Source organism: Ipomoea nil, unplaced genomic scaffold, assembly GCF_001879475.1.
Source record: "Ipomoea nil cultivar Tokyo-kokei standard unplaced genomic scaffold, Asagao_1.1 scaffold2647, whole genome shotgun sequence".
In the NCBI taxonomy this organism is placed as follows: Eukaryota; Viridiplantae; Streptophyta; class Magnoliopsida; order Solanales; family Convolvulaceae; genus Ipomoea; species Ipomoea nil.
The window spans coordinates 3,874,739-3,939,391 of NW_017619075.1; the positions used below are offsets into that span (position 1 = coordinate 3,874,739).

Consider the following 64,653-nt stretch of genomic DNA (forward strand, 5'->3'; position numbering starts at 1 on the left):
AAATATAAATACTAATTTGAAGTTATGGATGTTTTGAGTTTCTAATTAATGTTTTTGCATATTTTATTATGAATTTATTATGATATGTATTTTATTTTAATTAGATTTATTATTTTAGGTGTTATTTTTAGAATTTTAAATTTTAGCTTTAAAAAGTTCGGTTAATCGGTTAACCGACCAATTGACCGAAAAAAATTTCGGTTCGGTGAATTCGGTAGAGCAAACTTCGGTTCAGATAACGGTTAAAGGAAAAAAAAAACTTCGGTTAATTCGGTTCGGTTAAAATGGTTCGGTTAACCGATTGAACACCCCTAGTAGATTGTGTGAAGCAACATGGCAGAGATAGGCCGACAATGACTGAAATCTTAAATAAGTTGGAAAGAGCCTTAACAGTTGATGAGCTTGCAACTCAGGTATTATTTTTTGTCCCATGCATTGATTTAAAATAAGAACAATCTAAGTTGAAGAGAGTGTTGATAGGTTGAAAGAGATTAGTTGTTGTTCTGTGAGGAAACTCCATTCTATATATCTTGTTGCAAGATATTGAAAGGGAGAAGGCCGAGGATGAAGTTGCAGAGATTAAGGAATCAATGAAGTATGACAAATACCAAGCCTTTTGCTCAAACACTGCAACAATCTAAATTCCACTTTGCTGAGGTAGGAACTAGCTCTGGATCCGACCTATTTCCAACCTCTAGTGCAACAGCTAATGAAGACACCTTTGGTCAAAAACTGCAACAATCTAAATTACGCTTTGCTGAGGCAGGAACTATCAGTGCCTCCTCTGGATCCGACCAATTTCCAACCTCTACTGCAACAGCTAATGAAGACTGACTTGTATAGCTAAGTTACGTACGTTGTAGATATATGCATATGCATATATGTGTTCTGCAAGAGTGATGGAGATCAGAGGGAAGGAAGCATACATTTTCTGTGGATGAAAATGAAAATAGATGCCACTAAGAGTAGTTTAATTGGAATTGAAGTAGTTGTAATCGAACTGATCTGAAATTTAATTGCGTACTATATGTTGTAGATATATATATATATATATATATATATATATATATATATATATATATATATATATATATATATATATATATATATATATATATATATATATATATATATAATCAAGCATACAATATAAATTTTCACCAATTTGACTTGCATATTCCTCGACATTTTTTACAAAGATGCCATAGCCCCAAAAGTGAGTTATGGCTCACAAGAGTTTAACAAGGCCATCCGGCCTAACATCCACAAATGTCATTCGGCCTAAGGAAACACTAAGGGTGGTCATGAAATGCCCTAAGAACAATGCAATTAAGAGTGAAAGGCCATGGCCTTCATCAAATTACAATATGTTTCTTCAATCTTGATTCTAAAAGATCGATCAGCTCCTACTGCTTCATATTCCAGCTTCATCTTCTTTCTCAGCTGCAAAAAAGACTAAAAGGCCTCATTTCTGCAGTAGAACTGCAGATCAGCCTCTAGATATCTGCACAACAGGTCTGCCATATGACTTCATCCCTGCTGCCAGTCCCCAACCAATGCTGTAACCCTCAGAGACAGCCCATCATAGCAGCCCATCACTGGGTAAAACATGCAGATCAAGCAAGATCCACAGAGGTCATTTTTATCTGTGGTTCACCTTTTTCCGTCATGAAGTGTTGGAGATTTTCAGTAAACAGGACTGAGGTGGCGTACAAGAGAATCTACAACGGCCCGAGATTGGTTGATCTTAGTTCCGGGAATTCCCCATTTGTGGGATTGTGGAGAATACCGGGGGCCTTCATTGCTGGAAATGGCGGGAGTTTCGCCAGTCCAACCAGAGTTCCATCGCCTCGAATATTGCATTGGGTCAAAATTTTCTTTGCGGGTTGCAAGGTTCAGGCAAAGTTCAGTGCCTGGGGAGTTATTCAAATGTAACCAAACATGCCCCCAACGGGCTAATGACAATAACAGGCACATTTAGACATGTATTATATTCCGAGGAATTCCTATTTACAGAGCCAATTCAATTAAGAGAAAAAATGTTGTTTTTTTTTATAGTTTTTTTTTTAAGAGACAAAATGCTAGTTAAAATTAATTTTTTTTTTCAATCAAGAGGGTTCCAACATTTATCAAAGTTTACACACCATATTGTAGTGTGAGTGTGAGAAATTCTCAAATGAAGGAGCGGAGTCATATTTTTCAAAAAAAAAATAAAAACATATGGAGCAATCTTCCTCACACTTCATCTTCATCTTTCCCAGTTCCAGTAAGCTTTGTTTTTATTCTTTGCTAGACCAGACTCCCTTTTTTATCAAATAATCATCACAACATTTATTAATCTCTCTCTCCGCCTCCAGTAATGGCTCTGTTTCGTATGACCAAGAGAGCATTTCTGTGGCTCTTCTTCTCGCAAACATGTTCCCTTTCTTATTCTTCTCTCTTTGTTTGCTCCATTCTGTTCGCCCCTTTCCACAGTCGCAATTTCTCAAGCTGGTAACCAAACACTGCTCATATGTTCATTGGTGCAGGATCCTTTTCACCCGCGGGGTTCTCCATCCCTCAATTACACGAGCTTTCCGGCGGGGAGTGTTCGGATTCCTCTAAATCCCTATATTTCTTACTCTGGACTTGTGGGTGGAAATGGTTTCCTCTGTGCTTATACCTTTTCTTTTTCTTCACCCTTTTCCGTCATGGAATGTTGGAGATTTTCAGTAAACAGGACTGAGGTGGTGTACAAGAGAATCTACAACGTCCCGAGATTGGTTGATCTTAGTTCCGAGAATTCCCACATTTGTGGAATTGTGGATAATACCGGGGGCCTTCATTGCTGGCATTGGCGGGAGTTTCGCCAGTCGAACCAGAGTTCCATCGTCTCGAATATTGCATTGGGTTAAGATTTTCTTTGCGGGTTGCAAGGTTCAGGCAAAGTTCAGTGCCTGGGGAGTTATTCAAATGTAACCAAACATGCCCCCAACGGGCTAATGACAATAACATGCACATTTAGACCTGTATTATACTCCGAGGAATTCCTATTTACAGAGTCAATTCAATTAAGAGACAAAATGCTGGTTTTTTTTTTTCTTTTTAAAGAGACAAAATGCTAGTTAAAATTAAGTTTTTTTTTCAATCAAGAAGGTTCCAACATTTATCAAAGTTTACACACCATATTGTAGTGTGAGTGTGAGAAATTCTCAAATGAAGGAGCGGAGTCATATTTTTCAAAAAAAAAAAACAAAACAAAACAAAAAAAACAAAAGGAGCAATCATCCCCACACACTTCATCTTCATCTTTCCCAGTTGCGGTAAGCTTTGTTTTGATTCTCTACTAGACCAGACTCCCTTTTTTATCAAATCATCATCACAACCTTTATTAATCCCTCTCTCCGCCTCCAGTAATAGCTCTGTTTCGTATGACCAAGAGAGCATTTCAATGGCTCTTTTTCCCGCAAACATGTTCCTTTTCTTATTCTTCTCTTTTTGTTTGCTCCCTTCTGTTCGCCCCCTTTCCACAGTCGCAATTTCTCAAGCTGGTAACCAAACGCTGCTCATATGTTCATTGGTGCAGGATCCTTTTTACCCGCGGGGTTCTCCATCCCTCAATTACACGAGCTTTCCGGCGTGGAGTGTTCGGATTCCTCTAAATCCCTCTATTTCTTACTCTGGGCTTGTGGGTGGAAATGGTTTCCTCTGTGCTTATACCTTTTCTTTTTCTTCACCATTTTTCGTCATGGAACGTTGGAGATTTTCAGTAAACAGGACTGAGGTGGCGTACAAAAGAATCTACAACGGCCCGAGATTGGTTGATCTTAGTTTCGGGAATTCCCACATTTGTGGAATTGTGGAGAATACCGGGGGCCTTCTGTGCTGGCAATGGCGGGAGTTTCGCCAGTCCAACCAGAGTTCCATCACCTCGAATATTGCATTGGGTCAAGATTTTCTTTGCGGGTTGCAAGGTTCAGGCAAAGTTCAGTGTCTGGGGAGTTATTCAAATGTAACCAAACATGCCCCCAACGGGCTAATGACAATAACATGCACATTTAGACCTGTATTATACTCCGAGGAATTCCTATTTACAGAGTCAATTCAATTAAGAGACAAAATGCTGGTTTTTTTGTTTTTTTATTTTTTTATTTTTTTTATTTTTTTATTTTTTTTAAAGAGAAAAAATGCTAGTTAAAATTAAATTTTTTTTTTCAATCAAGAGGGTTCCAACATTTATCAAAGTTTACACACCATATTGTAGTGTGAGTGAGAAATTCTCAAATAAAGGAGCGGAGTCATATTTTTCAAAAGAAAAAAAAAAAAAAACAAAACAAAAGGAGCAATCATCCCCACACACTTCATCTTCATCTTTCCCAGTTCCGGTAAGCTTTGTTTTGATTCTTTACCAGACCAGACTCCCTTTTTTATCAAATCATCATCACAACATTTATTAATCTCTCTCTCCGCCTCCAGTAATAGCTCTGTTTCGTATGACCAAGAGAGCCTGCATTCTTAACTTCCAGTCATCAAATTTAGCAAGACTAAATGCGAGTTGCTTAGAGCGATGTGCATGTTCCTTTTCCATTTTTGGATAAAAAGCGTGCAAAGAAAATATGCAAGATTTTCAAGAGATTTTTGAAAAGGGATCTACCAGGCAGTAAATGCAAAGCCTTTACCGATCAAGGTATTGGCTCTGATACCACTTGTTGGTCCCGATAGAATGTAATGAGAGTCTAGAGGGGGGGGGGGGGTGAATATACTCTTTTCGTGAAATGCCCTAATCGTCACCTTTCGGTGTTTTGGCGCAGCGGATAAGATAGATTCATTTTAAATGCTTTGCACGAGTTTGCGTAATTAGGAAAACTCTCGGTAACGGTGATAAATGGGATGATACGAATGCAGAAAAGAAAACCGTAAGTAAAGAGATAGAAGGGACAAGAGATTTTATAGTGGTTCGGCTAACGTTGCCTACTCCACTCTTCTTCCACAACTGATGGAAGGATTGCACTATCACTCTTAGTACAATTACACAAAGACTTCCTTGATCACTAAGCCGGACAGCCTTCGTAGGTTTTTCAACTCCTCGAGTTTACTCTGCCTCTATCAACTTCTTCTCCTGAGTTGAGGTTGGTAGAAAATGATTTCTTGATTTCTCCAACGATGAAGTCTTGACTGTGAGAGATGATTGCTTCGAGCAAATGGCAAGACTTCTTTTGAGGTGTAAGAAAGTGATCAATAACCTTCTTCAAGTAACTTAGCACCTCAATACTGGTTCACAAAAGCTTTTTAGAAAATGAGAGCGTTCAAGAGCTTTTGCAAGTAAATAAGTCGGGTGAGAATGAACCAGCACCTTCTTAGTTGATGAAGGTGGGTTTATATAGGTGATGAAAATTCATCCGTTGGAGGGAGATGAGATTTTCGAACCTTTTAACCATTGGACAAGGACCGGGGAGCTTCATGCATTAAATGCTCCATTAATGAGGTTGTACCATGTAGCCGTTGAAGGTATGGAAAGCATTAGGATTTGTCCATTAGCTCCAGGGGATGGTACATCTTCATTTAATGCTCCTTGAAAAGTGTGTCCCATAAGATGAAGTCCTTATAGTCCTAGGATGTTGTCAAATCAGACAGGTAGAACATTCTTCTCGTTGTCGAAGAGAAGTAATGCTTGATAAAGATCGTCTTTTAACAAAACTGTCCTTTCGTGCTTGTTGACAACTCCTGCTTGACTCTCATTGTTGTTCTTCATGTCTCGTGTCTTCTTTCGCCTTGGAGACCCTAGCATCTAGTCATAACTCATTTTCGTGTGTTTGTCTAGCTTAACACGAATTACAGAGGAGTTATGGCAACTCTCGTTTAGGACGAAAGCAGCGATTGAAAAAGCTAATAGTTAGGGGTCTACTTTTCTACATTACATTGCTATCATCAAAATCCTAATACAATGTTCCTAACAGGTGCGGTTGTGCGGTTTAATCTGAGTCATTCATCTTGCTTTAATCAACGTCCAGGATTATCAAAGTTTTTAAAAAAAACGCGGTGACAATTTTGTAATTTTTGCATCTAGGTCAAAATTAAGGTGAGCGGATCTGTGATTAATGTGCGTGAGTTTTGTGCTTAATGTGCGTGTAATTTGTGCTTAATGTGCGTGAGGTTTGTGCTTAATGTGCGTGGGGATGTGCTTAACGTGAATAGTTGTTAAAACTTAAAGTCTGTGAGTGAATACTTAAAGTGCGTGAGTTTTGTGCTTAATGTGCGTGATGTTTGTGCTTAATGTGCGTGGGTTTTGTACTTAATGTGCGTGAGTTTTGTACTTAATGTCAGTAGTTGTTGAAACTTAAAGTCTGTGAGTTAATATTTAGAGTGCGTGAGTTTTGTGCTTAATGTGAGTGAGGTTGTGCTTAATGTGTGTTGGTTTTGTACTTAAAGTGCATGAGTTTGTGATTAAGATCTAACACTTAAGGTGCACCTTAGCTTATACTTCTTTGTTCCAGGCACGCGTTTTTTTTTTTTTTTTTAATTTTCATTGATTTGAGCCGTTGATCTAAATTTGATCAACTGCTCAGATTTAACCGCACAACCGCACGGGAAGCTATACCCGCACCTGAACCCTTCCCTATATATATATATATATATATATATATATATATATATATATATATATATATATATATATATATATATATATATATATATATATATATATATATATATATATATATATATATATATATATATATATATATATATATATATAGAATATTAGAATTAGGTACAAATGTGATTTTTGTGTCCAGGTGCGATTGTGCAGTTAAATGTGAGTCATTGATCTTGTTTAAATCAACGTTCAGGAGTATCAAAATTGAAAAAAAAAAAAAAAAACGCGATGACAATTTAATAATTTCAAGACTCACCCTAACGTCACAATAGAGTTGGTGTACATTTTAAAAATTTGCATCAGCTCCACCAAGTGTGAATACTAAACTAAATAATTAAACAATATATAATAAATACACAAATTAACAAAAGGCCTTATGGTCTAGAGACATAGCTAACGCTCCTCAAATGAGAGGTCTCAGGTTTAAATTTCAGTATGGAGATAAAACTAAATATAATATGAATTGTATATTCGTCATTCGTGTCATTCATAACACTCTCGGGCCCCACCTCGAAATGAATGTACATTTTAAAATTAATTTAGAACTAAATTCGCATCCGCTCCACGTTATTCTTGTAACTTCACAACTCATCTTATTCTTGTAACTTCACAACTCACCTTGGTCCTACCATTGAGAATATAATGTGAATATTTTAAAATTTTACATCACTTCCATTTAGTGTGAGCACAAACTATTTTCATCTTGATAAAAAATTCAAATAATATAAAATAAATAAACAAATTAAAGTTGCGAATCCATTATAAAAATTAATATCATATAAATATTATAACATAATAAGTTAATTGTTAAAAAGTTTTAAAGGTAAATGAATCTTTTTCAAAATTTTAAATAAATTTCATTCATCCAATAAAAAAATTAATAATTAAAATATTGTGCGGACCAAATTTAATATGAATGATGTGTGAATGTAGGTATATATACACCTAATTTGATTATGTGACATATACAAATTTTAAAATTTACTTCAATTCGTTACTTATTATCACCAAAAAAATTAATATATGCGAGCTAGATTTACTAAATATACGTGGTTTGGATGATACAATTGTTGTATATTTTCTGTGGTACACCCTAATTAAATTCATTTGATTATATTAATTAGTTTCCTTTTAATTCGTAAAATTATAAATAGCAAATTGATTATATTAATTCTTATTGAGACAAATTTAATATAACATTGACTAATAGTAATAGCATGCATATTTAATTATTATGTGAAGTTGTATTATTCTTTTGTCATTTATTTTTCTTTGTCAAAGCTAAGTCTCATAAAATTATGAATTGAAGGGGAAATTAGGAGGGGAATAAAACATTTTTCTATTAATATAAAAATAACAATAAAAACAAGTGGTAATCTCATTATATGTTTTTTTTTAATGGGCAAGGTTACACAAATATTTATGTTTGAATACTAGAATTATGAGAAAAGTGATTGAAAGTGTCAACCTGGTTAAGGAGTGCTAGTCTAGGTTGCCTGAGAACGAAAAATAAGGTCAAGAATCCTAGGATACAAAACATGTGAGAAAAGAAAAAATATAAAAATAGTCATACTTATGTCAGACCGTCTCACGAATTTGAAATCATAATATACTTATTATAGAAAATTTAATATGAATTTAAAATAAATAAATTGTTATTAATGATAAATATTGTAATACTTATAACTTAAGTTGTGATAATTACAAAGTGCATGTAATTCTAATGTAAATATTGTAATATATAAATGTGAAATTTTACTTATATGAAAAAATTACAATACTTATTGTAGAATATTTAAGAGTTTTTTTTCCAAAATGGTCCCTCGACTATTGCTCATTTTCAATTTTGCATTTCGACTTTCAATTGCACCAAATGTGGTTCCTCGACTTTCAAAAACTCATCCAATTCAGTCCTCCGTTACATATTCCGTCTAATCAATGTCAAAATGGAGGTATTTTCGTCCACTTACCTATTGTATGCCTAATATACACTGAGAAATAGTCGATGGACCATTTTGGGAATAGCCTAGGGACCATTTTGGGAAAACTCTTTTTATTTATTTCATTTTTGTTTATTTTCATTTTTTAGATTCTATCAAATTAGAATTTTTGTAAATTGTTTCACACAAATATAAATAGTTAAAATTCCACAATCCAACCTCAAAATGTTTAACTTTCTCTACAGACTTTTTTCCTCTGTCTAAACATACAAACTTTTCCTCCATTCATATCAAGTTTTACACTAAGTATCGTAAATTTCTTAAATACTCATATACTTTTTATTTTATCTTTTTATGTTCACATACATACATGCATGCAAATATTCATACATACATAAAATTTATACATACATACATACATATATATATATATATATATATATATATATATATATATATATATATATATATATATATATATATACACACACACACACACACACACACACACACATATGAACATAAAAAGATATAAAAGTTAAAAGTATATGAGTATTTACCAAAGTTATGAAACTTATTGTAAAACTTGATAGGGATAGAGGAAAAGTTTGTATGTTTAGACAGAGGGAAAAATTCTATAAAGAAAGTTAACTATTTATATTTGTAAGAAAAATATACAAAAATTCTAATTTGATAGAGTCTAAAAAAATGAAAATAAACAAAAATGAAATAAATAAAATAGTTTTTCCCAAAATGGTCCCTCGATTATTTCTCAGTGTATATTAGGAATACAATAGGTAAACGGACGAAAATACGCTCCATTTTAACACTAATTAGACAGAATATGTAACGGAAGATTAAATTGGGTAAGTTTTTGAAAGTCGAGGGACCACATTTGGTGCAATTGAAAGTCGAAATATAAAATTGAGATAGAGCAATAGTTGAGGGACGATTTTGAAAAAAAAACTCAAAATTTAATACCAATTTAAAATTAAAAATATATCAGTACTCATAATAGATATTATAATACTTATATGTAAAATTGTAGTACTATTTAGCGCAAAATTGATTGTTACTATTTTTTTTTTTTTGAAAGGATTGTTACTATTTAATAATGATAAAAAATGTAATACTTATAACTGAAATTGTAATACTTACACAACTAATTGTTTATGACCCAACCCGTCTCATAGACAAGGATCGATCCGTGAGACGGTCTTACACAAGTTTTGCCATATAAAAAAATATAAGTTGTATTTACAAAACAACAAAAAACAACAACAACAACAACAACAACAACAACAACAACAACAATAATAATAATAATAATAATAATAATAATAATAATAAAATCTTCATTTATGGATAAATATTAATTGTGTGTCATATTCTTATTTTAAAAAAGGTATTTTTAAAATTTTTTACAAATAAAGAAACTGTTTCGAAACATTTAATGAAATTCCATAAATTTGCGGAAGGATATATTTTTACATTTTGACGTAAGTGCTTACGTCATGGAATTGTTACGTAAGTGCTTACGTCATAGGTGATTTTTCTCCTATATAAAGTTGGCTAAACTGGCCTCAGTCTTCATCACACAGCTTGTTCTAGTTATTTGTTTGATTAGTGTCTTTTAAGTTCTCTTTTTCAACTAAGGTTGAACCTTTTTTTTTTTTTTCCATTTATCTCATTGATGTTTGATTGATCTTTGTTTCAACCTCTCCATGAGATTGAGATATATCAAAAACATCTTTCTAGACTCTGATTTGTTCTTGGGTTGTTTCGTTTTTATTTAAGATAACTGCTCCTTTTCGAATAATCAACATACCCTTAAACATATGGTTATTATTATTATTTTTTAAAGGAATATATAGAATCAATCTTATGTAGTTATGTTTCACTACTTCTTTCATGTGTAATGTATATTGAGTGTATATAGGTTCAAATGCAATTTTTATGTCCAGGTGCGATTGTGCGGTTAAATGTGTAGTCATTGATCTTGTTTAAGTCAACGTTCAGGAGTATCAAAATTGAAAAAAAAAATACGGTGACAATTTGATAATTTCAAGACTCACCCTAACGTCACAATAGAGTTGGTGTACATTTTAAAAATTTGCATCAGCTCCACTGAGTGTGAATACTAAACTAAATAATTAAACAATATATAATAAATACACAAATTAACCAATGGCCTTATGGACGAGAGACATAGCTGTGGCCCCTCAAATGAGAGGTCTCAGGTTTAAATTTCAATATGGAAATAAAACTAAATATAGTATGAATTGTATATTCGTCATTCGTGTCATTCATAACGCTCTCGCCCCACCTCGAAATGAATGTACATTTTAAAATTAATTTAGAACTAAATTTGCATTCGCTCCACGTTATTCTTGTAACTTCATAACTCATCTTATTCTTGTAACTTTACAACTCACCTTGGTCCTACCATTGAGAATATAATGTGAATATTTTAAAATTTTACATCGCTTCCATTTAGTGTGAGCATAAACTATTTTCATCTTGATAAAAAATTCAAATAATATAAAATAAATAAACAAATTAAAGTTGAGAATCCATTATAAAAATTAATATCATATAAATATTATAACATAATAAGTTAATTGTTAACAAGTTTTAAAGGTAAATGAATCTTTATCAAAATTTTAAATAAATTTCATTCATCCAATAAAAAAATTAATAGTTAAAATATTGTGCGGACCAAATTTAATATGAATGGTGTGTGTATTTATGTATATATACACCTAATTTGATTATGTGACATATACAAAATTTAAAATTTACCTCAATTCGTTACTTATTATCACCGAAAAAATTAATATATGCGTGCTAGATTTACTAAATATACGTGGTTTGAATGATACAATTGTTGTATATTTTCTTTGGTACACCCTAATTAAATTAATTTGATTATATTAATTAGTTGCCTTTTAATTCGTAAAATTATAAATAGCAAATTGATTATATTAATTCTTATTGAGACATAAATTTAATATAACATTGACTAATAGTAATAGCATGCATATTTAATTATTATGTGAAGTTGTATTATTCTTTTGTCATTTATTTTTCTTTGTCAAAGCTAAGTCTCATAAAATTATGAAGGGGAAATTTGGAGGGGAGTAAAACAATTTTCTATTAATATAAATAACAATAAAAACAAGTGGTAATCTCATTATATGTTTTTTTTTAATGGGCAAGGTTGCACAAATATTTATGTTTGAAGACTAGAATTATGAGAAAAGTGATTGAAAGTGTCAAACTGGTTAACGAGTGCTAGTCTAGCTAGGTTGCATGAGAACGTAAAATAAGGTCAAGAATCCTAGGATATAAAACATGTGAGAAAAGTAAAAATACAAAAATAGTCATACTTATGTCATACCGTCTCACGAATTTGAAATCATAATACACTTATTATCGAAAATTTAATACGAATTTAAAATAAATAAATTGTTATTAATGATAAATATTGTAATACTTATAACTTAAGTTGTGATACTTACAAAGTGCATGTAATTCTAATGTAAATATTGTATTATATAAATGTGAAATTTTACTTATATGAAAAAATTACAATACTTATTGTAGAATATTTAAGAGTTTTTTTTTTTTTCCAAAATGGTCCCTCGACTATTGCTCATTCTCAATTTTGCATTTCGACTTTCAATTACACCAGTCAATTTTATTAAATCTAGTTTGTCAATTTTTCTAATGGTTGTCAATTTCATACTTTGAATTGGCTATTTGTTAAACTATCATCCGTTTTAAGATTTACCTTGATTCTTTTTGAAACTTTACATAATTCCCACTTTTCCATCCTAACCCATATATATGTATATTTAGAGCATCTCCAATAGTAGTAATTTTTTTGTTGTTGTTGTGGTTTTTGAGGTACCAATTAGAAGAGAGAAGAAGGAAAAAAGAGATTTTTTTTAAAAAAAAAAAAAAAAAAAAAGTAAGTCTGACATGAAAAAAAAGAAAAAAGAAAAAAAAAAAGGAGCAACGGACGAGCCATCAGGAGCGTGCATTGGCTGGGCGCGGTCTGTGCAGGCCTGCACCACTCCTTTCACTTTTCTCTCTCTTGGAGGACCTCACAAAAAAATAAACCATTCTTGTAGGAAGACCTCAACTCTTTTTTGTCATCCACATAAGCCATGTTTTCCTCAAAAAACTATGAAAAAACCACAGATGTAGATGCTCTAGTATTAATTGCCTAATTTCATATGATTTTTACCCTGCTCAGAGTTCGAAATGTGTGGTGAAGCTCGAATAAAATAATTAGCATTAAAATTGATATATACTAACAAGGAATATGTATTGAGTTATGAAAGAAAATTGAGAGTTGTGTAAAGAAAACAAAAGTTTAAAGACACAGTAATTGTCGGGATCTAAATTGGCAACATTTAGAACATAGAGACTGTATATTTTTGAGAGGCTAAATTGTATAACAAGTAATAATTAAAAGACCAAATATACAATTTTTCATTTCAAGAAACAAAAGTGAGATTTCATATGAAAATGATTATTTTCATTCATTCATGATTTGAATCCCAACATGAAGCACAATAAGTAGTAAAACAAACAAGATATATAATTGGACTTGATCGAATCCGATAATAGAGTTCAAACTCCATGAATCAAACACGCACATAAAGATTATAGCAAAATTAAATCTATTCTTTTAGAGAAAAAAAACACTATCATTTTAGTCAATGATAAAAGAAATCCCAAATATATACACTCATATCACTGTTCATTAAGACATGAAAGAGGTGCAACATAAGATCCAATTCGAATTTAAAAAGTTTCTAAAAATTTTATAAGAAACACAAGGAGAAAATCATCACACCTTTGTATTTCAATACAAGTGCATAATTGAAAAATAAGTAATTCTCTACCACAAAACTCTCAAAATGAATTAGTAGGTTGGTCCGAATCTGCTTCTTGGTAGACTTTAGGGGCAAATTATATCGTGCATCGTACCGCGGTGCATAATTGATTATGCACAACGCATCAAAACGACGTCGTTTTGATTAATGAAAAGAAACGGCATTCGTTTCCCACCATTCCGCAAAAAAGACCTCTGTTATTCAGTTTCATTTTGTATACACTGCAGTTTCAGTTCAACACAACTACAATTTTATTTCGATATAACTACAGTTTCATTTGATATTTATAGACTCAAATATGTGAAAATGTTATTTAATTTTATTTTATATATATAAACTATAGTTTTATTAAAACACATCTACATGATCATTTTGATATAATTATAAGTTTCATTGTACAATATATACTCAAATATGTGAAATGTTATTCAGTTTCATTTTATATACACTGCAGTTTCATTTCACCACATCTACAGTATCATTTTGATATAATTATAGTTTAATTTGATAATATAAAATAATACGTGAGGCAGTGTCGGTTTAGATATACTGTAGTGTCAGTTGATAATTAACATACAAAAAAATGCGCGCTCTGTTAACACTAACGGTGCGTCGTATCTTTACTTAAAGAAACGGCACCGTTTTGACCGCGGTGCATGTGCACCGCGGTCCACGATATAATGACTGGACTTTAGCCGTGTGGCTATTGTAACGGCTTTGGGCCTAGTGTGTTCTTTTAGCTTGAATAGTTTAGGCTATACTTAGCCCTTTTTAGATGGTAAGGCCTTTGGGCCCTTCTAGCCTTAGGTCACTTTTGGGGTTAAGGTGGTTGTAAGGTTTATGCCTCTTTTTTCTTTTTTCTTTTTTCTTTTTTTTTTTTTTTTTTTTTTTTCATTGAATAAAAGTTGCGGCTTATGGAAAAAAAAATAGTAGGTAAATTTAAGATGAAAAGAAGTCCAATGTCTCAACTCTCAAGGTTGCAAATTATAAAGCAAGAAAAAAAAAATCTAATTTCTAATCCAACAAAAAAATCAATGCCACATAGAGCACAACAAAAAATCAAATGGAAAATAAATTTTATAAAAAAATCTTATATATAATCAAAGCTAAAAAAAATAAAAAATTTAAACAATCAGACAAGTAATCAAAATTCAAAAAGGTACTCTTGGTAATAGATCACCAAGAGAAACAAAGAACAATCAGTGGGATAAATCAAAGCAAGATCTAGCAAAAGTTTAATATTGAATGAAAAGGGAAACTCACAAAACACCGGTTAAGTAAAAAACTCCAACAAGATTATCTCTGTTTTGAAGTTGTGTAGAAGTTCAAGAAGAAATTAAGTTCACTTGCTTTCTTACATATGTGCTCTTCTTTAACATTGATGTTCGGCAAAAGTTATATACAGGTATGGCGTGGTGCTTGTGTGTCACTTTTACACATTGACACTCTCAATCGTTTAGGCGTTACAAATTTTACGATTTTCGTGCTACACTTTTTCGCGATTTTCGTGCTACACTTTTTCGCGATTTTCGTGCTTCAACTTTCAATATGCTAGCGTGAGCCTTGAAAAAATGGATTGGAAGAAATTTATTTTCTTTTCTATTTTCTATTTCAAAGGGAACATCACACTTTTTGTTTATCAATTATGATTTATTATACAATTTAGTCAATTTTATTAAATTTAGTTTATCAATTTTTCTAAAGGTTGTCAATTCCATACTTTGAATTGGCTATTTGTTAAACTATCATTTGTTTTAGGATTTACCTTGATTTTTTTTTTTTGAAACTTTACATAATCCTCAATTTTCCATCATAACCAACATATATACATTCTTAGAGCATCTCCAATAATAGTGATTTTTTTGTGATCTTTGAGATACCAATTAGGAATCAGAGGAGGGAGAGAGAAGAACGAAAAAAAGAAAAAAGATTAAAAAGCAAGTCTGACGAGAGAAAAAAAAAAAAAAAAACAAAAAAGAGCAACGGACGGGCCAGCGGGAGTGTGCATTGGCTGGGCGCGGTGTGTGCAAGTAATCAAAATTCAAAAATGTTATAATAATAATAATAATAATAATAATAATAATAATAATAATAATAATATTATTATTATTATTATTATTATTATTATTATTATTATTATTATTATTATTATTATTATTATTATTATTATTATTATTAGTAATATTAAACCAAGTAGTTAGTTAATTGGTTAAAAAAATAATGGGAGTAATTATAGGTGCAGTACATGACCATGATGTTAGCTTTACATGGAGCATTAATTCCTTAATTTTAACATTTGAGTTATCTTATCTAGTATAAATAGTCTTTGTATTCAAGCTTTTATCATCAATCAAGTTATCTATTCCTCTCTCTCTCTCCTCAATATATATAAATATAATATATATACATATTATATTTAATATATATTATAGATATATTATATTATATTTAATATATATTATATTAAATATATTATATTTAATATATCTAACATTTGGTATCAGAGCCAGTCAACCTTTCAACCCCGAGATATTGTTCGTAGTGAAATATGGCTGCAAATTTCAATATTGTATGGACGGGTCCCAAATTGGACGGGAAACTCGATTACAATTATTGGCAAATTATGATGTCCACACATTTGCAAGCTCAAAATCTTTGGAGCTTTGTTGATCCCGGTCTACCCGAAGGAGCTGATGCAGCCGCTATACGGCGAGATAAATTGGCCTTGGGTCAGATTCACCAAGGTGTTCATTATTCCATTTTTGGGCAATTAGCTCGTGCTCAAACAGCAAAACAAGCTTGGGACATCTTAAGGGTGTCACACAAAGGAGTCGATCGGGCACAGAAGTCTAAGTTGCAGTCGTTGAGAAGGTTGTACGATAATTGTGAGATGACCTCTACAGAAACAGTAGATGCGTATTTCACTCGTCTTATTGATATGGTGAATAAGATGAGGCTATATGGAGATACGATTGAAGATGGTGCAGTGGTTGAAAAAGTTCTTCGAACTATGCCGATGAAGTATGACCATGTGGTGGCTTCGATCACAGAGTCACACAAAACTGAGCTCTTATCAATTGCAGAGCTGAAAGGTATGGTAGAAAGTCATATTGACAGAATTGCGTCAAAATCGGAACCACTAGCAGAAGAAGCTTTGAAGAGTCAAGTCACCCTTAATGTGACTGACACTAATCAAAGAGGTGGAGGATCTGGTAGAGGTCGTGGAAGAGGAAGAGGAGGTTCTGGTGGAAGAGGTCGTGGTAACTTCAACCAAGGAGGAGGACGTGGTAACTCCAACCAAGGAAGAGGTGGAGGTAATACCAAACAAGGTAAATTTCCATTTCATTGCTACAATTGTGGCAAGTATGGGCACAAGATTGTGGATTGTTGGTATAATGAGGACAACAATCGTGGAAATCAAGCAAACATTGCTGAAAATACTGCTGAAAAGTCTGGTGAGAGTTCTGAAACTTTACTTTTAGCCAGCGATAGTTTTTCTGCAGATAAGAACATATGGTTCTTGGATACTGGGTGTAGTAACCATATGTGTGGGAATAAAGAATTGTTTTCCGAACTAGATGAATCAGTTCAGTCTGAAGTAATGTTTGGCAATAAGTCAAAGGTGCCAATTTTGGGAAAAGGTAAAATCTCTATCCAGTTGAAGGATGGTACTCACAATTTTATATCCGATGTGTTCTATGTTCCTGAACTACACCAAAATTTGTTGAGTTTGGGTCAGTTGTCAGAAAAAGGATATAAGATACATATTGCTCAAGGGTGTTGTACCATTGAAGATGCTAAAGGAGTTTTGATTGCAAAGGTAAATATGTCCCAAAATCGACTATTTCCTTTGAAAATTAAGCATACTCTCCTTGATTGCTTTAATTCTGAAGTTTGTGATGATAATTGGTTATGGCATATGCGGTTTGGGCATTTCCATTTCTCTGGGTTAAACTATCTTGCGAGAAAGGAACTTGTTTCTGATTTACCTGTTGTGAATGTCCCTGATCGTATCTGTGAGATTTGTGTGATTGGGAAGAAGCATAGAGATCCCTTTCCCGTGGGCAAGTCAAGGAGAGCTACAAAACAGTTAGAGATTATTCACTCAGACCTATGTTCGTTGGAGGTTCCCTCACATGGAGGTTGTAAGTACTTTATTACTTTCATTGATGATTTCAGTAGAAAAACATGGGTTTACTTTCTGAAGCAAAAGTCTGAAGCATGTGATGTTTTCAAACAATTTAAGGCTTTTGTTGAAAAGCAGAGTGGTTATGAAATTAAAATCTTGAGAACTGATAGAGGTACAGAATATATTGCCTGTGATGATTTTCTGAAGAAGAAGGGTATTCAACATCAGATGACAGCTAGATACACTCCACAACAAAATGGAGTGGCTGAGAGGAAGAATAGGTCTATCATGGATATGGTAAGGTGTATGTTGAAATCCAAGGATCTGCCTAAACCTTTTTGGGCAGAAGCTGTTGCTTGTGCTGTCTATGTGTTGAATAGGTGTCCAACTAAGAGTGTCCGGGATAAGACACCCGAAGAAGCTTGGAGTTGGAGCAAACCCTCTATCAAATATCTCAAGGTTTTTGGATGTTTGGCATATGCACATGTGCCAAATCCATTGAGAAAGAAGTTGGATGATAAAGGTGAGAAATGCATATTCATTGGTTATAGTGACGCTTCAAAGGCTTATAAACTATACAATCCTGAAACTAAAAAGGTTGTTATAAGTCGTGATGTCACTTTTGATGAATATGGTGCTTGGGATTGGTTAGCTAAAGATGAAAGTTCAGTTGTTATTCCTGCTGTTGAAAATATTGTTGAAGAGCAACCGATTCCAGATAATGTCCAGTCTCCTTCACAGCCAGAGTCGTCAGTTCGACGATCTCAGCGCGAGCGCCACTTACCAGCTCGCTTGCAAGATTATGTTTTGGGTCATGATAATGACTTGTCGGATGAAGAGATTATTCAATTTGCTCTTTTTGCAGATTGTGACCCTTTATCCGTTGAGGAGGCTGCTACAGAAATTCATTGGCTTAAGGCGATGGATGAGGAGATTCGTGCCATTGAAAAGAGTGGTACCTGTGAGTTAACAGATTTACCTCCTAGGAAGAAGCCGATTGGAGTAAAGTGGGTTTATAGAACGAAATACAAGTCAGTATATCCAACTTGAAGACGGAGACATTTCTTAAATTGAAGAAAGAGATATTGGGATGACCAGTATATCCAACTTGGTTTAAAGGAGGCAATGTTATAATAATAATAATAATAATAATAATAATAATAATAATAATAATAATAATAATAATAATAATAATAATATTATTATTATTATTATTATTATTATTATTATTATTATTATTATTATTATTATTATTATTATTATTATTATTATTAAACCAAGTAGTTAGTTAATTGGTTAAAAATAATGGGAGTAATTATAGGTGCAGTACATGGCCATGATGTTAACTTTACATGGAGCATTAATTCCTTAATTTTAGCATTTGAGTTATCTTATCTAGTATAAATAGTCTTTGTATTCAAGCTTTTATCATCAATCAAGTTATCTATTCCTCTCTCTCTCCTCAATATATATAAATATAATATATATACATATTATATTTAATATATATTATAGATATATTATATTATATTTAATATATATTATATTAAATATATTATATTTAATATTGATGGGGTGAGAACCCCGGCCCAAGAAAAGAGGCCCAGAAAGAATGCATGGGCCGAGTCCAGGACTCGGCCCAGGTCCGAAGAGGGAGGCCCAGTTCAGAGCCCGGAAGGACGGCCCAATGCCAAACGGGGACGAGGAGTCGGTCCCGGCCCGGCCCAGGGGAAGACTCGGTCCGGAAAGCCGTTGAGGGAGCCTTCAGAGCAGTCAAGGCAAGGAGCCGTTGAGGCATTAAAAGTCGGACTCGGTTCGCCAGTTACTAGCCAGAGAGAGCCGTTGGCAGAGTCTGTAACGTCGCCCAACGGCTCTGCACATTGAATGTAATCTTTAAGTCGGCCATCATGAGCCTTTAAGTCAGTAGAGGAGGAGCCACTATAAAGAGGGCTCCTCCACCCTTGTAAGAGGCGGATGGGAGAACCCGGAGAGGAAAATAGAAAGCACTATTGAGCATCATACTTCACTAAAGATCTAGACTTTTTGCGAAAGGTGTATCCTCCAGCTTAAGGTTGTGTTGGACCTCCTTGGGCCCGAAAACCCAAAAACCATCACTGGCGCCGTCTGTGGGGACCGAACGAAGAGTCGCGTGCCTTCTGAGCAAAGCGGGTCCGAGAGATCATCAAGAAGAGTCCTGGGCGTGGGGAATTGAAAGACTTTACCATGACAGGAAGCCAAGAGCAATTGAGCCAACGCAATGGGCTAGGAGCCGACCTAAGAGATCAATTGAATCGAAGAAGCACCCGAAGCCGGGAAGACGACGCAACACCACCACCAACACCGTAGGTAAATACACAGCCGACTGCGGTACCACTCACCCCGGATCAACTACACGCAATAGGACGCGCTTTTGCCGAGGCAAGTCGGGGAATACGGGAGCAATCCGCTACTCGGATACCGCAACAAGACCCCCCGCCGCCGCGAAGGCCGGACAATCGACAGTCAACCCGCCGGGCGGTGAGTCAACCCGTCCAGTCCGTTCATTCTCGGCTAGGCCCCGGTGTCGAGCGACGGTCGGCGAGAGAACGGCTGGGACGAAGATAACCCCTCCGCGCTCCGGTAGAAACTCACGGTCGGCAGAACACACGTGAGCGTAACTGTGCGGGGAAAGGCCGGACGGTGGCTCGCCGCGTGGGGCAGCCCGCCCGAGACCACGATCAACCCGCCGAGTCAGGGGTTGGCGAAAGCGCGGAATCGACAGGAAACCACACCCAAGAGAGGGTCGAAATGGCCAACCTAGCCCAAGAGGTGAAAAATCTGAAAGAGCAGGTAGAAGGAAGGACCAAGGCCCCCGGACGAGCACTGCTAACCGCGTTACCCTTCTCCGCTGAGATCATGGCCTTTAAGTTACCGGGCGACTTTAAGTTCCCGGAGCAAGCCACGTTCGACGGATCAGGCGACCCGCGAGAACATCTATTGAGTTACCAAGCTAAGATGCAAGTCCTAGGAGTGCGGGATCCGGTCATGTGTCGTGCCTTCTTACCCACGCTGAAGGGGCCCGCCCAAAGGTGGCTTGTAGGTCAGTCCCCAGGGTCGATTCACAGCTTCGAGGAACTGGCAGACCGCTTCATGAGCCATTATGCCGCTAACATCAAGCCACAGAAGGATCTGACACACTTAGGCGACATCCATCAGGATGAAGGCGAGTCCTTGAAAGCCTATCTTGCTCGCTGGCAAAAGGAGATCCAGTCAATAGAAGAAGTGGAGGACCAAACAGCGCTCACCTTCTTCATTGAATCTTTGCGATCCGGACAGCTGTATCGGGACCTAAGGGACAACCGCCCGGCGACGTACGCGGAGGCTATTCAGATGGCCAACAAGAGGGCCAACATAGAGCAGGCCATGAAGCATAAACGGCAGCGCGAGGTCGGTGGGACCGCCGGCGGAAAAAGGACGCGGGCGGAGACGAGAGAGAGGCGCTCGGATGCAGCCCGGCGACCCGAGGTCAGGCGACCGTATGACCGCCCCGTCGTTCACACCTATCGACCGGTTCCAGAGCGACCGGTCCACGAAGTACAGGCGGTCGCCCTGCCTCCGCCTCCGCCGATTGACGACCGTGCAGTAGACGAGGATACTGGTAAGACTTCTAAATATTGTCGCTATCACAAAACTTATACTCACAGCACGGAAGAATGCTACTATCTAAAGAAGATCATGGAGGGGATCATCCAGCAAGGGACACCGCCCCCTAACCAATGGAAGCGAAGGTCGACCAGTCGAGGAGGCGAGGGACCCGCCGCCGACGCAGAAAATAGCCGAGGCAAGCAGCCGGCTTCCGAAGAAGACGAAGCCCAATGGCGCCAGAAGCCGGTCATTAACATGATAGTCGGCGGGCCAGAAGGCGGCGATTCCGCGAACACCCGAAAAGCCTGGGCTCGGCAGCTATATGTCGGAACAGTCTATGGTCGAGAAGAGAGCTCCAAAAAGATATGCCGGGAGCCCATCGTGTTCACCGATAAGGACCTGCCAGCCGGGGAAACCCCGCATCGAGACGCGTTGGTCATCGCCATGGACATCAACGGTGTGGTCGTTCGCCGAATCCTGGTCGACACCGGGAGCAGCGTCAACGTACTGTACCTGGAGACCTTTACCAAGATGGGGCTGACCCGAGAACAGCTCAGACCCGTGAACACCCCTCTCGCCGGTTTCACCGGGGACTCGGTGGAGGCGGAAGGGTCCATCACTCTTCCTGTGGAAATCGGCAGCTATCCGGACGTACAACAGTTGAGCATGAAGTTTATCGTGGTCGATCTAGCCTGCTCACACAACGCCATACTCGGCCGCCTGGGTTTGGAAGACCTCGGGGCCCTGATCTCAATCGAACATCTATGCCTGAAGTTTCGCACGCCGAACGGAATAGGAACGGTGCGTTGTGACCGCAAGGTCGCCCGCGACTGCTATCTGCAAGCATGTAGAGGAATGGGCAAGCGTGGGATGCAGGTCCATGAGATCACCGAGAGGCCCCCTAAGAAAACAGTGATACCTCACCCAGAGCCGGCCGTCGAGCTAGAGGAAATTGAGATTGACCCAGCATAGCCGAGCAGGCGAGTGAGAATCGGAGTCGGCCTTTCGGAGAAGTTAAAGGGGGAAATCACGAAAGTACTCCAAGAGCACCGGCTGGTTTTCGCCTGGGGCCCAGAAGATATGCCCGGCGTAGATCGATCGATCATATCGCATCGACTCGTCGTAGACCCGGAGCACCGGCCGGTCGTACAAAAGAAACGGTACTTGGCCAACGACCGGATGGAGTTTGTGAAGAAAGAAGTCAGCACGCTGTTAACAGCCGGGCACGTCCGTGAGGTCAAGTACCCGGAATGGTTGGCTAACGTGGTCCTTGTGCCCAAGCCCCCGACGTGGCGAATGTGCGTAGACTACACTGATCTTAACAAAGCATGCCCAAAAGATCCGTTTCCTCTGCCCCGAATCGACCAGTTAGTCGACGAGACGGCCGGGTCGGCGCTGCTCAGTTTTATGGACGCCTTCAGAGGGTACCATCAAATATTCATGCACCCGGCGGACGAGGAGAAGACCGCCTTCCTAACTCCGGACGGAGTTTATTGCTATCGAGTCATGCCATTCCGACTCAAAAATGCCGGGGCTACGTACACCCGAATGGTCGCCCGGTTGTTCCACCACCTGCTAGGAAAATCGATGGCCGCATACGTCGACGGCATGCTCGTCAAGAGTCGAGAGGAGGACAAGCACGCGGAAGATTTAGCCGACTGCTTTAAAGTAATGATAACGTACAACCTCCGATTGAACCCCAAGAAGTGTGCGTTCGCCGTCCAGGGCGGTAAGTTCTTGGGCTACATGGTCACCAAGCGAGGCATTGAGCCTAACCCAGAGAAAGTACAAGCCATCCTCGACATGCAGCCTCCTACTACTATCAAGGACCTACAACGCTTGACCGGACGACTGGCTGCTCTCAGCCGTTTTCTGAGCAAATCGGCGGATAAAACTGTGCCTTTCTTCGAAGCCATGAAGAAGAAAGTGGGATTCGCTTGGACTATCGAATGCCAACAGTCGTTCGAGGATTTAAAACAATATCTGTCGACTCCCCCAGTACTGTCTACCCCCCAGGAGGGCGAGCCCTTACTGTTGTACCTCGCCGCCTCGGCCAAGGCGGTAAGTTCGGTGTTGGTTCGAGAGGATGACCGAGTCCAGCACCCGGTTTACTATGTAAGCCGCTCACTGAAAGCTGCTGAGACACGGTACACCGCCCTGGAAAAGATCGTGTATGCCTTGGTGGTCACCGTGCGCAAGTTGGCGCCTTACTTCCAAGCCCATACCGTCCGGGTCCTGACGGATCAGCCACTCGGGAGTGTGCTACGGAACCCCTTGTCCTCCGGCCGGCTGGTAAAGTGGGCCGTCGAGTTGACTCAATACGGGATCGAGTACCAACCCAGGCCCTCCATCAAAGGCCAAGCTTTGGCCGACTTCCTGGTCGAGTGTACCGCGAGTGAGGAGGAGAAGGAACACGCCTCGGAGAGCAATCCGGGCGAGTGGTGGGAGATGCATGCGGATGGAGCATCAAGTCGACAGCACTGCGGAGGCGGCGTTGTGCTCATCACTCCGGAGGGATTTCGGCTGTATTACGCCCTAAGGTACCTGTTCTCTGCATCGAATAACGAGGCCGAGTACGAAGCGGTATTGAACGGCCTCCGACTCGCCAAGGATCTAGGAGTCGAACGGCTACGAGTCAAAACCGACTCCCGACTAGTAGTCGGGCAGATCTCGGGTACGTGCGAAGCTAAGAACGCGAGGATGGCGTTGTACAAAGAATGTGCCACCAAGATGTTGAAGGGGTTCGAAGCTTATGAAATAGAATACATATCCCGGGCGGACAATGTAGAGGCCGACATCTTGTCTAAAATCGTCCTGGAAGGGGTGCCGGACCACTTAGTAAAGATTTGCCAGAAGGAGGAGCTAAGTCGGCCGAGTATCGAAGAGGCGCCGCTAGATGTCCAGCAAGTAAACATCGAAGGGTGGGATCGAGAGAAAAACCCTGAGATGTTCTGGATAGATGACATCCGGCGATTCAAGGAAACGGGCGAGTTGCCAACTGACCCAGCAGTCGCCGCGAGGGTTCGGCGGAAAGCCCCCTCCTTCCGGATCATTGACGGAGACCTATATAAACAGTCGTTCGGAGGACCCCTGTTGAAATGCTTACTTAGGCCTGAGGCCGAGAAGGTAATGGATGAAGCTCATAGAGGCATTTGCGCTGCGCACCAGGGTGCTCACACGCTCGCCCGAAAATTGGTCGTTCAAGGGTATTACTGGCCGACCATGATGCGAGACTGTGTTGAACGGATGTCCAAATGTGGCGTTTGTCAGGCATTCGCCAGGAAGGACACTCGGCCAGCCACCTTCTATACACCGGTCACCACTGCCATTCCCTTCGCCAAATGGGGAATAGACCTGTTGGGACCATTACCCGTCGCCCCGGGAGGATTGAAGTTTTGCGTCGTGGCCATCGATTACTTCACCAAGTGGGTCGAGGCGGAACCCTTGGCTACCATCACCGAGTACCAGTGTCGACGTTTTCTGTGGAAAAAGGTGATCTGTCGCTTCGGTTTGCCCGAACACATCGTCAGCGATAACGGGCGACAGTTTGATTGCCAGGCATTCGTCGAATTCTGCCGCCGACACGGTATCAAGCATACCAAGGTGTCGGTGGCCTACCCCCAAGCAAATGGGCAGGTTGAGAATGTGAATCGAACCTTGGTCGATGGGATCCGGAAGAAACTCGAAGACGTCCGAGGAAACTGGGCGGACGAGCTTGATCGAGTCCTATAGGCCTATCGCACTACCCAGCGGCGAGCGACGGAAGAGAGTCCGCTCTCGCTCGCATACGGCTTCGAGGCCAAGGTTCCTGTCGAAGTGGTCGAACCCACCCACCGGGTTCGCACCTACTCGGACGCAGTGAATGAGGAGAACCTGCAGATTGAGAAAAATTTTCTAGAAGAAAGAAGGGAAGCCGCGAGTGCGCGAATGGCTGAGTATCAGCAGGCAGTGAAAAGATACCGCGACCGAAGAACTCGCCCGCGAACCTTCCAGATTGGCGACCTAGTGCTACGGGATCGACAAGCCAGCCAGCTTACCGAAGGAGGCAAGCTCGCGGTCAAGTGGGAAGGGCCGTACCGCATCGCGGCTGTAGTTCAGGCCGGAACTTACAAATTAGAGACCATGGAAGGCAAGCTTATAGATCGTATATGGAATGCTACACATTTGAAAAGGTTTTATCAGTAGCCAATGATAGGTCATGTATGAGCTCGAGGATTCCAAGAAATCTGAATAAAGTGCGTGGGTTGCAGCCAACCGTCCCAGGGACTCGGCGAGAGAAAGATAGGAAACAAGGGCCCGGACCCTTAGACGTTTCCGTGAAAAAGCCAAAAGGAGTCGCCTCGACTGAGGGACTCGGCAAGTATATATAGAAACAACGGGGCACTGACCCTAAACCGTTTCTGAGAACAGGAAAAGCCTAAAGGGTCGCCTCGACTGAGGGACTCGGCGAGAGAAAGATAGGAAACAAGGGCCCGGACCCTTAGACGTTTCCGTGAAAAAGCCAAAAGGAGTCGCCTCGACTGAGGGACTCGGCAAGTATATATAGAAACAACGGGGCACTGACCCTAAACCGTTTCTGAGAACAGGAAAAGCCTAAAGGGTCGCCTCGACTGAGGGACTCGGCGAGAGAAAGATAGGAAACAAGGGCCCGGACCCTTAGACGTTTCCGTGAAAAAGCCAAAAGGAGTCGCCTCGACTGAGGGACTCGGCAAGTATATATAGAAACAACGGGGCACTGACCCTAAACCGTTTCTGAGAACAGGAAAAGCCTAAAGGGTCGCCTCGACTGAGGGACTCGGCGAGAGAAAGATAGGAAACAAGGGCCCGGACCCTTAGACGTTTCCGTGAAAAAGCCAAAAGGAGTCGCCTCGACTGAGGGACTCGGCAAGTATATATAGAAACAACGGGGCACTGACCCTAAACCGTTTCTGAGAACAGGAAAAGCCTAAAGGGTCGCCTCGACTGAGGGACTCGGCGAGAGAAAGTTAGGAAACGAGGGCTCCGACCCTTAGTCATTTCCAAGAGAAAAAGCAGAAAGGAGTCGCCTCGACTGAGGGACTCGGCGAGAGAAAGTTAGGAAACGAGGGTTCCGACCCTTAGTCGTTTCCAAGAGAAAAAGCAGAAAGGAGTCGCCTCGTCTGAGGGACTCGGCGAGAAAGAGCTGGGAGACAAGGGCCCAGACCCTTAGTCGTTTCTCGGAGGAAGTGTAAAAGAGTCGGCCAAAGGAACACGCAAAACCAAGAACCGAAAAGTAAAAACGAGATTTTATTCCATAAAGACAGGGGTACAAGGCCGAGGACTCGGCCACAAACATTACACAGAAAAGACGGGCCTAGGGCTTAACTTCCTCCTCCTCCGCGTGACGCACCGGCTGCGGACCCTCCAGGTAGTAGTGGGGGCGGAAAGGCAGGGGACTCGGCTCAGGCTCGGGCTCGGGCAGTTCATCCAGATACACGGCAGGCTTCCCATCAACGACCATCCGCAGGGGCCTCTCCAGAGCACTCGTGACATGGCCACGCCAAAAAGCGGAGGAGCCTCCCAGTCTAGGTCCTCCTCTGGCTCCGGGTCTTCTACCATGGGCACCATCTCGTCTTCCTCCGGCTCCACGACCATCAGATCAAGCATGTCAGGAGGCACCACGATGGGATCAGAAGTGGAGTCGCCCACCAAGTGCCCTCCGCTAGCCGCCCTCTTCCGCCGGAGCTCCTCCAGCCGGGCATGCTCCTTATTACGGATGGACCAACGACGATCACCGTCCCTGAAACTCATAGCTTGAGGTTTTGAAATGTGAAATAGTGAGAAAACACAGAGCTGCCAAGAGCCCTTATATAGAGCCTCGAGAGGGCGACGACCGAGGCGCAAATCACGGAGGGAATCGTAACTGACATAACTGAGCCGGATTGGATGGGCAGCGCGAATCTCTGTCAAAGATTAATCCCATCCAATTAGTTCGGGAAGGGTGAGATTCGCACGCTAAACTGAAAAAGCCTGGCTCGCCCTGGGAAGCGAGATTTTACAGGTGTCAAGCGGAGGGAGGACTCGACATCGTGGCCGACCCCTCGACAATTTGGACGAGTGCACTAAATATACCAAAAAAAGATGAAAACTGAAGGCCGAGAATATTTTATTATAAAATAAGAAGGTGCAGGTTACAAGGAGCTTATTACAGAATAAGCAAGTGCTCCTAAAAGAACTACCCCTCTAGAGTATCCAGCCGACCCCAGTCCACAAAGATCACTCACCCGGCGAGGAGGAGTCGCTTCCAAAGAACCCTCCCGATGGTCCAGGAGGGGATGGGCAAAGCGAGTCCCAGAACGCCGGCAGGAGTGGTGGCACAACCAGCTCTTCGTCGTCCGGGTACATTTCCTGATAGCGAGCAAGGTCTTCCTCGTTCATCAGCCCCGTAACCGGACCGTCCAAGTCATCCAGAGGAATAGAAAAGGTCATACGGAAGGTCAGCTGCTCTGGGACAGGCACGTCAACAACGGTCCCGCCTGGGGAAGTTACTCGAGCTGTCCCCGGAGGGGGAGAAGGACGAGAAGTCGGAACGACTTCACGACGAGCAGGAGTCGGCGGATGAAGAGCCATGGAGGCAGCGCCAACAGGTGATCTCTGTGGAGTCGGACGGGGAGCCTTCTTTTTAGACTCCCTCTCAGGCCGAGTCCGTTTCGAAGGCAAGGGGCGCCGGGGCGACCCAAAGTCAATCCGCTTCCCTTTCAGTGGTGAGCGACCCATGAGGAATTAGTAAGTTAAGAGAAGAACGGCCAAGGTCATTTATAGGTGCCAGGCCAGGCCGAGGAGATCAGAACGGTCCCGCAAGATCCGGGAGATAGCGAATAATCTGGGCCAATCCTGAGTCATTCAAGGCACGGATTCGGTGAAGCAGGAGATGGTTACTACTTTTCCAAACCCAGGTTGGTGGACCGGGTATGGAAAAGTGAGGGACTAGTTGATGGGGTGAGAACCCCGGCCCAAGAAAAGAGGCCCAGAAAGAATGCATGGGCCGAGTCCAGGACTCGGCCCAGGTCCGAAGAGGGAGGCCCAGTTCAGAGCCCGGAAGGACGGCCCAATGCCAAACGGGGACGAAGAGTCGGTCCCGGCCCGGCCTAGGGGAAGACTCGGTCCGGAAAGCCGTTGAGGGAGCCTTCAGAGCAGTCAAGGCAAGGAGCCGTTGAGGCATTAAAAGTCGGACTCGGTCCGCCAGTTACTAGCCAGAGAGAGCCGTTGGCAGAGTCCGTAACGTCGCCCAACGGCTCGGCACATTGAATGTAATCTTTAAGTCGGCCATCATGAGCCTTTAAGTCAGTAGAGGAGGAGCCACTATAAAGAGGGCTCCTCCACCCTTGTAAGAGGCGGATGGGAGAACCCGGAGAGGAAAATAGAAAGCACTATTGAGCATCATACTTCACTAAAGATCTAGACTTTTTGTGAAAGGTGTATCCTCCAGCTTAAGGTTGTGTTGGACCTCCTTGGGCCCGAAAACCCAAAAACCATCAAATATATCTAACAAAAAAGGTATTCTGGGTAATAGATCACCAAGAGAAACAAAGAACAATCAATGCTGCGATAAATCAAAGCAAGATCTAGCAAAAGTTCAATATTGAATGAAAGGGGAAACTCACAAAACACCGATTAAGCAAAAAATCCCAGCAAGATTATCTCTGTTTTGGAGTTGTGTAGAACCTCAAGAAGAAATTAAGTTCACTTGCTTTCTTGCATATGTGCTCTTCTTTAACATTAATGTTCGACAAAAGTTATATACATGCATGGCGTGGTGCTTGTGTGTCACTTTTACACACTGACACTCTCAACCGTTTAGACGTACACTTTTCACGATTTCCGTGCTTCAACTTTCAATATGAATATTTAATGAGAAAATTAAACTCTTTGTCCCTTAATTATTTAAAATATTGAAATTTGATCCCTTAATTATAAAATAAACATATTTGGTTCCTTAATTAACTCTACAATTGTAGTTTTATATGGTATCCAAATTATAAAATGAACACATTTACATTTGGTTTTGTTTGTTTTGTTTACTTTTAGGCAGTCAACGACTTTTTCAATATTGAATGAAATGGGAAACTTACAAAACACCGATTAAGCAAAAATCTCAACAAGTCTATTCTGTTTTGAAGTTGTCTAGAAGCTCAAGAAGAATTTAAGTTCACTTAACACTGATGTTCGGCAAAAGTTATATACAGGCATAGCGTGGTGCTTGTGTGTCACTTTTACACACTGGCACTCTCAACTGTTTAGGCATTACACTTTTTACAATTTTCGCGCTTCAACTTTCAATATGAATATTTAATGAAAATTTAAATTATGGGTCCCTTACTTATTTAAAATGTTGAAATTTGATCTCTTAATTAGTTGTATTATGGGTTTTGATTTTTAATGTGTATTTACTTTATACTTATTGAATTATTTATTAAGATAAAAAATTAATTCATCATATTCACAGTTGCCAGAGCGGATGCAATTTTTTAAAATGTCTACTCACTTCATGGTATGTGCAATGAATTAATCTCAAACTAATAAAACACTATATATTAAAAAAAAAATACACTGCATTTATTACAAAGTAAAATTCAAGTCTTTTATTACACTTTGCTTTGTCATATTGTCAAATGTGATAATGACAGAAGTGTACAATTTCATATTGAGTATCAAAATTAGATTAGTTTGATTTAATTCCTCATATGTTTAAGGGTGATCGACTTCATTGGGTTTAGGATATTTGTATAATATTTTGGTATTTCCTTTTATGGATTATATTGAAGGCAACTTTATTTTATCATTTTGAAACCTTTTTGAAGTGTCAGTTTTATTAGAATTGAATTTTGTCTCTTTAATTTTGGAGTATTTTCCCTATTATATTGTTATTTTATTCTATATGATAAAACAATAATGTTGTTTTTGTTGGTGCGTCTTTCGTGCGTTGCAGCTAAAGCTAAGATGGAGTTGTTTGAATTCAATTCCCAGCAAAAATGGTTAACCCAAACGCAGGAAGAGGCGGTGAAGGCAACAACAAAGGCGACAAGGGCAAGGGAAAGATGGTAGTGATGGAAGACAACAGCGATAAGGGGAAGATGATAATAAAGACTTCCATTAATTCCAAGGACGATATCCTAGTTCTGTCTGATTTGGATTTGCAGAGCTATGGAACGTTAGCAGAATCGCTCCACAAACACATGCTTGAGGTGAAGGCATGGAAGGAGAGATCATCTGAAGTGAAGGAGGAGAAAGAAGAAGAAGTCAAAAATGGAGGACCGGAGGATAAGTTGATAGCAAAGGCAGAAGAGAAGAGGGTGAAGTATGAGGAACTCTTGAAAGAGTTAAGAGCTCAAATCTTTGCACTTAAACTGGGGGAGCTAGCGTGCAAGTTCTGGGCAAGCTGCAGTTGCAGCCATGAAACGATTGCGAAAGGGAATGTATTATGTGCTTGGGTGGGGATAAAACAATAGTTTTCCTCCTCCCAAAGCTAAGCCCGAAAGCCATGAGAACAAGAAGCTAGCTAGGTTAAGTTGATAATGGCATGCATCATGCATGCAATTCAAGAAATGCAAGAGTTCGGTCTAGTGCTTCAATGGTTGCATGTAATTTCTTTATAATATTTTTATGTTTTGGTATTCCCTTTTTTGCTTCTGTTATATTGTTATTTATTTTAATCTATGTGATAAAATAATGTTGTTTTCTTTCGTGCGTCTTTCGTGCTTGTTTTATTTTCAAATTTAAAGATTTTATTTTATTTAAAAGTAGTTTAAAATTTTTGATGTTTTTGTTTTTTTGTTTTTTTGTTTTCTTTTTGTTTTTTTTTTTAATGTTTTTAAAACATACTAATTTAACCCCCATAGTCGACTCATAAAGGTTTATAAAATTTCTAGTCGGTCGCAAGTAAGAAAAACCAACTCTCACGCGCATGGAGCGTTTTGCTGGTGCACACGGTTGCACAAACGACGTCGTTTTAACATCCAATTTTTTAAAAAAAAATTCAATTTCGATTGCCGTTAACGGCGTTATGTTGTGCATAATTTGAACTATATAGTTCATTCATTCTGGATATATAATTTATTCATTCTGAATATATAGTTCAAATTATGCACAACATAAAGTCTTTAACAACAATCAAAACTGATTTTTTTTTTAGCATTGTTCTTAATCAAAACGATGTCATTTTTGCAACCGTGATGCAGCACGGCATAATTTACGCACAGGCATCCTTCTTAGAAGTCTCATTAATATTGGGTTGAATTGTGGGCTTCCCTTTCAATTTGAATTTCCATCTAAATGCAATGCAACCCTTTTATGTATATATATATAATTGTTTATATTTAGTGAGCACGGTCTAGCCTCTGTGGTTCATGTTCAGTTGAGTTACCATGATATACATCCTCCCAAATGCTCTGTCGAGTCGGGGTGTGGGGGGCCCTTAGGGTTAAGGTTCAGCCTTTTGGAAGAATAATTGTTTATGTTTATTAATAATTTATGTATTGATTATTCTCAATAGATAACTACTATACAATACGTACACATAACACCTATATAAGACTCTACCTTAGCTTCTAGTAAAGTTTGAAGTTTGGACTAATTAATGTTCAAAGATAAGATACATATTTTTTAGATAATAAAATTGAATTCATCAAGTACCAATACCGCAAGTATATGTAAATTTATCATACTTGAACAATGTTGCAAAAATCTTACATAGGCACCGATTAATCGGCATTTAAGCGTTAGGTGTTGGCCGGCCGCCTAGCGTATTACCATAATCAGTGGTCTAGGCGGCTGGCCACCTAAGCACCGTCAAGGTTGTTTAGGAGCTGACCGGCTAGGCCTTCTAGGCACCGATTCGGTTGCCTAGTACGTCGATCAATTAGCAATTGTTCCATTCTTTTTTAAATGAGTTATTTCACTCAAAACGACATCGCTTTTAGCGAAATAACCATAAGCTAAATTGTTCAAACTCTAGATATTTTTTAAGTTAATAACTTAATATTTAATATTTTAGTATTACCTATTAAAGTATTATAGTTTATAATTATCAAATCTTAAAAAATTTAAAAATTGTACACAAATTTTTTTAAAAAAAAATAAAAATACACGGGCGCCTAGATCAATATGAAATTACTTAATTGTCCCTCTATTTAACATCAATTTGACGGAATAACCAACGGAGAATTACATTAAGCAAAAACACAAAATTTTGTATTACATTAGGTCACCAAAGTCGTTTAGGATGAAATTGGAGAAAAGCACTATAGTCGAGGACTATTTTGGGTATTAACTCTAATATAAATTTTTTTTTTTTGAAAAGAAAAGATTAATGCATTAAATCACGTGATAGGTGCGGTACAAGAAAAGGAGGTGGGACATCAAACCACTCTCCACAACCTGCAGTAGAACATGCCTCTCTAGCAATCGTATGAGCGACATAGTTCGCAGATCGTTTAACAAAACAGAATCTAACATCATCTATCATAGATGCTAATTCTTTAACATCATTTACTAAAAAACCGAAAGTAGAATCAAAAGAAGTTGCCTGTAGAGAATAAAATACATTCTGTGAATCCATCTCCACATCCACACTTCCCATACCTGTGTCCTTCAACCAGCTCAGTGCCTCCCTCAAGCATATTGTCTCTGCCTCATTTACTGTATATATCCCTTCCAAGTACACATTCTTCGCAGCTAAAAATAAGCCTGAATGATCTCTCAGCACCCACCCCAACCCCATAGAATTGGAGTCCGGTAACACAGAAGCATCCGTGTTAGGTTTAATACGTCCCTCCTCAGGCCGTTTCCAGCCTTCATCCCCTGCTGCTGTTTGTTCTGCCTGGCCGTGGGTATTCACACTCATCCAACTAGACCAGAAACTGAGTGCCCGGTGAACCACCAATTCCACATTAAAAGCAATACTGTTCCAGACAGATTCATTATGGCTCTGCCACACACCCCAACAGATCATAGCAAACTTTGCCACTAGATCACCATGCAAACTAGACAGTAAAACAAAAAACCAATCAATTACATTACCATGAGCATCCCCCACTGTCGGCACACCCGCAAGAGTCCAGACACGTGCCATTGCGCTGCATTCCACAAACATATGATAAGCACTCTCGGGGACCCTCCTCCACATATGACACATCAAAGCGCAGTGAATATTCTTTGCCCGTAAAGCATCATTAGTAGGCAAAAAAGAAGAAGCCAACTGCCAGCAAAAGTGTTTGACCTTTGGCGGTACTTGTAAGCTCCAAATCCGAGACCACGCCCGGGCATCCAACATCTCACCCTTCAACCGTCTGTAACACGACTTTACAGAATATTCACCCCTCTCTTCCTAATACCAGTACCATGAATCCCTTGGCCTTTGCACAGAAATTGGTATGTTCAGAATCAAGCTGGCATCCCGGGCGTTAAAGACACTCCGCATCCGTTGCACATCCCAACCTGTATTTTGAGCATCAAACAAAGAAGACACTGGTGAGTTAAAGGTCTCCTCATCTACTGGTGTAGTGACGAAAGGCTCATCCACACATGGTAACCATGCATGCTTACCAATCACCGTATCGTGGCCATCTCCAATACTCCTCCTGCACCCATCCCGAATCACTCGCTGGACCTCAAGCAAACCCCTCCAAATGAAAGATGGGTTGCTACCTTCCACCGCCTGATCGTAGGTGCTATTCGGATAATACCGTGCTTTGTAAACTCGGGCCACTATTGAGTTTGGTCTTGTGACCAACCTCCACGCCTGTTTCCCCAGTAGTGCCAAATTTGTCTCATGCAAAGAACGAAAACCCATTCCCCCAACTGCTTTCAGGGCTGTTAAACCCTGCCAAGATCTCCACCATATGCCTTTTCCACTCCCCACAGTTCCCGTCCACCAGTACTCATTCATCAATGTCTCAATGTCCTTACAGGTTCCCCTTGGTAGCAAGAAAACCATCATCGCATAGCTAGGCATTGCCTAAATGACATTCTTAAGCAGCACCTCCCTCCCAGCTTTCGATAAGAACCTTGCATTCCATGTTCTCACCTTGGCCAGAATCCTGTCCTTCAGAAACCCCAATATCTGTTTTTTCCTTCGTCCCACTATTGACGGCAACCCTAGATATTTCCCCGCTGCATCCCCTTTGATTACCCCCAACATCTGAGTAACCATACACTGGTGGGCAGGTTTAACATTGCTGGAAAAGCATACCACGGATTTTTCAAAATTAATCTTCTGTCCGGATGCTTTTGAATAGGTGTCCAGCACATATCTCATACATGCAGTCTCATCCTCATTTGCCCGCAGAAACAGGAAGCAATCATCCGCAAAAAGCAAATGAGATATCGGTGGCGCTCCCCGGGCAACTCGGATACCATGCAAACGGTCGATACTCATATATCTGTCTATCATAACACTCAGCCCTTCCACCACCACCAGGAACAGATAAGGTGATAATGGATCACCCTGACGTAACCCCCGCCCCGGCAAGATAGGCCCCAGCTGCCGCTGCTCACACAGAATGTGATACCTGACTGTTCGGACAGACTCCATCAGAATATCAACCCATTTCCTTCCAAAACCCATCTTCAGCATTACCGCCTCAAGAAAAGCCCATTCGACACGATCATATGCTTTACTCATGTCAACTTTTAAAGCTACCACCCCCTCCTTCCCCTGTGTCTTCCGTCGGAGATAATGGTGAGCTTCATATGCTAGCATTATGTTATCAGTGATTAAACGTCCCGGCACAAACGCACTCTGTGCATGCGATATAATCCCCTCCAGTAATGGTTTCAACCGGTTAGCACAAACCTTGGTCGCTATCTTGTACACTACGTTACAAAGTGCTATCGGGCGCAAGTCCTTCATCGACTCCGGTACTGGTTTCTTTGGGATCAGGACGACATACGTATCGTTTTCCTTCTCCGATAAAGCAGTATTCTGGAAATAATCTCTACAAAAACCAGTTACTGAGTCTCCTACAATATCCCAGTAATGCTGGAAAAAACCCGGGCCCAACCCATCTGGTCCCGGTGACTTATCTGGATGCATTTGAAAAACGGCCTTTCTCACCTTATCCATGCTCACAGGGCGCAATAACCGGGTATTCTGCTGGGCACTAATTTTTGGTTGTATTGCATTAATGATTTCAGACATCTCCCCCTGCTCAGACTCAAACAACTTCCCGAAGTACTCTTGCATCACATTGCCAATCTCATCCTTAGTCCGTACCCAGTTCCCATCATCATCCTTCAACTTAATAATCCTATTCCGCAGTTTCCTTGTTTTCACCGAGTTGTGAAAAAACTTACTATTTAAATCCCCATCCTTATACCAATGTTCCTTTGCCCTTTGTTTCCAGTAGAGGTGTTGTTGATTCAGCAAAAATAGCATCTCCCGTTCAACATTACAATATGCAACTAGACTTTCATCATCATCCCGTGGCCTCAAAATCTCCATATCCCGCCTGCATAAATCAATACGCCGCTGAAAGTCCTTATTGTAGGACCTCCCCCAGCGCCATAAATCCCTTCCGCAAGACTCAATCCGTTCCAACACTTCAAGACCCGCCGTACGGCCCCAACTCTGAGCCACAATCTCTCTACACCTCTTCTCCCGTAGCCACATATTGTCAAACAGAAACCTCCTACATCGTGTAGTTTGAACCACAGCCACTGGTATTAGTAGTATCGGCATGTGATCACTGTACGGACAAGCCATCGACATAGCTGTTGCCCCTTCAAATATAGACAACCAACTATCCGAAACTAGTATCCTGTCCAACTTCTCCTCCACCATATTACTCGTTCCCCTGTGCCTTTTCCATGTAAACTGGTAGCCCTCAAACGGGAAATCCTGTAACCCACAATCTGCAACCGCTTCACAGAAACCATTAATCAACCATGGGGGGTGTGGGCCCGCCCCCGTTTTTCTGCTTGGTTCATGAGATCATTATAATCTCCCATCACAACCCAGGGCATAGTACTCAAACCTACAAGCTAGCGCAATAATTGCCATGATTCCCGTCTCCTTGTTCTTTGTGAAAAACCGTAAAACCCCGTATAACGCCACACCGAGCTATCAACATCTAAACATACAGTAGTATCAATGTAATTATCACAATAAGCCGTTACCTGGAGATCCACCGAGTTCAACCACATCATTGCAAGACCCCCACTATGTCCAACCGCATCTACCACGAACACATTGTCATATCCCAATTGGACCCGCACAACCTCCATCCTCTGAGTATCCACAAACGTCTCCATAAAAAAAATCACATTTGGCCGCTTCGTGCGAACTAAGTCCGCCAGTACCTGAACTGCCGTTTGGTTGCCAAGCCCCCGGCAATTCCATGCCATTAGACTCATAATCCTCGGCGGGCTTGCGTCACAAGACCCGCCTCCCGACCGTTTTTTGTCACTGTATTCTCAGTTTCCATTGCATCAGTTGTGATCACATCTGCCTGCCCATCCCCCTCAACACGCTTCCGTTTTGCATCAGAAGCTGCCAAGTCTGGACCGTCCACCACAGTTTGTTCCAGCTGTCCTGCCAACATTCCAGGAGCTACCCAACCCCTTCTGTCCTCATCCAACTCCGGTGCTACCCAGCGCTGGCCTGCCAGGGGAGCAGTCCGTCGTGCACCTGCTCGCAGCCCCGCATTAAACGGTTTCTGAGCATTCACGTCAGCCCCATGTGCTATCCTTGGACAGACCCTATCCCCATGTCCGATCACCCCACAAAGAAAACAAAATGTTGGTAATCGCTCGTACCTGAAATCAACAATCGCCCACGTTCCATTGTCTTTCTTCAGCTTCATCTGTTTTTTAAGTGGCTTGGTGATGTCAATGGCTACTCGAACTCGGTAATATGTTCGCATAGAACCCCCAAAATTCTTGTCATCAGTTGTAATCAACGTGCCCAGAAAAGAGCCAATTGCAGTTGTAATTATTAGAGGAAATTTCAATTTTGGTCCTATGACTATTAATTGTTCAAAATTTTTAAAGGTAAATAAATATTTATCAAAATTTTAAATAAATTTCATTCGTCTAAAATTAAAATTAATAGTTAAAACATTGGGCGGACAAAAATTTATATGGATAGTCTGTGTTTATGTATATATACACACAATTCAAATATGTGACATGTATAAATTTTAAAATCTATCACCATCTACCACTTATTATTACTCAAAAAATTGACATATCACCATTCACCACTTACAATTACCCAAAAAATTGATCCATGCATGTTAGCTGGATTTAAATGAATATCTGTGATTTGGATTATACCATACTAAATACTCCGTATTAAATATTAAGAATGTTATTTTACATCGCATTATAAAAATTTTGTGTAACGAACTTAAGGAAGATTACGATGCAAAATGTGATTTTATCTTTATAAGTTGTAACATATATGTAGTATAAGTAGTTTGGTAGTAATATAATAGTTGACTTAGTGCCAAATGGATTTTCAATTTGTCAACTTTAATTTGTTTATTCATTTTATATTATTTGAGTTTTTATTAAGATGAAAAAATAGCTTGAATTCGCATTCAATAGAAATAATGTAAAATTTTAAAATGTACACTAACTCCAAGGTAGGGTTAGAGTGGGTGAAGTGATGCAAAATTTTAAAATGTACACTAATTTCGAGGTGGGTCAATGTGAGTTGGAAAATTGCAAGAATGACAAATAAAATTTAGTATTTATTAAATAAGATTACATCCAAAACTAATTATAATAACATGTACGTTAAATATAAATGTAATAATTACATACGTTACACTTCTAAATGTGAGAGATTGACAATACATTTGGCACTGAGTCAACTATTACTACCAAACTAATTAGGGAAAAGTGTCAAATTGCCCCCCTAAGTCAAGTGGATAGTGCAATTGGGTCCCCTAAGTGAAAAAAGCTCCATTTAAGTCCCCTAAACCGGTAAAATTGTTCAATTAAGTCTAATATGACTTGTTTATCAGGTTAAATCGAGATGGTGTTGACACGTGTCCTTATTATTTTATTTTTTAAAACAAATGTTTTTTATTTATTAAAAAATAAAAATATTATTTATTATAAATTAATTAATTAAAATAATAATAATAATTACAAATTTATAAAAAAAATTAAAAAAAAATTTATAAAAAAAAAAAAAAAAACAGCCACCGGCTGTCTGCACTGGACAGCTAGTGGCTATCTTCCTTCTTCACGGTCATCTAAGGAAGGCGGCCATTGACGTTTGGCCGTCTTCCTTAGACGGCCGTGCGGCCACGGCTGTCCGTGAAGGAAGAAGACAACCACTGGCTGTCCGGCGCGGACAGCCGGTAGCTGTTTTTTTTTTTTTTTTTTAATATTATTATTTTTTTAAATTAATTAATAAAAAAATAATATTTTTAATAAATAAAAAGTATTTATTTTTAAAAATAAAATAAGAAAGACACGTGTCAACACCATATCAATTTAACCTGTTAAACAAGTCATATTGGACTTAATTGAACAATTTTACAAGTTTAGGGGACTTGAATGGAGATTTTTTCACTTAGGGGACCCAATTGCACTATCCACTTGACTTAGGGGGCCAATTTGACACTTTTCCCAACTAATTATTACTTAAATGCTACAACTTATAAAGATGAAAACACATTTTGCATCGTCTTCCTCGAGTCCATCACCTAAAGAGTTTTTCTAATGTGATTTATATCATGTGTGATTTACGGGTTATATTAGTACATATGAGGGAAGGTGCATACCTTCAAGTAGTGGTTGTGATTTTTTATTGTCACCCAAAAAATTACTACTTCATGAATAATAACAGAAAATTTGAATTCAATTTTATTATCTAAAAAAAATATTTACTTATCTTTGAACTTTCAAACCTCATTAGAAGGTCAAGTTTTACATAGTTATTAGGTCCACCCAACTAACCCTCATTCGCTCCAGGAAACACAGGAGCTGGTCCAAGAGGAATCATCGATCACTTGAAGAAAGCTGGTCCAAGGGGAATCATCATTTGTAAAAATTGAACTCGGGTTATTTTAAAATTCTTTCCCACAAAAAGAGCTCATTTACTATTTGAGCTACCCCGTTACCTGTTAGATTAATTTTATATAGTTATTATGTGTAGTAGTGTAGTTATCTCTATTTATATCGACAATAATCAATGCATAAATTGTTAATAAACTTGTTATTATGTATTTACTAGTCGAGGGCACGAGCTTTGCGCGAAACGTCATGCCCAACAATCAATTAGTATGTTCTAATTTTTTATTTTTTATTTTTAAAACGAGTATGTTCTAATTTTTAAATAATAATATATATAATTTTTAATAATTGTTATATGACAAAATAAATAAAAATACATAAATAAGTTATTTAGATACCAACATGATATACAAGAATTGAATTAGGAACATGCGGGAGGACATTAGATTTGGTTTTGAGGGAGAGAATGGAGATGTTAGCTAGAATAATGTAGTGATTTTCTATAAAAAAAAAAATGTTAAAAAAAAAAAAGAAGAAGAATGGAGTGTTGGAATGATGGAGAAAAAAGAAGACAAAGATCACATCAAGGCAAAGACGAAGAAGACAAAAAAGTAATGATAAAGTTGTTATTTCTTTAAAAATTGAGGGCAATTAAAATGAAAAAATAAATAAAAAATTAGATAAAAAAAATTCCATCCATTAGATTTGAAATCAATGGTAGGCAAGGGGTGCCATTTTTGAGGGGCAAATGGCAACTCCTAAATATTAGTATAGGGGAGATATTATATTCATTTTTTTATTAAGGATTAGAAACTTTAATTTGTTTATTTATTTTATATTATTTGAGTTTTTATAAGGTGAAAAATAGCTTGTATTCGCACAAAGGGGAATTAATTCATAATTTTGAAATGTACAGTTGTACACTAACTCAAGGTTGGGCCACGGCCCAGTGATGTAAAATTAAAAAATGTGTATTAATTTCGAAGTGGACTAATGTGAGTTGTGAAATTACAAGAATGATAAATAAAATGTAATTTATTCTCAATATTAAATAAGATTACATCTAACACTAATTATTACATGTAATTTAAATTAAATGTGTAATTATTGCGTACGTTACACTTTTAAACGTGAAAAATGGTCAATACATTTAGCATTTATTCAAAATTTTATCAATCTCACACGTTTTGAAGTGTAAAGTATGCAATTCAAAATTTTGTCAATCTCTCACGTTTAGAAGTGTAACGTATGCAATTATTACATACGTTACACTTCTCAACGTGAGAGATTGACAATACATTTGGCACTAATTCAAAATTTTGTCAATCTCTCACATTTTAAAATGTAACGTATGCACATTTAGAAGTGTAACGTATGTAATAATTGAATACGTTACACTTCTAAACGTGGGAGATTGACAATACATCTGGCACTGATTCAAAATTTTGTCAATCTCTCACGTTTAGAAGTGTAACGTATGCAATTATTACATACTATACGTTACACTTTTCAACGTGAGAGATTGACAATACATTTGGCACTAATTCAAAATTTTGTCAATCTCTCACATTTTGAAATGTAACGTATGCATGTTTGGAAGTGTAACGTATGTAATAATTGCATACGTTACGCTTCTAAACGTGGGAGATTGACAATACATTTGGCACTGATTCAAAGTGTTGTCAATCTCTCACTAGGGATGGCAATGGGGCGGAGTGGGTGCGGGGATATATCACCCGCCCCGCACCCGCATTCCCATCCACTCCCCGCACCCGCGGGAATTTTGCGGGTGCGGGTAATACCCGACCTGCAACTCTAATTATTACAATGTAGTATCTGTTCATATACTTTCTCAACCTACTGAAACACAAAGAACCAATAACGCCTCCACTGAGGCTCGAACTCACAATCTTCCAAATGGAAGTCCAACTCGGATACCATTCTAATTATCACATAAATTATTTTATAAGTTTGAACATAACTCTAAAATTTAATAAGAGTCAATGAAGTTAATCCTTAATTGGAACTAAAATTGTGTTGGTAGTATAAATTGTATTAAGTGTTTACTCATTATGTTATTTGTGTTGTTCCTATTCAATTTTCATTAACAAAAAACTAAGAAGTTTAATTTATTATGCATTTTTAATTATAAAATATACATAAACTTATATAATAAATGAATACTAAAAACAATATAGTGCGGGTGCCCGCACCTATTACTCAAATTGTGCGAGTATTTTAAAACTCATAAGGGCGGGGATGTGGGGAACCCATTAGGTGCGGGTAGAATTGACATCCCTATCTCTCACGTTTAGAAGTGTAACGTATGCAATTATTACATACGTTACACTTCTCAATGTGAGAGATTGACAATACATTTGGCACTAATTCAAAATTTTGTTAATCTCTCACATTTTGAAATGTAACATATGTACGTTTAGAAGTGTACGTAACGTATGTAATAATTGCATACGTTACACTTCTAAACGTGGGAGATTGACAATTAGGGGTGTAAACGAGCCGAGCCGAGCCCGAGCCTGGGTAGGCTCATGCTCGAGCTCGAGCTCGAGCTCGTTCGAACTCGTGAATTGATGCTCGAGCTCGAGCTCGGCAATTGTCGAGCTGAGCTCGAGCAGCTCGACTGTTCGAGCTCGAGCTCGAATTCGAGCCTGAACTCGAGCTCGAGTTTAGGCTCGAATTCGAACTCGAGTTTAGGTTCGAATTTGAGCTCAATTTTGATCTCGAATTTGATCTGGTTGATTTAAAATTTAAACTACTTTGTTTTATGACTATTATGCATACATAATTATTAAACTATTTTAATTTTCCTTCCCTAATTATTATTTTTATATACTAAATATAATATAATTATATTATATATTATATATTATATAATATATTATAAGGCTCGCGAGCGGCTCGTTGAGCCGCGAGCCTACAATACCTAAGCTCGGCTCGTGCTCGTTTAATCCACGAGCTGTTCGAGCTCGAGCCGAGCTCAATTTTGACCGAGTTCGAGCCGAGCGTTGACCGAACCGCTCACGAGCGACTCTCGAGCAGCTCGGCTCATTTACACCCCTATTGACAAAACATTTGACACTGATTCAAAATTTTGTCAATCTCTCACGTTTAGAAGTGTAACGTATGCAATTATTACATACGTTACACTTCTCAACGTGAGAGATTGACAATACATTTGGCACTAATTCAAAATTTTATCAATCTCTCACATTTTGAAATGTAATGTATGCACGTTTAGAAATGTAACGTATGTAATAATTGCATATGTTACACTTCTAAACATGGGAGATTGACAATACATTTGGCACGTTTAGAAGTGTAACGTATGCAATTATTACATGCGTTATTTGACACGATGTTTAACACATCAATTAAAATCTATATATGGGACTGAAATTAAAAGTAAGTTAAAATAGTTTAAACAATCTCAAAATTTACTTTAATTTGCATTATATTATGCGATTAGGGTTGCATTGCATTTAGGGTGCGTTTGGAAACCCGGAAAGTGACTTCCGGAAAATGTTTTCCGAGTTTTCAGTGTTTGACAAGAGGGGAGAAAATGTGGTCAATGAAAAATGATGCATTAGTCAAAGGAAAATATGTATGTTTTGGGGGAAAATGACTTCCCCTTTTCTTTGGGGGAAGTCATTTTCCAAGGGATGCACATGCAAAATTTTCGGGCCTAATTTTTTGCGAGCTTTTAGGAGTCGGCCCACCAAACCCGCAGGCTAGGGTTCATGCAACCAAAGCCCGTCCCATGCGGGTTGGCGGACCCCGCAAGCCGGTCCACGATTTTTTATTTTTTATTTTTAATTCAAAGTTCAAAAAAAATCTACGAATAATATTAATTTTTTTGTATTTAAAAATTAGAAAAAGTTTAATTTTTAAAAATGTTAATAATATATATATATATATATATATATATATATATATATATATATATATATATATATATATATATATATATATATAGAGTGCTATTCAGAAAAGGATTTTATCAAATGTATCAAACAATTAAAATTTTGAAGTATTCAATTCTTTTCATTTTTTTACTCATTTACCGAAAAATGAACCAAATACACAAACACAGTTTTACGTTGTATAGCCAAACACCGGAAAGGAAAATATTTTCTGAAAAATGACTCATTTTCCAAAAGGCATTTTCCTGCTTTAATTTCCAAACGGAGCCTTAGTTGGGGGGATAGTTATGCACTTATTCTGTGCATCCGTATGCACCATGCATGGTGCATACGGATGCCAAAACGACGTCGTTTTATTAAAAAACGCGCATCTCCCCTTTAAAAAAAATTCAGGTTCGATTCCCAGCAACAACATTATATTGTTCATTCATTCTGGAATTTTAGTTTATAGATTATGGAATTATAGTTCATTGATTATGAAATTATAGTTCATCGATTATGGAATTGTAGTTCATCGATTCTGAAATTTTAGTTTATAGATTATGGAATTTTAGTTCATTCATTCTGGAATTTTTAGTTCATCGATTATGAAATTTTAGTTCATATGTTGTTGCTGAGAATCGAACCTGATTTTTTTTTTTTTAAGGGGAGACGCACGTTTTATTAAAACGACATCGTTTTTGCATCCATATGCACCATGCATGGTGCATACGGATGCACAGCATAATTTGCCTTAGTTGGGAATTCACACTAAAATGAAGCCCACAATTCAACCCAATATTAATTAATTAATTAATTTATTTATTTTTTGGGTGAAAGGGAGGGATCCTAAGGATCCCGGGGTTAACATTCAACCCAATATTAATAAGACTTCTAAATGTGTCCATGTGGGTTGGTTTATTAGTATTAGAATTGTGAACTTCTAGAATATAAATTGTGTTTTTAAGTTTTGCAAATTTGTGAATATAATACGGCAAATTACATCATGCACTGTGGTGCATAATGAATTATGCACCGAACTTCTAAACGGCGTCGTTTTGTTTAATGAAAAACAACGACATCTATTTCGCGTCGTTCCGCAAAAAGTAATTTTGTTATTCAATTTATGCAGTTTCATTTCGATATCATAACTACAGTTTTATTCGATATTTATACACTCAAATATGTGAAAATGTTATTTAATTTAATTTTATATACACTATAGTTTCATTAAAACACAATTACATTATCATTTCGATATAACTACGTACAGTTTCATTGCACAATATACACTCAAATATGTGAAATGTTATTCAGTTTCATTTTATATATACTGCAGTTCCATTTCAACACAACTACAGTTTCATTTCAACACAACTACAGTTTCAATTCAATTGCAGTTTCATTTGATGATATAAAAATAATACGTGAGGCAATGTCAATTTAGATACACTGTAGTTTCAGTTGATAATTAATACACCAAACATGCGCTCCGTTAACTATAACGGCGCGCCGTTTTTAGACCGAGGTCCACAGTATAATTGTTCATACAATACAGAGTCATTACAAATTGTGAATTTTTAAAAGGTAAGTTGTGAATATTAAGTATGTAAAACTTTATGCATTCTTCCAAAAGGCTGAATCCCAACCCTAAGGGCCCCCCACACTCCGACCCGACAGAGCATTTGGGAGGATGTAAAATTTTATGCATGACTACTGATTCTATTACAATGCAATATCTATTCACGTCCCTATTGAGGGGTTGAACTTATGAACATCCATTTAAAATAGTAACCGGGATGCCATTACAGTACACTACATGGTAGTTAACTATGGGTTAGTTGTAAAAATATTAAAAAAAAAAAACATCAAAAAATTTAAACTACATTTAAATAAAGAAAATCTGTAAATTTGAAAATAAAAAAGCGCACGAAAGAAATTAAAACAACAGTTTATTCGGAGTGCTACTGCTGAGCATGCAGCCAATGAAGCACTAGACCGAACTCTTGCATTTCTTGAATTGCATGCATGCCATTATCAACTTAACCTAAGCTAGCTTCCTGTTCTCATGGCTTTTGGGCTGAGCTTTTGGAGGAGGAAAACGGACACGGATCCGCTGCATGATTAGGGTTCGACAAGTAGGACAGTCGTTCATTCCCAGCCTTTCGTGAAGCTCACTGCACTCTTCGCAGAAAGCCAGATGAGCGCATGGGAGGAGACCTACTGTTCTATCCACACTCAAGCACATAACACATTCCTTTTCGCGTCGTTTCATTTCTGCTGCAGTAGCTTTCTCAGAACTTGAACTTGAACTACTTTCCGGCCCTAGTTTACGTGCAGAGATTCGAGCTCTTAGCTCCTTCATGCATTCCTCATACTTAACCCTATTCTCTTCTGTCTTTGCTATCAACTTATCCTCCTCCATTTTTGCCTTCTCATTCATTTCTTGCCTTTCCCTCCTCAGCGACTTCGCCTTCTCCAGAAGCTTTATCTTCTCCCTCTCTTCATTCTGTCTGAGAATCTGCAGAAAGATAAGTTAACACCCATATATGACAGTTGCCCAAAATTGTATATATGAGCCTCAAGGCAAATCAGAGAAACACTAACATTATGCAATTAATAATAAGCATATATATACCTCAAACTCATGTTCGCGCTTCCTAGCTTTATCTATTTGCTGCTGCAACTTGGCTGATTCGGGCTTGAGACGTGCAAGATCTTCCTGCAAAAACCTTATCTCCGCCTCCAATTTACTGCACTGCTTAAGCAACTCCTGTTCCCTCAGCTTAATCTCCTGCAAATTTTGATTTGGGGAAAGGAAAGCCAGTTTTGAATCCTCTAGCTTTTTCAGCAGCATGGTGTGCTCCTCCTGGAGCTTAAGATGAGTAGTAGTAGCCGTTTCCATCATGTACTTAGCATTGTTTAGTGCAACATCCAACTCATAAATGTTCTTCGCATTATGAGTCCACTTATCAGCACCCGCAGCCTCCTTGTCCTGCCTCAATATCTTCTTCTGTTCATTGTTTCTCATCAGCTTCTGAGCTGCCTGCCCGACTTTCGTGCTCGTCCAATCTCTCCATCCCTGCAACTCTACCTCCAGCTGCTTCTTGCGCTGCGTTAGGGCAGCTAACATTTCATCTTTCTCTGTGGTTTTGGGGGTTTCTGCAGGTTTCTTTTCTGAGATAATAATAATGCTCCTACTACTTTGGGTTTTCATTTTCATTTTCATTGTCACCTTCCTTGAGCTTGCAGGGGCTTTCCCGGTTACCTTTCTTCCCCGTTTGCCTCCTTCCAATTCTGGGACAATGGTGGTAACAGCAGGCATATCAAACACAGTGTTCTTCTTCTTCCCCGCCATCATCCCCTTCTGCAGAAACATGTCTTCTTTGGTGGAAGATGGAGATGATGATCGTTTTGGATTGGTGGAGCTAAAATGGTTTACAGACTGTGCTTCCCAGGCTGCTTGTATGAGGTGTATGAGGTTGAGATTGAATAAGAAAAGTAGCCACATTGCATCAGCCACAGTTAGATATGGCTTTACTTGTTTCACCACATTCACCATCTCCACCAAAGCATAATTGGCCAAGCTTTCCACATTCTTAAACATGTAGTGCTTAGAGGGATCAAACTCCTTCTTCTGCTTAGCCAGGAAAGCTATGGTAGCCGCTACAATGTTTGAAGTGATATCGTAATAGTTCCCCATATAAAACCCGCTATTCAGCACACCCCATTCTGCCTGCTCCATACTGTAACCATTTGCACCAATCTTCTTGATTGCTGTCTGGAAACAATCCCTCAATTTCTGAATTAGAAGTTCTTGAAGCTGGACTGCTAGGGGCTCTTCCCATTCTGCAGGGCTTTCTTCTTCTTCTTTCTCCTCCTTCACTTCAGATGATCGCTCCTTCCATGCCTTCACCTCAAGCATTTGTTTGTGGAGCGATTCTGCTAACGTTCCATAGCTCTGCAAATCCAAGTCAGGTAGAAGTAGGATATCGTCCTTGGAATTTGAAGTCTTTATTATCATCTTCCCCTTATCGCTGTTGTCTTCCATCACTACCATCTTTCCCTTGCCCTTGTCGCCTTTGCTGTTGCCTTCACCGGCTCCTCTTGCGATTGGGTTAACCATTTTTGCTGGGAATTCAAACAACTCGATCTTTAGCTGCAACTCGATGGAAATACAACACCAAATTCTAATTAAGATACACATAAATTAAAGATTAGAACAATAAGATGCATGTTTACTCTTACCACCCTGAATAAATAAATAAAAATAAAGTTCTCACTTAGCTTCCATAGATAAACAAAGAAAATGTAACATATACTCTCTCCCGCCCATTTTATGTGTCTGGTTCGGTTAACAATGTTTGACTAAATGTATTTTTATTTTTAATTTTTTTATAATATTAAGTTTAATACTCCGTATTAGTTAGGGATGGCAATGGGTCGGAGAAGGCTACATTCATCACCCGACCCACCTTATATTTTCTCCGCTCACCCCCACCTTCAACCCGCATCGGGTGGATTTTTTCAAAACCCACCCCACCCCACCGGGTGCGGGTGCCTACTACGGATATCCACCACTTATTATCTTATTATTTTATTCAAAAATAATATTTAAATTACTTACACTGTTACCCATAATAAAATAATAAAATTTATTAGTGATAATAAAACTTAAAATAATAGAAATATTTAAATATAATAACTACATTGTTAATTTTTAAAAATAAACTTAGTAGTTTAGATATAAAAATAGTAAAAAGATACACGAAGTTATATAAATTTTTATAAATAACTACATACTAGTACTTATTTTACTATTATATATACATATATACACACACATGCATGGTGGGTCAGGTGGGGTTCTAGACGGGTTTTGTACATAGAACTCGAACCAACCCGACTCACTGCGGGTTTACTTTTTAAAGATCCACCTCGACCCACCACCCACCATCACCCAAAAAAACCTGATCCATGCGGGGTGGATTTGGGTGAATTTTCGCGGGGCGGATTGAAATTGTCATCCCTTGTATTAGTGTACAAAATTTATATATTTAGAAACTACACTAAAATACTATTAAACACAAAAAATCAAATTTAAAAATAAGTAGGACAGATAAAATGAGACAGAGGGAGTAACATCTAATTTTTTTATTTTTTTTTCTGAGGGGACCCTCCAATTTTAATAGATCAGAAATTTACGATATTTTAAAAGATACCCAGAGAGAAAATTAAACAAGCACATATACCTTTTGATTTTTTTGCAAGTGTAGAACGGAAAAGAAGTAGTCCTCACTCCCCTGCAACAAAATCAAGTACGAATCCTCAATAAAATTTAAGATGAAAAAAAAAATTATTGAGAAACATATCAGAAAGACTAGAAAAATCATATATATATATATATATATATATATATATATATATATATATAAAGTTTTAACATAAGGTCTAATTCTAACAGTACAGAGCAAGAATTCATGAAATTTTAAAAGAAAATGGGAAATGGATAAATCAAAATCAAATTAATTATGTACTAGACTAACTCAAAACAACAAAACAAGAAAGAGGAAAATGAAAATTAGGCCGGAAAAAAAGACTACAAGAAATCAAAGGCTGGAAGAGTATTTCTAGAATCTAACACCAAGTGAAATAAAAATTGAAGAACAATAATTAAACATCAATGAAATAAATTAGAGCAAGAACTTGAAAAAGTTCAATTTCAAATGAGACTCGCCAAAACACCGTTTAAGCAAATAATAACAAATTAACAAGCAAGGAACGAAGTTTGAGCAACGGAGGCTATATATAAGAAGTCAATGGCGAGATGAGGTGTCGCTTGCGTGATTTTTTGTTTGGTGGTACTTTGAAACGGTTTGACGTTAAGTTTCAATTCACTTTTTAATTACTTATTTGGGTTTCTATTTTACTTTATCCGGAGGTAGCTAAATAAAAATTTAAGGAAAGTCTATTACGCTAATAGCCTCTATATCTTTTACACTTAATATAATCTTGTATTGGGTTTTGTCTTTTAATTAATTATTACTTATTTGGGTTTCTATTTTAATCACTATATCCGGAGGTAGCTAAATAAAAATTTAAGGAAAGTCTATTATGCTAATAGCTGCTATTTCTTTTACACTAATTATAATTGTGTATTGGGTTTTGTCTTGTAATTAATTACTTATTTGGGTTTCTATTTTACTTTATCCGGAGGTAGCTAAATAAAAATTTAAGGAAAGTCTATTACGCTAATAGCCTCTATATCTTTTACACTTAATATAATCTTGTATTGGGTTTTGTCTTTTAATTAATTATTACTTATTTGGGTTTCTATTTTATCACTATATCCGGAGGTAGCTAAATAAAAATTTAAGGAAAGTCTATTATGCTAATAGCTGCTATTTCTTTTACACTAATTATAATTGTGTATTGGGTTTTGTCTTGTAATTAATTACTTATTTGGGTTTCTATTTTACTATATCCAGAGGTAGCTAAATAAAAATTTAAGGAAAGTCTAATATGCTAATAGCCGCTATATCTTTTACACTAAATATAATCGTGTATTGGGTTTTGTCTTTTAATTAATTACTTATTTGGGTTTCTATTTTACTATATCCGGAGGTAGCTAAATAAAAATTTAAGGAAAGTCTAATATGCTAATAGCCGCTATATCTTTTACACTAAATATAATCGTGTATTGGGTTTTGTCTTTTAATTAATTACTTATTTGGGTTTCTATTTTACTATATCCAGAGGTAGCTAAATAAAAATTTTAAAGAAAGTCTATTATGCTAATAGCCGCTATATCTTTTACACTTAATATAACCTTGTATTGAGTTTTGTCTTTTAATTAATTATTACTTATTTGAGTTTCTATTTTACTATATCAAGAGGTAGCTAAATAAAAATTTAAGGAAAGTCTATTATGCTAATAGCCGCTATATCTTTTACCCTTAATATAATCTTGTATTGGATTTTGTCCTTTCCCTACAATGTTTCACCTTAATTTTTTTTTTTTCCAAAGAGTTATATATACATACATAGAAATACTGAAATAGTATATAAGAGAATTGCTTTTGACAATAAAAATAAACACAAAAATTTAAAAGTAAAATTAAAACTAAATATTACATCATGAATGATGCAACATTCACATGCTAATATAGTCAATTTCCTATTTATAAGTTTAAGAATTAATAGGAAACTAATTAATATATTCAAATGAATTTAATTTGGAATATACCAACGAAAATATGCAGCAATTATTAAAAGAACAATATTAAAAGAAAGACCATATATGTACGTATGTATGTGAGTGTATATATACACACACACATAGATTATTTACTATAAAAATAAAAGTATAAATAATTTGAATTAATTTTTGTTAATGGAATCAAACACAAATTGAACAAATGTGGTATGTTTAATTTAAAGCATACTATTATATATTGACGTTAAATAATGAAATCTAAGTAATATTAGTTTGATATAATTTTTTTAAAAGTGCAAATGTTACATTCTATTTTCTAAATTTAAAAGATTACACATATACAATTATAATCAACTATGTTTAGTAAAATATTTAATTATATTATCAATAAATTAACGATTATAATTAAAATCAATTGATAACTATAAATTTTAGGGAAATATTTAATCATATGTTAATTCCAGATGAAAAAAAAAATTACGGAGAAACAAAAGGACTAGAAAAAAATTAGATCTTTACAGTTTACACTAAAAATAATTTATTTATTTATTTTAAAAAAACTTTCATTTCTACGGATAAACAAAGAAAGAGGTGTATTAACATAAGATCTAATTCTAATAGCGCAAGAATTTGCGGAGTTTTAAAAGAAACACAAGGAGAAACCAGCATACCTTAGGGTTTTATTGCAAGCGAAGAAACAAAAGTAGTCCTTTGATCTGCAACAAAATTGCCAGGACAATTAGTAAGTAAATTCAAGATGAAAAACAAAGATTATATTATAGAGGAATATGAAAATTAGGCTGATAAAAGACTACAAGGAATCAAAGGCTGAAAGAGTATTCCTAGAATCAAGGGAAATGAAGATTGAAGAACGTAACATTAATCAAACATTAACGGAATATATTAAATTAGAGCAAGAACTAGAAAAAGTTCAATTCAAATGAAAATAAAGACTCACCAAAACACCGTTTAAGCAAATAATAACAAGAAGTAATGACGTTTGAGCAAGGCATGCATGCTATGCTATATATAAGAAGTCAATGGCGAGATGAAGTGCTGCTTGCGTGATTTTTTGTTTGATATATTTTTTTTTTTTTTATATATTGATGTTAAATAATGAAATCTAAGTAATATTAGTTTGATATAATTTTTTTTAAGTCCGATGTTACATTCTATTTTCTAAATTTAAAATATTACACATATACAATTATAATAATCAACTATGTTTAGTAAAATATTTAATTATATTATTAATAAATACATAATCATAATTAAAATCAACGGATACATGACGACTCTGTTTAGTAAAATCTTTAATGATTTTGAATATGGTCTTAATTCATACAATCCGAATCTTTTGACATTAAAAGCGTTCTCATTTCCACCGCTCACAATATGTCAAAGCAAAATGTAATAAAAGACTTGGATTTTACTGTGTAGTAAATGAGGGGCATTTTTAATAGAGTTTTATTATGTGTAATCTAAGGATATCCTTGATCTAAATTGTTTGAAATCAATTGATTGCACTCATTGTCTATTTCATTCTTGTAATTTTACATTTAAATTTTATTTATCATTTTTGCAAATTCACAACTCACCTTGGCTCCCTCGAGGTTAGGGTACATTTTAAAATTTTATATCACTTTCACCGAGTGCAACACAAACAATTTTTTTTTTTTTTATCTTAATTAAAACTCAACTAATATTAAAAAAACAAATTAAGTTTAGAATTCATAATAAAAATTAATATAATATAAATATTATTATAACATAATAATATTTATTATTGTGTAACATCCCTTCCTTTTTGAGGATCTTCATCCCATTTTGTAAGAGATTATTGTGTTTGGCATGAATTTTAAGAATACAAATAAAACCTATGAACTTTAATTTGCCAGAGAGACATAAGAAGCTGCACATACAAAGTTTGTGAAAACATGTAATCGTTTTTGAGGAGAACGACTCCAACAGTTCCAGTGCTCTTTCCAACCTAATTTTCTGCGTTTTGTTCAAAGAAATCTGTAGACCTCTCATCTCTGCCGCTATACTAGTAATTCTCCTACAATTATATATCATATCTCTCTATGAATCTTTGGAAAAATAATTTAGGTGAAATATTGTAGGAGTTTAGGAAAAAGATAGCCCGATATAAGATTGTATTAAGTACGTGTAAAAGATATAGTTGTTATTCACATAATAGACTTTCTTTAAATTTTTATTTAATTAATTTCTTTCGAATATAGTAAAATAGAAACTCAAATAAGTAAAAAAGTGAAAACGCCAAACTGTTTCAGAGTCCTACCAAATAAAAGTATCACGCAAGCATGGCTTCATCACGTGATTGACTTCTTATATAGCCTTGCTCTACCTTCTTATATCACGCAAGCACCACTTCATTGCACAAATGCAATTGAGAGAGTGAACTCAGAGGGGAGACCACATTGTTACTATTATTTGCTTAAACGGTATTTTTGTGAGTTCTCATTTTCATTTGAGATTGAACTTTTTCTAGTTTTTGCTATAATTTATTCCATTGATGTTTAATTGTTTTCTGTGTTGCTTGGTGTGCCATTCTAGGAATATCCTTCCGGCCTTTGATTCCTTGTCTAGTTGTTAGTTGGATTTTAATTTTGTTCATTATTTAAATTCTGATTTTATATAAAAAAAAAATTTGGTAAGATTTTTTTCAGCCTAATTTTCATGTTCCTCGATGTGTTGCTTTGATGATTTTAGTTGGTCTAGTAATTTGATTTTGATTTATCCCTTTTCCATTTTCTATAATCTTTGTTTTTCATCTTGAATATACTTACTGATTGTTTTGGCAATTTTGTTGTAGGGGACAACTTTTGTTCCGTCCCAAAGGTATGTTGGTAGGGCTGGGCAATACTTGAAAAAACAAAAAAAAACTAGCCGACCTAAAATCCGTAGCAAACTACCCGAATTGATCCGAACCCGACATTTAAAACCGAACCGCTGTATAAAACCACGCCAGTTTATAAGATTCGGGTGGGGGATAATTTCACATCCGACCCGCCTGAATATCTGAACAAAGCTAGGGTAACGTATAGCTTAGTTCTGTACGGCGTCGTTTGGTCTAAGTATATCTATACATTGATAAGGAAGAAATCTTTAGTTCTCTCCTCATTTGCACAGTCGCGATTGCTTAGGTTCCTATTCCTTCTCTGAGTTCTCTCTAGCTGTTTGAGCTCTCACTTCTCTCTTAGTCGCTTCTCTCTTCTCCCTTCGCGATTCTGATTTCTTTGAGACAGAGACTCTGAGTTCTCTCTACTCTAGTCTATGTTGGTTTTCTATTTGTGTTTCTTTTAAAATTCTGTAAATTCTTGAAAATTTATTAGAATTTGATCGTATGTCACACATCTTTCTTTGTTTATCCTTGGAAATGAGAGTTTTGAAAATAATAATAATAATAACAATAAGAGTAAAGATCTGGTTTTTCTAGTCTTTGTATTTCTATATAATTTTTTGTTTTTGTTTTTGTTTTTTTTTTTTTTTGTTTTATATTGAAATTGCTTGCTGATTCGTACTAGTTATTTTGTTGCAGAGGAGTGAGGACGTTTTACTTCTTTTCGGTCTACATTGCAATAAAATCTAAAGGTATGTTGATATTCTCTGTGCATATCTTTTAAAATTCCGTGAATTTATGCTCTATTAAAATTGAATCTTATGCTACACCTCTTTCTTTGTTCATCTATCTATGGAAATGAGAATTTTTATTTTTATTTAATTTATTTATTTAGCGTAAGAGTAAACATGTAATTAGTTTTTCTAATCTTTATGTTTCTGTATTTCATAGCAAATTAAAAATGGTTAACCCAAACGAGGCAGGAGGAGGTGGCGAAGGCAACAACAATGGTGCTAACAAGGGCAAGGAGAAGATGGTGTTTGATGAATTGTCAGACAGTTCCATGGATAGGGATAGGGATAAGGATAGGGATAGGGATAGGGATGGTTTCCCACTCCTACCTTCCATATATTACGAGAAGTATGAACGGTTAGCAGAATCTCTCCACAAACAACTGCTTCTGATCAAGGCATGGAAGGAGAGATCTATGAAGGAGGGGAAAGAAAAAGAAGAAAGCCCAGCAGAACTGGAGGAGTCTACTGTGGAGGAAGAACGCATGAAGAAGATAAGAGCTGAAATCTCTGAACTCAAACTGGTGGATAGTTGGGAAGACATGAATGTGGGAAGGGAATGCGTTATGTGTTTGATTCTGGAAAAAACAGTAGCTTTCCTCCCTTGTGCTCATCTGGCTCTTTGCGAAGACTGTAATGTGCTTAATCAAAGGCTAGGAATGAACGACTGTCCTACTTGTGGAACGCCAATCGAGAAGCGGATCAGGGTCCGCTAGTTAGCTAGATCAGAGTATACTGCCCGAAAGCCATGAATGAGATCAAATCAGAGCAATAATGCATGGTATCGGATTATGGCATGCATGGATGCAAGAGTACTCTATTGCTTGGCTAGCTAGATGCTCAGCATTATTCCAGAATTTTATTAGAGTACTCTCTTTTGAAGTATTTTCCATATTATATTGTTATTTATTCTATGTTGTTTTATTAAATTATATTTCATGGTTGACTCATATATAAAGGTTTACAAAATTTCTAGCCTACTACCTACAAGATATATAGACCAACGTAACCCTTGTGGACATACTTAGATGTCTCATTAGTATTGGATTATGGGCAGGGACAAATGCATGACAGTCATCTACGTGTCTAGATCAACGAATCAGATCTAATTTTTTAAAAACGACGTGATGACATTTTTGTAAATAACTCGAATTTTGGTGCAAGTAAATGTGTTATAAGTGCAAGTAGCTGGTGCACCTTTGCAAGTAAAAAATGTAGTAAATTCACCTACAAGTGCATGTAATTTTGTCATGTTAACATTCGTGCACCTAGGTGCAATTACTTATAACTATAGATGCACCTAGTTATAACGTCAGGTGCACTTAGTATTGATGCTCAGTGTAAATTTTACTTGCACATATAATAAATTTTTACATGCATTTGTAATACATTTTACTTGCTTGTAATTTTGTCTTGTTAACATTCATTGATCGAGTACACCTATTTTAACCTACAAGTGCACCTATTTTCACTTAGAAGTGCACACATTTTCACTTACAAGTGCATGTAATTTTGTCTTGTTAACATTCATTGATCAGATGCACTTACTTTCACCTAGGTGCACCTAGATCTGAACAAATGGCGCACGCTGAGTTATTCGTATTTCGCTCCTGGGTGCAACACACACACACACACACACACACACACACACACACACACACACACACACACACACACACACACACACACACACACACATATATATATATATATATATATATATATATATATATATATATATATATATATATATATATATATATAGAATTAGGTTCAAATGTGATTTTTGTGTCCAGGTGCGATTGTGTTGTTAAATGTGAGTAATTGATCTTGTATAAATCAACGTTCAGGAGTATCAAAATTGGAAAAAAAAAAAAAAAAAAAAAAAAAGCGGTGACAATTTGATAATTTCAAGACTCACCCTAACGTCACAATAGAGTTGGTGTACATTTTAAAAATTTGCATCAGCTCCACCAAGTGTGAATACTAAACTAAATAATTAAACAATATATAATAAATACACAAATTAACCAAAGGCCTTATGGTCGAGAGACATAGCTGTGGCCCCTCAAATGAGAGGTCTCAGGTTTAAATTTCAGTATGGAGATAAAACTAAATATAATATGAATTGTATATTCGTCATTCGTGTCATTCATAACGCTCTCGGGCCCCACCTCGAAATGAATGTACATTTTAAAATTAATTTAGAACTAAATTTGCATCCGCTCCACGTTATTCTTGTAACTTCACAACTGATCTTATTCTTGTAACTTCACAACTCACCTTGGTCCTACCATTGAGAATATAATGTGAGTATTTTAAAATTTTACATCGCTTCCATTTAGTGTGAGCACAAACTATTTTCATCTTGATAAAAAATTCAAATAATATAAAATAAATAAACAAATTAAAGTTGAGAATCCATTATAAAAATTAATATCATATAAATATTATAACATAATAAGTTAATTGTTAAAAAGTTTTAAAGGTAAATGAATCTTTATCAAAATTTTAAATAAATTTCATTCATCCAATAAAAAAATTAATAGTTAAAATATTGTGCGGACCAAATTTAATATGAATGATGTGTGTATGTATGTATATATCACCTAATTTGATTATGTGACATACAAATTTTAAAATTTACTTCAATTCGTTACTTATTATCACCGAAAAAATTAATATATGTGAGCTTGATTTACTAAATATACGTGGTTTGGATGATACAATTGTTGTATATTTTCTGTGGTACACCCTAAGTAAGTTCATTTGATTATATTAATTAGTTTCCTTTTAATTCGTAAAATTATAAATAGCAAATTGATTATATTAATTCTTATTGAGACAAATTTAATATAACATTGACTAATAGTAATAGCATGCATATTTAATTATTATGTGAAGTTGTATTATTCTTTTGTCATTTATTTTTCTTTGTCAAAGCTAAGTCGCATAAAATTATGAATTGAAGGGGAAATTAAACATTTTTCTGTTAATAAAAATAACGATAAAAACAAGTGGTAATCTCATTATATGTTTTTTTTTTAATGGGCAATGAAAAAGCCCGTGTATCTTGAAATCAATTTAACACTAAGGATTCTACTTGATTTTAAATTACTAGACAATTTCGCTGTTTAATTAAATCAATTCAATCAACATATAAATAACGAAATTGAAAGCGTAAATAAAGTAAAGACACAGTAGAATTGTTACGCAGTTCGGAGCTCCTTCTCCTACGTCTGCGGGGCAACCCACGTCTGCCCAATCCACTAGATGTTCACCACAGAGTATTACAAGAGGTAACTACAAACGGCTCACAGCCTTTACCACTATAACTCTTCTAAAACACCTACTCAGGACTGAACCGTGCATGCCATACACATCTTTGGTGTAGCACTTCAGCTGTCACAGGTACTAACTCGTAGTACAGATTTAAATCACAATTAAAATAATCAATATTAAAGCAGTATTGAAGGAAGCTTGCGTATGGATATAGAAATTCAGAATTGGCAACATCCTCTTTTGATTTCCCTTCCTTTTATAGTGTACGAAATCCCCATTCCACCAAGCCTTGAATGTAGCTTCTTTATGTGGCTTGAAATCTTCTCAACCACATCTTCTTTTAACTTGATCTTCAGACTTGCTCTTTGTCTAAATCATTTCCAATAAACCTCCACCACACATTTTAGCTTGGTCCAAACTATTTATTACAATTCATGCTAACTAACATTTACATAAAATAGATTAATAAATTAGCCAATCTAATGTGTACTTATTTGTACACTTACAATCTCCCCCTTTGGCAATTTATTTGGTAAAACAATAGTATCATTATACTTAGGGAAAAAGGAACGAACAATTTTTTATTAAAATCCCATAGTATACGTACTGAACATATAAAGAAAATTAAATATGCAGTTTTAACACTTCAAAAGCTTATATGTGTGTGGACTTTTACTTTGGACCTTGGTTGATGTTGACTCACATGCTTCACTTAATTAATGAATAGAAAATTATGCTCGAATTAGTGTTGTATCAAACATACCATATGTGTCACACTTTCCATACTGTAATGGAAAACCAATATGTAATGTGTCACGCTTTCCATATGTGTCACGCTTTCCATACTGTAATAGAAAATTACTCCCCCTAACTTGAAGCTTTCCTTTCTTCACAACCATTCCAATTAAAACCAATTTATACCATGTAGTCAACATACCAAATATACCAAGTCATTCATTCTTAAGTCATTCATAGTCATACCAAAAATAGTTATAGTCATACCAAATTATTAATAACATAATCCATACTAAAAACCATCCAAAAACTTACCAAACATCCAACATCCATACTCCCCCTTTCTCCAATACTCCCCCTTTGTTTATGCCAAATAAATGACAAACAACCTGGTGAACATCATACTAGTGGATTGGATTAACTTGCAGACGGGGTACCCGATTCAGATTCATCACTCTCAGAAACAAACCCAGTGTCAGCGCCAGCAGTGGATGTAGTAGATCGAAGACGAGCATATATGGCCTCCATTCGGGCAATTTCTTCCAACTCAGCACCCAACAATTTTTCTAAGCCATCAATGGTAATTTGTTGAGATGCAACCGATGTGCGAATCTGAGCTATTGATGCTTGAAGAGTGAGGACAATTTGACGTCGATCCATGAGCGTCTGAGGTTCCTTGATCACTGCAGCTGGACGTGGAACAGGCGCAGAACCAGTGTCAGCAGATGAGGCAGGGGCAGACACCGGAGGTGTGGCAGACGGTACATTGGGAGTGATCATGAGTGTAGCTCTATCATCATAGTGATCCTTGTTCGTCAAACGGTCATCATACTTGTAGATTGAGCCATTAGCAATCACTACTTCATCTGTGTAGGGCTTGAACCCGTGTTCCTGTAGAAGTCCAAAAATGAGACTAGGAAACGGTAGATGTACCTTGGGTTCCCTATGACGCACAAAATGCGCAAGGTGGCCAAAGATGGTTTCTCCTAGATTGATAGGAAGGCGATTCCTGATCTTGTAGAGAAGGGCAGCAAGCTGGTCAGACACAAGATGATGACGAACAGCAGGCATCCAATTAGCTGAGGCAATTCGGAGAAGAACTGAGTAGACCGTGGTGAGCTTTAGGCTTTCAAGTCCGGTGTTAGGCCACGTGACAATTTTGTTGTGAGTTAAAGCAGCGGCTAGCAGATTTGGACTTGGGTCAGGAGCAGCTTGATGATTTGGAGTACCCAAATAGGAATTAATCACGGCCGGACTTAGGGGATACCATTTGTCCCGAATGAAGACTTGTTGAAATCGCGGTGATCCCTCCGAGAAAGTATCCAAGGTTAAGTTGGTGTAGAACTCGGCAGTGAGCCATCTGGAATATGGGCCAATATGTACAAGTGATGCAAGCAGAAACTGATCACGCAAAATAGGAACAATGTTGCATTTTTCTGTCAACTCCTCCACATTGATGGATTTTTCCAAAATAAACTCTCGCGTAGCATGAACTCTCCAGTCGTGCATCAACTCTTGTGACAGTAAAACAGGATGATATGTCTCCTTGGGTTGTTTCTTTTTTGAGCCAGAAAGACCAGAAGCAGTAGCTGGTGTAGGAGCAGGACCTGGTACTGGGACTGAAACTGATCGAGATCTTGTCATTCTGGGTGGCAATGTGGGCTCTCTCTTTGATTGCTTGGAATCAGACAGGCAGGTAACATCCTCCAATGCTCCAATTTTTCTTTTCCCGGCTGTACCTGAAACAGTAAGTTTTTCTTTCCCTTTTCGGGAAGATTTGCTCACGGGCACAGATATGATTGGAACAGTGTCATGGGCTGTGGATACTGGAATGGGGGTCTCTACTGGTTTTGGAGACGGAACAGGAATGGTAATGGGAATAGAAAATGCAGCACAAGTCATGGGAGACACAAACTGGGTAATATTTCGAATTGAGAAGGGTGTGGTCACATTACGCACAAAATCAGACAATGAAACAAGATTATCAGGCAAATTAGACGAAGCATTATATGGATCATCGGGAAAGAGAGGAGCACACATATCACTGGAGGTAGACCCAAACTGATTTGGCAAATTAATGTTGAAATTCAATTGTCTAGAAGCAGAAACAGGCTCATCTAAAGGTGAGGATGAGGCATGAACAAACTCGGATTGTGGCTGTGGTGGCTTAGTTGATTCGGTCGGAAAAGTCCACGGCTCCACTGATATGAACCGAGCAAGAGCTTGAATTTGTCTGATTTCCCTATCTGAGAGACCTTCAAGAAGGCTTGCATGGTGCTTGATTGTGGCTAGAACTCGATCCGTATCATCAGAGGTAAGGGGAGATTCAGCGTTGATGATATGGCGAAAAAGCTCCAATCTTTCGGATTTGGTGGTGAATATGGCGAAAGGGTTGTCATCTTCCATTGTTGGAGGAATTTGTGAAAGAAGATCTAAGGATGAAGATGAGAGTGACGGTGGTGATGAGTAAGAGAGCTAAAGAGACAAAGCATTAATTTGTTGATATATGATGGTGAGGTGATGGGTCTCAAAAGCCGTGAAGGAGGGAAAGGATTTGACTAGGTGGTAAGGCTAGAAAGTAGAGTTATAATAGGAGAGAGAGATGGAAGTTGTTTCAAATTGATATTTCAGTCCACATGTTAATTTTGTAGATAGAGCCGGGTAAGGAAACATGGATATATAGGATCCTCAATTGCGTTTTAGCTAAAATAGAGAGATAAAAGGTGAGGAAATTAAAAAGAAAATAGGAGAGCTTTAGAAATTTATTTTCCCTGTAACACAAAGTCAACAACCACGTTAGAAAAAAAATTTAATTCGACATTATTTGTGATACCTGATGTGAAAAAAAAAAAATTAGGCCGTGGGATTGCAGACTCCAAGGGCAGCTCTGAGCAGTTCAAATCTCGATTTGTCTAATGGCTTGGTGAATAGGTCTGCAAGATTTTTATCTGTTGAGGTATACTCCAAGATAATTTCTTTTTCCTCGACTAGTTCACGAATAAAGTGGTGTCGGATATCTATGTGTTTCGTCCTGGAGTGCTGAACTGGATTTTTTGAGATGTTGATTGCGCTGGTGTTGTCACAGAACAATGTCATACTTTGTTGTTCTATACCATAGTCAGTTAACATCTGGCGCATCCAAAGTAATTGTGTACAGCAACTACCCGCCGCTATATACTCAGCTTCAGCTGTGCTAAGAGAAATCGAGTTCTGCTTTTTACTTAGCCAGGCGACTAAATTTTTTCCGATAAAGAAACATCCGCCTGATGTACTTTTTCTGTCGTCAGCATTTCCTGCCCAGTCAGCATCACTGTACCCTGCAAGATTCAGATTAGTATCGTTCGAGTACCAAATACCATAATTTATCGTACCTTTAACGTATTTTATAATACGTTTTACCGCCTTTAGGTGTGACTCTTTCGGATCGGCTTGATAGCGTGCACACATACCAACGCTTACCATAATATCAGGACGACTAGCGGTTAAGTATAATAGACTGCCTATCATACTCCTGTACATAGTAGAGTCTACAGACGTTCCTTTTTCATCTTTGGACAATTTAGTAGTCGTGGAGATAGGCGTACGAGCATCCTTTGCAGATTCAAGCCCAAATTTTGATAGAAGATTTTTCGCGTATTTTTCTTGTGAAATAAAAATCCCTTCTTTAGTTTGACTTACTTGTAATCCAAGGAAATAGGTGAGTTCGCCTATCATGCTCATTTCAAACTCCTGTTGCATTACCTTGACTAGCTGATCTGTCTCTCCTGGTTGTGTGGATCCAAAAACGATATCATCTACATACACTTGAGCAATTGTTATGTGTTTACCTGATCGTTTTATAAATAATGTTTTGTCTGATCCTCCTCTTTTGTAGCTATTCTGAAGAAGATATTGAGTGAGTCTCTCATACCAGGCTCTTGGGGCCTGTTTTAAGCCATAGAGTGCTTTTTGTAATTTGTAGACATAATCTGGATGATGTGGATCTTCAAACCCTTTAGGCTGAGCAACGTATATATCTTCCAAGAGATATCCGTTTAAGAAGGCTGTTTTAACGTCCATCTGAAACAACTTGAATTTTAAGGCACAGGCAATCGACAGAAGGAGTCGTATTGACTCTAGCCGTGCAACAGGGGCAAATGTTTCGTCGTAGTCGATTCCTTCGATTTGGGAGTAGCCTTGGGCCACAAGTCGCGCTTTATTTCTAGCTATGTTGCCAGCTGCGTCGGTTTTGTTGCGGAAGATCCATTTGGTACCTACAACATTAACATTGTCAGGTTTAGGAATTAGAGTCCATACCTTATTTCGTTCGAACTGCCCCAGTTCTTCTTGCATGGCCTTGATCCAGTGTTCGTCTGTTAGAGCTTCTTTGACATTCTTTGGTTCAATCTGGGAAGTATAACAAGAATACCCCGCTAATTGAAGATAATCACGTTTCGGTTTACCTCTGGTTTTTACGCCGGAACTAGGATCTCCAATTACGTTTTGTATTGGATGAGCTTTCTGGATACGAGTAGGGATATCAATGTTACCATGATCAGTGTCAGATTCAGACTCAGACTCAGTTTCTTACTCTGGTTGAGTTGAGATGGGAGATGGCATAGGAGACTCTGGATTAGGTTCAGGACAACTTGAGTCAGGTTCTGTCACTGGTTCAGGACGAGACGTTGTGATAATATCACTCGGTTGATCATCGATTACAACGTTTGTGGATTCCATAATGGTTTTGGTAACTTTGTTGTATACACGATATGCCCTACTGTTCGTTGAATAGCCGAGGAAGACGCCTTCATCGCTTTTTGTTTCAAACTTTGCGACAGGGTTTCGATCCTTCAAGATAAAACAACGTGATCCGAAAACATGAAAATATTTAATGTTTGGTTTCTTACCTTTCCATAATGTATACGGAGTCTGATTCGTGCCTGGACGTAGATAGACCCGATTGATGATGTGACATGCTGTATTCACAGCTTCTGCCCAAAATTTTTGAGGTAGTCCTTTGGCATTAAGCAGAACTCGTCCCATTTCCTGAATTGTGCGGTTCTTTCGTTCAACGACTCCGTTTTGTTGAGGTGTTTTCGGAGCTGAGTATTCATGTGTGATTCCTGTTTGGTTGCAGAAGGTATCGAACAGGTTGTTGTCGAATTCTCGTCCGTGATCACTTCGGATTCGAATGATGGGCTCATTTCTTTCTTTTTGGAGCTTTAAAGTCAAAGTTTTAAAGGCTTCGAGAGTTTCGGACTTGTCCCTGAGAAAGGTAACCCAAGAAAAACGAGAATAATCATCTACGCAAACTAGTATGTATTTCTTACCTCCAACACTTTCTGTTTGAGTTGGACCAATGAGATCCATGTGGATCAGTTCTAAGCAGTGACTTGTGTTTATAGTGTGCTGCGCTGGATGAGAGGTTTTGGTTTGCTTTCCTGCTTGACATGCACCACATATGGTATGTTTGATTTTCAGCTTGGGTAATCCACGGACACCTTCAATTTTCACAAGTTTGTCGAGAAGTCTGTAACTTAGATGTCCTAGCTTTTGGTGCCAAAGCTCAGTTTCATCTACATTGATCCTGCAACACAAAACATTGTTAGTAAGAATATAGCAATTATCAGTTGACCTTGTACCTTCCATAACACATTGATTTGCTTTGTCTAGGACACTGCAACTATTTTTGTTGAAGCTCACGTTCCAGTTCTGGTCACATAGTTGACTTATACTTATAAGATTTGCATGTAGTCCTTTGACTAGTAGAACTTTCTCCAGTTTTGGCAGACCAACTACATTTAGCGTGCCTATACCGGTGACTTGTCCTTTTATACCGTCGCCAAAGGTAACTTCACCTTTGCTTGTGTTTACGTTACTCAGAAATTTAGCATTTCCCGTCATATGACGTGAACACCCGCTATCAAAGTACCATTTTTCTTCTCGACCTGTACTTTTGGAGTGAAAGGATACGAATGAGATATAATCTGTCTTTTTCACCCAGATTTGTCTAGTAAAGGGTTGAATGTTCTTGTTTTTGAACTTCTCGATTCTTTGATCCTTGTAGAAGTAGTAGCATTCTGGTCTGGTATGACCCCGTAACCTGCAATAATGACATACCGGGTTATAAGATTTGTAATATGGCTTGAGTGATCTTACTGTACCAACGCGACGTGTCGCTGTGCTAGACTCTGGAATATCTCCTCGACCAAGGCCTGACGCTTTGACAAACACCGTTTTGTCTTTTGAGCTGTTTCCTGTGAAACCTATCCCAAATTTTGCCGAAGTCTTTCTTCCAGACTCAAGGATTTCGTCAAGTGTAGACGTGGTATCCATCATTTGGATTTGGCGTTTGTAGGTGTTCAGCTCCTGTTTCAGAGTCTGTACCTCTTGTTTCAGTTTTTCTTCTCGGGCCAATGCCTCTTTAAGGAGCAGATCCCTATCGGCTATTTGAGTTTGATACACTTTCTTTGCAGTTGTTACAATCCCTATTTCACTAGTTAATCTACGATTTTCTTTCCTTAGTGCTGCCCATTTGGGATACAATTTATTAAACTCAATTTCAAAAGATGATTCACTTGACTCTAAATCTTCTGCAGAATTATACTCGCCTCCTTCTGAGTCAGCAATATCTTCATGACACGG

At 37.7% G+C, this 64,653-nt stretch overlaps 3 protein-coding genes and 1 pseudogene across 3 annotated transcripts; 1 reads left to right on the forward strand and 3 right to left on the reverse strand.

Moving 5' to 3' along the window:
- LOC109154441 overlaps positions 1-2,894 on the forward strand; it is a 7,527-nt pseudogene extending 4,633 nt beyond the window's left edge.
- A 30,686-nt stretch (positions 2,895-33,580) lies between these two features.
- On the reverse strand, positions 33,581-34,207 carry LOC109154443 (uncharacterized mitochondrial protein AtMg00310-like). The gene has a single exon (XM_019302232.1). The coding sequence runs from the start codon at positions 34,205-34,207 to the stop codon at positions 33,581-33,583; it is 627 nt and encodes a 208-aa protein (XP_019157777.1).
- Positions 34,208-45,183: 10,976 nt separating this feature from the next.
- On the reverse strand, positions 45,184-46,304 carry LOC109154466 (putative E3 ubiquitin-protein ligase RF4). Its single transcript, XM_019302241.1, has 2 exons — positions 45,781-46,304; positions 45,184-45,663 (listed from the first exon to the last, which is right to left on the reverse strand). Exons 1-2 carry the CDS (start codon positions 46,273-46,275, stop codon positions 45,190-45,192), a joined length of 969 nt encoding a protein of 322 aa, XP_019157786.1. The 5' UTR covers positions 46,276-46,304; the 3' UTR covers positions 45,184-45,189.
- Positions 46,305-58,446: 12,142 nt separating this feature from the next.
- LOC109154444 lies at positions 58,447-60,435 on the reverse strand. Its single transcript, XM_019302233.1, has one exon. The coding sequence runs from the start codon at positions 60,433-60,435 to the stop codon at positions 58,447-58,449; it is 1,989 nt and encodes a 662-aa protein (XP_019157778.1).
- Positions 60,436-64,653: the final 4,218 nt, after the last annotated feature.

Bases quoted from the DNA above. Each gene is read 5' to 3' on its own strand.
- LOC109154466 (XM_019302241.1), bottom strand. From the start codon at position 46,275: ATGTTAGCTGCCCTAACGCAGCGCAAGAAGCAGCTGGAGGTAGAGTTG. The intron at 45,664-45,780 runs GTATATATATGC...ATCTTTCTGCAG, and splicing joins AGCGCGAACATGAGTTTGAG to ATTCTCAGACAGAATGAAGA.
- LOC109154443 (XM_019302232.1), bottom strand. From the start codon at position 34,207: ATGCCTAGCTATGCGATGATGGTTTTCTTGCTACCAAGGGGAACCTGT.
- LOC109154444 (XM_019302233.1), bottom strand. From the start codon at position 60,435: ATGGAAGATGACAACCCTTTCGCCATATTCACCACCAAATCCGAAAGA.